Genomic DNA, 72,089 nt, shown 5'->3' with positions numbered 1-72,089 from the left:
AGTGAAAAAGTGAAAGTAAAGGTTTGAAATAGGACATTTAACCCTGGTTCCTGGTGCCTGTGACCGTCCACATACTACTCATTCACCGATATTAACTTATCTCGCGTAATGACTCGGTGAAGGGCCGAGAATCTATTTTATCACAAAATATAACAAGATTTTCAATCTCTTGCAAAGTTCGCATCAGCCATCTTTGTCGAGGTCGCCCACTGGGTTGGCGAGTTGACAACAAGAAAATTATACTCCACTAAGTTTTGTAGGCTCAATCTTTGAGGTGCGTTGAGTCAAACAGCAATAATGATTAGATACGCCGAACCTATAGGCATTTTGCCAAAAGGAACTATTCCCCATCACTTTGCATCTTTTCAAGCACTTTCCTTTATGAACCTGTACAACCGACACATGCTTATTTTATCAAGTTATCAAAAAGAAAGCAAGTAAATGATTTTGGGTGGCCTCCCAAACAAAGCCTTAGTTAACGTCGTGGCACGACGCAAGTTGCTTCGTTAGGCTCCCTTTTGGTAGTTTACCACCCATCACTATGTGGTTTTGTGATTCTTTGTGAGTGTAAAAGTAGTGACTCTTGACCCATAATATTTTCAAGCACTTGTACAACTCTGGAATGAGACAAAATCAGTTGTTTCATCCCTTCGATGTCTTGTTTCATTTCCTCTGGTGCTTCATACTGTTTAGTGAGTTGTAGGAGAGTGTTGAAAGCAATTCCTCAATGTGTTGTACCTCGTCATCTTTGAGATTTTCCGTTTGTGAAGAGGAATATACTTATCTTTTCACTTGCACTAAGCTTCAACCTTTGTCATCCTTTTTTCTATCTCATCCATCTGGGTTATTAGCGTGGTTAAATGAAGTCTTGTTCCACCTCTAGGTTTATCTTAGCTACATTGTCAAGAAGTTGTATTGTTGTTGTTGATGGTTTCTTAGCTAGGCCACCTGAAATAAGATTATCAACAGGCCTCTTGGTTCTGGTGGTAAGACATTGGTAGAAGCAATCGGTTAGTATCAAGTCCGCAAGGCAATGATTAGGACATTGAGTGATTAGCCCTTTAAATCTAATCCAAATTTTGTGAATCTTTTCACCTTCCATTTGTTCGATAGTCAGGATTCTATCTTCCCCTATCATTACCTCCAGTGCATGTCGTTCCATCATGTTACTAACACTAGCACTCATGCTTTATAGGGATAAAAAAGCTAAATGTTAAATTAGTTGAAAATCCACTACAAAGAACTAAAAATTATTGGTAAGTACATTTTCACGTGACACCACTCCCCAACAGTGTTTCCATTTTGATATTTTATTGCTTTTATTGCTCATGATCAATGACACTAGCCTACAGTCTGAGTGTCTACGAATCAAAACGAGTAAGTAACCCAACCAAGGGTTGGGGTCGTATCCCAAAGGAGTAGTACTGAAAGTATTAGCTACTTAGAATTTTGTTCTAAATAGTAATAGTTTAATACATTTTTTAGTATTAAAATAACTGAAATTTAGTTTTTGACACCAAAGTGTCAAATATCAAGATTCGTTTGTCATAGGTGGCAGATGCAATAAAATAAAAGAGAAACAAGTATATGAGAGGATTTTTTATGGTGTGATATCTATATGTGAAGATAACATTGGTAAGAACATGCTTTCGGTAACTAACTTTGAAATATAATGGTTACTAGGCTAAGTTTTAGGTGAAAGCAAATTCCCTATCTGGCAACTTACCCCATTATCAAATGGGTTCCTATCGGACAATAACTCGTCCAAACTATGTAGCCTACGCCTTATCCACACTCGCTCTTTCGATATGAGAGCTAGATTGGAACTAGGGCTTACCCTCTCGAGTTGAACCTCATGTCGACCCACTTCTTAAGAGATTAGTCTAGTGGTCTTAGTTTCACGAGCTCTCTCTTGAGCAATCCGAAAACACATGGTTGGTTTTGTATTTACAACTACAAATCCATCGGATTAAACCACAACCACTAGGTCAAATAAACATTAAAATGCAATCTAAGCTGCAAGCAAGCAAGACCTGACAAATAAATCAACCCATAATTGCTAAATCACACCCCAAGAATGGGGTTTTTAGCCACACATCAAGCAATAATCAAGTACACTTAAAATGATAAAGAAATCAAGTTGGTATATGATATTAAACCTTAAAAGTAGAAAAGGAAGGTAAATGGAGAAGACCCACTTCCAATTTGGAAGAAGAACTTCTTTCTTCAAGCTTTCCCAAAACATTCTCCAAACTAGAAAGAAAACTTAAGAACAATGTTTCAAAAATAAAAATATCAAGTTTTGAATGTTTCACTCTCTAAAGTTCTGCATCTGAATAACAAAAGAATTATGTATTTATAGACTTCAGAATTGTGCTGGCTAACCTTTTCGGCCCAATTAGTAGTGATTCGATAAGTTATTTGGCAAATCGCCCTTTGTTCAGTCCGTACCCTCTTACATGATGATTTCCTTGTGTATGTATTCTGGATTTATGGGCAGTAATCTTCTGCTTTGCGGAACTGATCGACGATTCACCGACTACTCCTTTTCATTGCCTTTTTATCCACATCCTTCAGAGTTGACTTGTTATAGCAGAAGGCAAAACTTTTTTATACGGTGGATCGCAAGTATGCTTGGCAATGCTCACCTTTTCATCATCATCTCTTTACTCTGTTTTTGCGCCTTAGTGTCCATGCTCCTACCAAATCCTCAAGTACCTGAAACTTTGGAGTCTTTATCAGATATCGAGATAAAATACACATCGAGGACAAAATTTTTGCATTAAAAAAGGCCCTAGATGAGTCCAATTCGAGGACTCATCATTGAACATTATCATAGAGCATGGTCCTTTTTCAAAAGTATGTTCACGACACCACTATGTATCATGTTCAACCTAGCTCTTCAGTTATGCCATTCAATATCAATTTATTTGCCTTCTTACCAATAGTGACATATTTCTTCTTAAGATCAAACTTGGTTGGGTTGTACTTTTTCATCCAGCCATTCCCTAAAAAAAGGTCACATCCACTTAGAGGAATAAAAAGCAGATCCTATTGGAAAGACCTCCCTTGCATTTTCCACTTAAACCCTTGGTAATGAGATGTCATATGAAATAGTTACCACCAACTAGTGTGACTCTTACTGTTGCACAATAAATATTGATATAACCTGCTTCGATGATTGTGTGTGGATCAATGAAGTTGTGATTGCTTCCTGAATTAATCAACAAAGTGAGGCTCATATTCTTCAAAGTACCACTCACCAGTATAGTATTGACCCCTTGATTGTTAACTGCTAATCCATTAAAACAATCTACTTCTTGCACAACCGTTACTATATCCCCTTCAATACTTAGGTTAATATAGGAGGGTCCCTCCACCTCTGTTGATACTCTTTCAACAGTGTCTACCTCTCTTGTTAAGGAAATCAATTGCTTTGAATTCCCTATGTTATACTGATCTCCACATTGAAAACACAACCTATTTCTCTTCCAGTACTCATAAACTTTAGGGTTGTGTTTTAAAAATCATTACCTCTACTGGTCGAGTTCCCTAGGAAATTAGAAAGAGAATTATGGCTCATAATTGTAAAAGGCTTAGTGGTAACCTTGTTTCTCCTTTGAACAACTTCAATTGCCTTCTCTTTCATTCTAGCTTTCTCAATGGCCAACATAAGAGTAGCTGGTGTAAAAATCTTTATAGTAAACATGTTTTCCAACTTTAATGATCCCTCGAAACTAGACAGAAAGTCTGCATCATTGAAGGGTAGATTCCTCACAAACATTTAAGCTTTGAGGTCCTCAAATTTTCTTAAATTCTTGTGAGGACCTCAAATTTTCCAAGAAATTTCTCTATTTTTCATGTTTAAATAAGCTTGTTAAACTATTCAACAATATCATCCAACAACTCAAATCCAAACATGCTAATCAACTATTCTTTGAAATTTACCTAATTTACCAGTCCTCTACTAAGTACTAGAGAGTGATACCAAGTCTCTAATAACCCATTCAAATACCAGGAAACTAGTTCTACTTTTTGATGCTCCTACATTCCATACAAGTTGAAATACCTTTTACACTTGCACAGCCAGACATGACCTTCATAACTAGGTAAACTTCGACTTGGGAGGATGAATGGGCACCATTTGTAGCCTGTTTCGACTTTTTTTCTTAGTCTAATTAGGAAGTATATCGTCTAATTATTGGTCTTTTCTATGGAATCAATTAGGTACTCTCTCGATATGTTAGTCGATCAAGCCAGCCTTTTTTCTATCATCCTCGATCTCATTCCGTCAGCCATTTTTAACCACATAGGTCACACGAATAGAAATTGTCAGGAACTAATTATGACCTGACTGTAATTCACAAATATAAAGATAAACACTTATTTTTGGTACAGTTTTGTAATTACATTCAAATAGGGAAAATGGATATAGACTACAAGGATTGAAACTTAAACTAATATATGATAACGAAGATAAGTTGGCATCCATTGTGGGTCTGAAATCAGATTAATACTGAGTGATCCCTTCATTCTACCTCATTATAAAACTATTGTTTTGACCTTATTAATGACTCATTATTTGAGTCATTAAGGCTGACTCATATATTATTCAATTAACTTTGATTCCCATTGTCGATATTTCTTTATTTTCCTAATTAATTCTACTGAGTAGGATCATTACAAGTGTATTGAAATTATTTTATATATTCTTATTTGTTATGGTAGAATATTATCTTTTGGTTGTTGATCTATTATGGAACATTCCTATCCATTGATGTGATCTTATGACCGACGAATTTCTTGGCAACAAATTAGACCATTTTTTTTGCACTATCCTGCCTGAAAATGTTTAGCATATATAAATTAAGAGTATAAGGTAAAAAATGGTTTATAATATGGTATTTATGCAGCGTTTAAAGCTTGAGATGATTTGGAAGTCAAACGTCAAGGGACAACCAAGACGTTCAACGATAGTCGCCAAAGGGGCCTTAGATGATTTTATGTGTTTTTAAGTGTTTTATGAGATTATGAGGTCCTTAAATGAGTAAAAATGATGTTTATAAGCAGTTTATGGAGTCAAAAGATAGTCCTTGATACATGCATGTATGTTTCTTGACGATGTATGGCATGTTTGGACATGTTACGTGTAATTATTTTGGGTGAAACTGATATGGAAGGTCATTGACTTGTTAATGTTCATGTTTACATTGGAAACTTTCGGGTACTACTTTCCATGGTCCCCACAAATGGTCCCACAAGAAGGACCCAAAGGCTGTCGAGGCACTGCCTTGGCAGTGTCAATTGACAAGCTCAACTGACGCCCCGTTTGTGGACTGACACCCCATCGATGGTCACTTATACTGGAGAATTCTTATACACAAGAAATCCTCATACCCAAACTACGGAATGCACAGGATGGTCGTCGATGGACTAACGCCCCGTCGATGCAGGCCTGTAGTCACTACATGCATGCTACCTAATTATGGGGTGAATGGGAAATTCACCCCACATGATAAAATGACCCTAGGAGATTTATTTACCTATTTTTAAGTATATATATATTATCTAAAACATGAATATCCTTACCATCCTCAAACCAAAATCAAACCTCCCTCTCCCAATATATCCTCTCTAGAAACCTCCATTAAATGAGAATATCAAGGTCAGCGTGTAGATGGTATTTCCATGGATTCTTAACCAATTTTTAGAGTATTTCATCAATATAAAGGTATGGTGATCCTTGATCTCTAAGTAACCTTTCACTTTGAGAGTTAATCTCAATGTTTTCAAAGAGAAAATATGATCAAATCTCTCCTTCTTCAAATATAGCCATGGGTTCTTCCTAAAAATGTTTTCAAAGGCTTAATTATAAATAATTGATGGTAATTTATTGGCTTTAAAGTGATTTTCAATCCAATTGCATGATGAACTCATGTCCTTTCCCAAACTCGATTTAGCTCTAGCATGGGCATCGCGATGGGGGCTTGTTATTGATTAAATTGTGATTCTATTATGTTGAATTGCTTATGTCCACTGTTATTTACGTGTATTGATGATGAATTGATGCAAAGGATCCATGTGGATCAATGTATGAAGATTTGAATATGACTAGTTTCGATTTCTAGGTGTTCACTATAACATTGCCTTTATAATGATTGGATGTTGAATTCGATTAGGTGAATGATTATAGATACTATCTTAGGTTGATGTTACGAATAAATTGTAGGTATAAACCCTTGGTTATCGAATCAAAGGAATCTTGATAAGGATTAATCTACATGTTTTAGCCTAAAGGTTGATAATGCTATGAACATAATGTGATCTCAATTTAGGGTAGATGAAGCATGATTTAGTCTTGATTATTATGTTGTTAGATACTGACCTAGGTTGGTATTATTGGTATATTATGAATGTTAATCATAGTAATCAAAGTAAAGAATATTAGTAAGTGATCTATGACTCTCTACTTTCTAGTATATATATGTGATGCCTTGTATTATGTTATAGGATGATCTTGTAGCGACTTGTACAATGTTTATTTCATGATTAAATATATATTTAGATACTTTCGTATAATTTACTGATGATAAAAAGGGTGTATAATGATGATCAAAGTCTAATGAAGTGGTAAGAATGGTTTTTCCTCTCTACTTTTTTTATAGTATTGATAGTTGATGAAACCTCGTATGGCATTGTGTGGTATGATCCACTAATGGTGGCGGTGTTTACCTTATTGTGATTATATATATGTTGATTATGTCCTTGAAGGAAAATTGATAAATATATGAGTGTGTGGTTATGATGATCACACTATGTGAAGCCTGTGTCTACTTTCCTATTGTAGTTGTGATCTAGGTTTTGTGGATATTGTATAAGAATGTATATAGATATGTTAAGATTATGTGCAGGTGCTTTCATTAATGAAGTGTTAAGAATTGATGTCCCCTACCCATGTACCCCTATGTAAATGTGTGAATAGCTGATTTTAGGAGTCTTAAAGTGTAATATCAAGTTAGCTTGCCTCCTGTGCTAAATTGTGTTGTGTGTTTTATGCTTGAAAGTGTAATGTGGTATTAAGAGGGTGGCTGACTCAATGTGTTGTTGATAGCCATTATGTGATCATGTTGACAATGTACACACACACTCACACATTATGCATGATTATCATGTAGTAAAGGTTCATTATGTCTAATGAAAGGTTGATCTCATATTCATTAAATGTCTACAACTATGCATGTAAGGTAAATGTATGTGAAGTATGTTATGTATTCCATTAACTAGGATGACTTGATATGTGTACAGGTATGGGCAAGGGTATGGGACCTTGTCTATGCATTGCACATGTGTGCCTTGATAGGATAGTTCCTAGGTTTGGCCATATACATGAAAATGAATGTATGGACAAGCTATGAGTATGTCTTATATGCTATGATGATAAGTATATGATATGATAAAGTATGAATATGTATAGTGTCTTACAGTGTTGATATGAAAGGATTGTTCATATAGTTACACCTATAAACTTATTCATTGATATATGAACATGTGTGACATTTATGTGTTAAGTGAAACGTATGCTCACATACAAGTACACACACACATGTATGAAGATCTAGTCAATAGAGGGGCCTTGAAAGGTGTGCCCAAGAGTACTCTAAAGCTACATATGTGTTTGAATATGCTATAAGCATATGAGGAACAAATATCCTAAGCCTATGTTTTATCAAGTAATGTTAATAAAGGTTTTTAATAAAAAAAACATAGCTTAGCACCGAGTGAACTTGACAATGAGAGGTGTTGGCTTCCCTTGGAGGAAGATTTACAGTTTGTACCTTATAGAGTGTTGACTTCCCTTAGAAGAATATTTGCATATGGTTCCACATGAGTTGGTGGATTCCCTTTGATGAAGGTTCACCCATGTTTTCTCATGACATGAGGCTCCAATGCCAATGAACATGTACAGGGTTATGTATATCTCTTAGTTCCATAAACTATTCTTGCCACATAAGATCTAGCAAGTGAATTCACTTAGTATACTAGGATATATGTTAAGGTTATACTTTGGCTAAATGGAACACCTTCCATTGGTGCAAGGCTCTATAACACCAAATTCCATGTTTAGCACCCATGGTCTTAGTATCGGTTAAGGCTATAGTTTTCCTAATGTAAAATGGAAAATGGAAGTAAATGACTAAGTACCCTAACTTGGATAACCTACAAGAAGATACTTAGTATAGGTGGAAGTGATGAACCCGCCTAACATTCCACAAATAGCTCTCTAAGGAAATTCTAGTTTGGTGGTCTAATGTATGTGCATATGTTATGGTTCCTTATGCATGACTTTGTAATTGTCTATTTGTTGTGATGAAGTGAAGGGTATGAGTCCTAATTGACCTATGTGATGTGGTCTTGTTCTTATATGCAATATATTGGTCTTAATGACCCTGTGATGAAGGGTTTTCTTGACATGAATGAAGTTGTCTTCACCTAATTGGTAGTGTATAAAATAGAGGGTTAAAGATTGTGGTCTCATGATAGGTTTACTAAGTATGTGTGAGGTTATAGGGCTTCACATGTACATTGCACTAGTAGATTTAGATTTGGGTTATGAGTAAGGTATTATAATGATTTATGTGAAGTGAAGTGAATAGATGTGCAAATTGATGTAACGTACTGTAAAGCCAATAAATTCTTGACTTAAATGTGTCTATGATGTATTATGCTTCTATGATGGTATGTGTTGGCTTATGTAGGATGTGTGTATGCTTTCTTTGTGTCCCTAAGGTGATGCATTGCACCAAGTATCACTAAAGGTTTATTTGGGGAGTTTAATGAGTAAAAGAAAAGATGTTCTCTGTAAAGGAAAATAGTTCATTGTATGGTAAAAAGAGCTCACTATAAAGTGACCTCAAATGTACCTTAAATTTTATATGTGATTTTATATAATGTTTGGCCTTTGAATATGTATATAGGAAGTATGTGAATGATATAAATTCTATTGTGCCAAGGTTTATAAAGATTTCACAAAAAGACATCATGTATGGATTTTAAGTAAAATGTCCCTTTTAAATGCATGTTTTTTGCATGGTTGTCATACTTAGTGCATTCTTGTACTAACACCATTCTTCTCTAATTTTTACACAAGTGTAGGTTATGGATGCCTAAAGGGTGTCTCTATAAATGAGGAGCTTGATATGTGGTTCTCAAGCTCAAGGAAAGGAATCCTTAAGTCCAAGGATGTCCTAATGTTTAGTTTATTGTAAAGTTCTTAAATCTTGTATAGTTTTGTATTATGTTATAAGGGTTGTGTCCCTATTATACTCTTATGATATTGTGTCTAGGATGGCAACGAGACTTAAATTCTAAGTATGTAATGTGATATTTTATATATATGAAGTGAAGTTTCTAGCAAATGATTTGCTATGAAAAGTTTTAAATTTTATGTTAAATTTAATATGACAATGCGATGAATGATAACTATGGGCTTGTATAAGACCTGCGAGAGGTCAAGTACGCCATGTTACTTTTAGGGGGTGTTCTCCAGATGTGACACTATGAGTCCAACCTACAGACTGTAGGAAGTCTTGGGGGACTTAGGAAGGAATTCATAGACCCATTTTTAGAAAATATGTTTCTAATTATTGGCCTACGACTAGACAGTATTAATCATAAAAAAATTTGATGGGTCACAAGAATGACTCGTAAGATTGATTTAAAGATTTGATTTACTACCTCATGTAACACCCCGTATGCTAGAAATACCAAATCCTTGTATTAGGAGTTACAAGTGGCACTGAAGAGCACTGCCCATGGATCGTAGGGGGACCCACAATCTGTTATGCTAGTCCGTTGTTCTCAACCTGCAACCCGTACCCAAAACACCCAAAAAAATAGTTCTAAGTACTGACCCACACCAAAATCTACGAACCGTAGGTCAGACCACGATATGTGGTCCTACGATCTATAGGTCAGACCACAATCTATGGTCTTACTCCGTAGGTAGGACCCCAAAAGTTAGATCTCTAAAGATGATTGATGGTTGACCATTAAAGAACGCCAATCGATCAATGATCATCTAATCAGGTTCATCTGTTGGCCCCGACGGCTTTTAAGTCATGGGTCATTTGGTCTTTTCATTATGCATTGGACCCCTAAACTATGTCGCTTAACCCCTAAAATATATAGTTTTGGTCAATTTTAGCCTAGTAACTAAATTAGAATCTACCATAAGCAAATTATTCACCAAAAATATAGAAAAATTAGAACGTAGAAGGAGAAACCATTGACCTACTGTTAACCCTAGTAAAAAGCATTTTTCATTAGTTTCAGCCCCAAAATTGAAATATTTCTCTATGGAATTCTTCACAAATCATGTGGGATTTTATTAGTGGGTTACTTTCACCCATTAGGTCGCTAGATTTTAGTCAGAATCTTGATTCCCTTAATATTATCCAAATCTAGGGTTTCTTAAAATGTTAGAAATTGTTGGGTTTTAGATGTTTCAATGATCGAAATAATATTATCATGTTATTTATCAGTTCCTGGTATATTATTCATAACTATAGATATATATACTTTTTAAGTTCATGAATTATACATACTAGGTAAGATTATTTAAATGGACACATGTTTTAGTTTACGAATGTCATATTATCATTCCTAATTCTTACATTCTTGGAGTTTGGATGTCAGTATTTGAGTTATCCAGTACTTTGGTATTTCAGTCAATATATTGCTTGTTTACATTCTAATAAAAAGTACCTTAACACCAAGTATACTAGGGTGAGTCGCCTCAATTCCCAAAAATACCTTCCCCGTAGGTTGTAGGTCCCCTCTGTGGGAATTATTTTAGTGATCACGCAAGTCATGCCTCTATACCTTTGGTTGGGTATATTGAGTCCTCAATGGGGTGTAAAAATCATAATTCACATTTGGCTCATGTGGTTCTATGTCTGTTATTATTAGCTCCCTTACAGTCAGATTATACTACATTAACCATAATATCAGCTTTAGTTCAAATTTTAGTTTCAGCATGCTATAAACTTGGTCATTGCATTTAGTTATTTCATGCTTAGTATCATGCTTACCTCATATGATTGCTTAGATATACTGCTTTGGTTTAGTTATGTTATTGTAAGTTTTATTCTATCTTATGCTTAGTAACTTTTCATGATTCCTAAATCACCTACCCTCAAATAATGGTGCATACTCTGTGCTAAACCTTCTCGTGATGTAGTTTCAGCTTCTCAACTTCCAGATCACGCATAGATCAATTCCTGATCTATAGTTCAGCAACATCAATGGTGATTCTCTATTCATTGAGGGCGAGTGACATAATTATCTTTCTTTACTTTAAGTTTTAGTTTCAATTTTTTCTAGATTAAGTTGGGGCATGTCCCAACATTTCTAGTCAGTTTAAAGTCTTATTTCAGACATAACAAGATTCAGCTTTGTGTTAGAGTTTTACTTTTCAATTGTGCTCAAAATATCACTTCTATATATTTATATTTAGTATATGTGTTTTCCCAATCATTTTAGATTATCTTAGTTATTAGCTTTCGCACATTATTTATTGATTCAGCTTGCTTTGTATGTTTATGATATGTTAGTAGGTAAGCTTTGGGTCACTCGTGATCATAGGTCTCGTGTCCACGTCTAGAGGATAGCCTCAAGGCATGACAAACTTGGTATCATAAAACTAGGTTTAAGAGTCCTAGGATGTCTAAAAAGATGCACTATATAAAGTATTTTTCATGGGTGTGAAGTGCACCACATCTAATGATAGGGAGGCTACAATGTGTTTTAGGAAAAACTTCACTCTCTTTTTTGCTCTTATAGTGCATGAGTTCTAATCCAGTTTCCTCATTCTAATCCATCGTTATGTGCTTAAGATCATGTCTGCTTGAAATTTTATGCATGGAATGTTAATGCATGGAATGCTAACGCAGTTTCTCTAGTCCAGAATCACAAGGTTTTATACGGAAAGTTTTAGAATGTGATTCATCTTTTGGCTCAGGGTATGACCAACCAGAACAATCAGCAGGTTCGAGTTCCTACTAATAGAAATGGTAGATTAGTGGCAACTAGAGTTCAAATTTTTTTAGGATGAATTTTCCTTTTTAGGGTCGAAAGTTTGTAAGGACCCATAAAATTTCATTGATGAGGTTAAGAAATCTTTGGAGAGATGCAAGTGGTCGGTAATAATAGGGTGTAATTATCATCCTACCTGCTTAAGGATGTGGCCCAATTATGGTTCACTCAGTGAAAAGTAACATGCGATACTTTGTCTTAAATAACTCCTTATATAGCATTCAATTTCAACGTTAGTCCAAAAACTCTCTCAGAAATATTCTCAATCTCTGCTCTAGTCGATTACCCAGTTAGCTAGACGGGTTTACAGAAATTGACCGGTCAGAGTCTCTCAAAAAGTAACCTCAGCATGCCTTATAGAGTTAGAAAAGGTAGACTTTGATATAATTCTAGGCATGTATTGGTTACATTCACGTTATGAATCAGTCGACTATAGAACTAGGATTGTTTGGTTTTCAAGTATCTAGAAAAAATGATCTTAGAATGAGAAGATAGTAGCTTAGCCCTTATGGGTCGATTCATTTCTTACCATAAGGCCAAAAAGATAATCTCTAAGGGTTTTCTCTATCATCTAGTTCGGGTTAAGAATTCAAGCTTCAAAACCCCATTTCTTAAGTCAGCACCTGTGGTTAATGAGTTCCAAAAGTGTTTCTAGAAGATCTAAAGATTTCATCCCAAAAGGGAAATTGACTATGAAATTGATCTCCTTCAAATTACACATCCTATTTATTTTCCTCCTTACAGAATGGATCCAGCTGAGCTTAAGGAATTGAAAGACCTTTAAGATAAGGGCTTCATCAGACCTGTTATTTTCCTATAGCGTGCAGCAATGTTATTCGTAAAGAAGAAATATGGCTCTCTTAGAATGTGCATTGACTATAGGCAGTTGAACAAAGTCACAATCAAGAATAAGTATTTTATTCCCAGGATTGATGACTTGTTTGACCAACTTCAGTGTGCTACTTATTTTTCAAAGATAGACCCCATATCCGATTGTCATTAGCTATAAGTCAAAGATATTGGCATCCCAAAAGCAACTTTCAGATTTTGGTATGGTCATTATGAATTCTTAGTTATATCATTTGTACTAATCAATGCTCCTATAGATTTCATTGATTTGATTAACAGAGTGTTCAAGAAGTATTTGGACTTGTTTGTTATCGCCTTTATTTATGATCCCTCATTTACTCTAGGAACGAGGAAAAACATGTGAATCATTTAAGGAATGTCTTGCAAACTCTCAAAGATCATCAGTTATTTGCTAAGTTTAGCAAATGTTAGCTTTGGTTGCAATCTATTGCTTTTCTCGAGCATATTGTGTCTAATGAAGGAATCCAAGTGGATTCTTAGAAACTAGATGTATTGAAACAATGGCCCAAACCTACCTACCCTACATATATCAAAAGTTTATTGGGTTTGGCGGGTTATTATAGGAGGTTCGTGGAAGGATTTTCATCCATAGACTCTCCATTGACTAAGTTGACTCAGAAAAAGGTCAAGTTTAAGTGCTCAGATGATCGTGAGAAAAGAATTGTAAAAGTGAAAACCAAGTTGACTACAACTTCAATTTTGATTTTACTGTGATCTATTGTGATTCATCCAGAGTCGGTCTAGGTTGTGCATAAGTTTATAACTTATGATTCTAGAAAACTTAAGGTGCATAAGAAGAAATATCCAACTCATGGCCTCGAACTTGCAGTAGTGGTGTTTGCACTTAAGATTTGGAGACATTACTTGTATGGTGTTCACAGACCATAAAAGCGTTCAGTACGTGTTCACCCAGAAAGAGTTGAACTTCTCCAGATGAGATGGCTTGAGTTCTTCAAGAACTATGACATGAGTGTGCATTACCATACCGGTAAGGATAATGTAGTAGCAGATGTTCTTAGTAGACTATCTATGGGTAGTGTAGCACATGCTGAGGAAGAAAGAATGGAGCTAGCAAAGGATGATCACTGACTTGATCATTTAGGAGTTTGTCTTATGAGCATATCACATGGTGGGGTAACCATTTAAAATGGGTCAGAATCTTCATTGGTAGTGGAGGATAAGGAAAAGAAAGACAGTGATCTGGTATTACTTCAACTAAAGGGTACAATCCTTTAGTAGAGGGTTGAGGTTTTCTCCTAAGAGAGAGATGGTATAATTCGCTACCAGGGTATATTATGTATTCCTATGGTGGGTGATTTAAGAAAATAGATTCTTTAAGAAGCCCATAACTCCAGATATTTTAATCATCTAGGCTCCATTAAAATGTACCAAGATCTACAGGAAGTCTTTTGGTGGAACGGTATGAAGAAGGATATAGTGGATTTTGTGATTGAGTGCCTTAATTGTTAGCATGTAAAGGTAGACCATCACAAACTAGGAGATATATCTCTAGAGATAAACATTCCTACTTGAAAGTAAGAAGTGATCAATATATGGACTTCTTATAAGTTTACCTCGTATTCGGAGAATTAATGACTCTATTTGGGTGATAATTGATAGAATTACTAAGTCTGCACACTTTTTTGCTCTTAAGACTATAGACTCAGTGGAGGACTATGCTAGTCATGTTGCATGGATTTCCTTTGTCTATCACCTCAATAGAGGTCCATGGTTTACCTCTCATTTCTGGAAGTTATTTTAGAAAGGCCTCGGTACTCGGGTTAATCTTAGCATAATATTTCATCCAAACACAGATGGTTGGGTAGAGCATACCATTCAAACATAGAGGATATTTTGATCGATATCAAGAGTATTTGAATAATGACCTTTCTTTATAGAGTTTGCCTACAATAATAGTTACAATTCCAACATCAAAATAGCCCCTTATAAGTCATTCTATAGGCATAAATGTAGATCTCCAGTTGGTTTGTTTGAAATAGCTGAAGCAGCCTTGATAGGGCCAGATTAAGTTAATGACTCTATGGATAAAGTGCAACTCATTAGACATAGACTTAAGACAGCCCAGAGTCACTAGAAGTCCTATGTAGATGTAAGGAGGAAGGAATTAGTATTCCAAGTTGATGATTGGGTGTTTCTGTAAGTTTCACATATTAAGGGGGTAACGATATTTGGTAACAAAGGGAATCTCAGTCCTATATATGTAGTCCCTTACAATATCTTGAAAAGGGTTGATAAAGTGGCTTATGATTTAGAGTTGCCAGCAGAATTATGTAGGTGATCCAACATCTATTGTACCTTTAGAAATTGTGGTTGTGAAGGATAATCTCACTTATTATGAGGTACCAGTTGAAATACTTGACTATCAGGTTCGAAGGTTAAGAAACAAAGAATTCGCTTCAGTTAAGGTTTTGTGGAGGAGTCAGTCTGTAAAGTGAGCTATTAGGAAAGCAGAAGCATCCATGAAGGCCAATTATTCTCATCTTTTTCTTTACAATTAAATTCCAGATTAAGGTGATAGTTCGTCTTTAGTATTTCATCCATTCATGCACAGTTCAGCCTTACTATCATGTTCCTTCAATTTGTACTTACATTTTCAGCATATTTGCATGTTCTTGGAACTTACTTTAGTCAGAGATTAGTTTTCAGTGTTTAGTGGTAGAATTTTTAATCTTTTTTCCGCCCTATTCAGCTACCTTGGTCTTCATTCGAGACAACTGTCCCCAAGGTTGAGATAATGTAACACCCCATATAATAAACTACGAAAATGCAAGTTTCAGGAGTTTCGACGGGCACCACCCACGGTCCATTCTGCTGGTCCGTGGTTCTAAACCAGTAACCCATCCCTAGAATCCCAAGAAATATTTCTTAGTCCTGACCCACGCCAGGACCTACGGACGTAGGTCAGACCATGGTCCGTGGACCAGGTATGTAGGTAAAACCACAAAGTTTAGCTCTCTAAATACGATCAGCGGTTGACCAGTACACACCTTTAGTCGATTGGCGGTCTGTCGGTTGTCCTCAATAGCTTTTAAGTTCGGGGTCGTTTGGTCTTTTTCTTATATGTTGGACCCCTAAACTACGTCATTTAACCCCTAAATTATGTAGTTTTATCACTTTTAGCCTAGTAAATAAATAAGAATCTAGCCTAAAAAAATCATTCACCAAAAAGTTAGAAAAATTAAAATGCAGAAGGAAAAAGAATATATCAAGCCTTAGCCCAAGAACGATGCAGGTTTTCATCAATTTTAGCCACCGAAATCAAAAGATTTTTCCATGGAATTCTTCACCAGGCATGTGATATTTCAACAGTGGGTTTATTTCACCCATTATATCACTAGATTTCAGTCAAAATCTTGATTAACTTATTATTATATAGACCTAGAAATTCTTGGATGAGAAAAATTGTTGGGTTTTAGCTGTTACAATGATCCAAATCAGATTATCATGTTATTTCTTAGTTCTTGGTATAATGTTCATAACCTTAGTTGTATATACTCGTTTAGTTCATAAATTGTACATGTTAGGTCAAATCATTCAAATGTAAACATTTTTCAGTCTAAAAATGTCATAATATAAATTGTAATTGTTACATTCTCGGAGTTTGCATGCCAGTAATCGAGTTATCCAGTACTTGAGCATTTCAGTCCTAATATTGCTTGCTCACATTTTAATTGAGAGTAGCTTAATACAAGTATACTAGGGTCAGTTACCCTCAAGTCCCAGAATTACGTGCCCCGTAGGTTGTAAGTCCCCTTTGTAGGCATTATTTTAGTAATCACGTCAATCATGCCTCTATACCTTTGGTCGGGTATATTGGGTCCTCTTGATGGGGGCATATACATTGAAATTCATATTTATCTCATGTAGTTTTGTGGTGATTATTATTGGATTCCTCAAAGTCAAGTTCTATTACATTGACCATATTATCAACTTTAGTTCAGATTTTTGTATCAGTATGTTATAAACTTGGTATTGCATTCAGTTATTTCATGCTCAGTATCCGCAGTTTAGTGTCATGCTTACCTCATATCATTTCTCAGATATTATTCTTTGGTTCAGTTATGTTATTCTTCAACTTTATTATATCTTGCATGCTCAATACCTTTCAAGTACTGACTCATACTCTGTGCTACATCTTCTTGTAAAGTAGATTCAGCTTCTTAGAATCCCGATTAAGCATAGATTGTTTCTCGATCTTCTGTTTCAACAACATTAGTGGTGAGTCCTCATTCTTTGAGGAAAATTGGCATGGATGTCTTTCTTTGCTTCGAGTTTTAGTTTTACCATTTGCTATATTTAGTTGGGGCATAAACCAGCACTTCTAGTTAGTTTAGAGGCTTATTACATACATAGTTAGATTCAACTTTAGTGTAAGAGTTTGACTTTTCACTTGTGTTTAAGCTCTCACTTCTATACATTCAGATTTAGTATATGTATATTCCCAATAATTTCAAATTAACTTAGTTATTAGCCTATGCACAATGTTTATTGATTCGTTTGCTTTAGTATGCTTATGATATGCTAGCAAAGTTAGATTGAGGTAGATCCCATGTCTGCGTCTTAAAGGTAAACTCAGCGTGTGACACCTCAGGTCTATGGATGGTTTTGATGAGTCATAGTTGGTTCTACAAACCATAGAAAGTTTCTAGACATAGTCAAATTTTGGAGTGAAAGTTGAATTCTATGGATAGGGTCTATGGATCATAAGAACTTTGACAGACTGTAGTGGTAAATGATTGAGTATTTGAATTATTGAGTTTGGTTCTACAGTTGATGAGGATGGGTCGTAGAAATTCTTAGTGACCCTAGATCTATCCAATAATTTATTTTAAAGGGTATTTCTATATTTTTCTAAGCACTTAATATTTCTACTACATTATTTTGACCCTAATTCTATGCCCTATTATAACAACTAGGTACAATCCCCTAGCCGTAACCGGCGTCGGCATCCTCGAAGAGGAATAAGACTAGACTCTAAACATTCGTCATCACATATCATAGGCTGAAAATTCAGAATAATTATAACTTTTCATACAAATATCTAAATAGTGAGGTTTACATAGACCTTTCACATACTACATATGGAGTTTACATTGACTCCTCAGACCTCCCACATACTACAATTGAGTATACATTGACTCCTCTTATAGAAAGCTTACATAGGCTTCTCTTTAGGACAACATAATCAATACATAAGAAATTGTCTAATACTTTGTCTCATATTGAACCATCTAAATGAGTACAAATCTTGGACATAGCCAATACAAAGTCAACATGCCAATATAGGCTTACATCAATATCCAGATGATAAAGGAATGAACATTTTCTTTATGACATACAACTTTAAAGATAGAATGTGGAACAAGGTAACATCCCTGAACATAAGAACCTACCAGTGCTTGGGGAATAGGATCCAAGTCTTCTTCAAATAGCCTTCTAAGAACTCAATGACCAGAACCTACATAATTGTAGAAACATATAAATAGGGTTAGTACACCATTTGTACTAAGAATGGAAACATATGCTCATAATCATTGAAATCATGATAAATGGGACATTTGTTCAAAATCATGCCAACTTACTTTGAAAGCCTTATGGACAATCAAGAACACATATAGGACAATAACCATATATTCCTTAAGACACGACCATATACAAAACAAGACCAACAACATTAAGTAAAGTCAAGACAACATGTGTATTAGCATAATAAAACTTATAACCAAAACATCTCCAACATCATCTTATAACAACAAAGCATGTGCAAGAGTTCATAACATTACAACATATGTAAGACTTTTACTCATAACACCTTACCAAGCTTACATGTGCAATGAGCAAGTAAATCCCCATAACTCCACTCAACCAAGCAAACCAACCAAAGGATCACAAGTAATGTCTACCTTCATATAACATAGCATCATGGGTAGTCATCATCATATTTACCAATATAGACCAATAACATGTTCATAAGGAAACAAACATCATTTAGGATAATCAATATGTAAAGTAAACATATGCATATCATTTACTTTATAAGAACATAAGAACATCCTTCTAGGACTTCCCTCAAGGATGAATAGAGCAATGTATAGCTAAAGTCTCATACCCCTACCTAGACTAAGTCAAACCCTTGAATCACCCAAGTTAGAGTTAACTTTATTCCTTCATTTTACTTTCAGGAACAATTGCCTTAACCGACACAGACCACATGATCTAATGTGAAATGCGGTGTCATGAAACCCTACATCGAAAGAAGGGGGACTACTTGCCAAGTTAGTACCAAAACATGAACATAGCATTTTAGGCGGATCCACTAGCTAGTATTCCTATGGGGGTAACATAGTTTAAGAACAAGGAGATATGGTATAGATCCTATTTATGCCATTAGCATTGTAATCTCAATCTCATGATCATGTAGAGAACCTACCTTCCCTACTTCGAAAAGATACTCCTCACTACTAGTTCACTTGGTGCTAAGCTAGAGTCCCTTTTTGAAATGTCTTTGAGCCTTTATTAATCATCAGAACTTAGTATAGGTCGTAGGAGACTAACCCCCTTGTATATCATAATCATTATCTCATTAGTAATTGCTTGAGAACTTCCTTTCAATACAACCCTCATATGTGAGATTAACACATTATGATAATCATGTCACAGTAAGGAACATAAGTGATTTACAATCAATCTTACATATTCATACCTTAATCATATTCTCACAATCCATATAATCATGACATTTCAATTACATTCATCATACCATAACCTATATAATCTAATCACAATCAACACTTCAGTTGAATACCATCATCAAGTATAAGTCATCACAATTGAATTAAGGATTCAAGATCATAGGTCTTACTAATTCTCCTTCACAAGCCTTGTTCCATGGTCTTACCATAAACCAACCATATTCATCCATTAATAGGCTTAATAACATCATATAATAGTAATTAACACAAGAACGAAGTCAATTTCATCATCACTAACCAATTCTTCATCAATTCATAACCTAGGGTTAGGGAAATAGGGTCAATTTATGATCTCTTCCATAGTACTAGGTATAACATCAAGAACTACCCTAATTGAGAAATAATAAATCATAATTCATCCATAATAATCAAAATAAATCAATAACAATACAATTTGAAACATAAATTTTGGATTAAGACTAAAACCCATGTTTTTCTCAACTTTTGAAAATTAATTTGAAAGAACCCTTTAAGGAAAGGAATCACAAAGATAAAAGTTCCCATACCTTGTTAATCCTTTAAGATTGATGGATACAAAGTGAAGTTCTTGCGATCCTAATCCATTTGACCTTGGTCTTTTATGGAGTCTTCTTTGGGGAGAGAAAAAGTAGACAGAAGGAAGAGAGTTTGCGTTTTGGGAATTGAAGAGTGTTAGGTTAGCTTAATGAGTGTTAGGCATTTTATAGTCTCTTAACTAACTAAACTAACCATCCCTTAACCCTTAATTAAACCCCTAACTAGTTTTCTAATTGATTTACTTCATTAAAAATTGGACAGTCCATAACAGACCTGATCTCCGAGACCCCGACCTATGGTCCGTAAGTCCGTCGATGCCCACCTGCACCTACCGTAATGCATGTCCATCGTTGGAGACAAAGAGCCTATTTTTGAGGCCTCTTTAAAATGACTAAGTCTCCACCTACATAGGCCATTGATGCCTCGTTGATTCGACGATGGCTCGTTGACTAGTCTCGTAGGTAGCCACTATCATTTGACACCTTTTTGCCATTTTTGGAAGGGTCCTCCAAGGACCCCTAAGGTGGTCCTTGGGGAATCTTACCTAGAGGTTTCGACCCTAAACACACTCTAATACATGTTTAACACCTTTCTACCAAATTTCATTAAATTATGACTTTTAAAACCCCATGAAACATGCCAGGGCACACTAGCACCTATTTCACTAGTCTCCGGACGTCATGGATGTTCCTTGACGCTTTTACTATAAAACTTCCTAAATGGTTTATATACATTATTCTAGGCCTTAAAATGGAGTTACACACCTTAGTTAAACATTTGAGTCTTCAGTCATGAACTTTCGGTGTGTTACCTACCTTTCACCTTTGGAAATTTCCGCAACTCTTTATTCCCTCAAATTCCTAAGTTCTCTCCAAGATTTTCTCCAAATCCTCCAATTATGATCAAGGAAGAACAAGATAGGGTTCTTAAAGTTCAAGTTTTATTTCTACATTATTGCTTAAGGATCAAGGTATGTATGAAGTTCATTAATGGGTTTCATTCTCCCATTGAGTCCCCAAAGATACTTCAATTTAAATGGTTAGGTTTTTCCTATTGATATGGATTCAATTATTTGATTTTGATCATATTATGACTAATCATTTTCAATTATATGTTTTCCAACGAAAATCACGTGAACTCATTCATTAATCATGATTTTACTATGAACCCTAATTTACATGAATTTATGAAGAAGCTTTAATCAATGAATATGTTTTATGAACTTATGCCTGATTTATGTACAGTATGATTTATTGTCTACGTTGCTTTTAGATAAGCATCAATGAATTGTAAAAGGTTTTCTCACATATTTAAGGTATAATGGTTTGGTGAAAGTTTTTCTCAGTTAGACTTGATTCATGATTTAATGATCTACTCTATGATGATTTCAGGTTGGATTAGTAATTGATTTATACTTTTTCATGGATGATAATATATTTATGAATATGTCTATTCTATTGGGATTTAACTTGGCATTGAGAGAACATTGAGGTGGAGGCTTAAATAGGATAGTCTTTAGTAGAAACCTCTAGTTTCAAACTGCGTGCCACCATAGGTTTGTCATAAATTTTCTAGTGGATCTACATATAGCCTATCATATGATAGAATTCTACCTTGACAAGTAGACTCTCTCTTCTCTATATGGGAGTTACATCGGTTTCCATGTTATAACTCGCACGATCTACTGTAATATCCCACAAAATGAACTAATTTACTTACTAATGTTTCATGAAGATTTTCTTTTGATTTAAGATGCATTGACCATCTTCATGATTTACGATCCTTCTTAAACGATTTTACTATGCTTAGTTTAGTCATGCATATCATGTTTTCCATTATGTCCCGATATGATTATGTTTGATGATTTATTTCACTCCTCTCATACTTTGGACATTCCATGTACTTATGCATATTTGTTTCTACATTGTTTCACCAATATTGTTTCAGTAATGTAGGTGTGTTGTTTCCTCTCCCTCTGCTTGTGGTTGGTTGGTGATCTTTGGAGTTCATAGAGTTGGTGAGTCCTCATGTTTCGAGGACAAAGACATTTTTTACTTGCTTTCCTTGTGTTTTAGTTTGCAGATATTGTACGTGGTGAACGGGCTACATGCCGACCAATCTTTTGATGTAATAGATGGCTTGTCAAGACTTTGATGTACTTCCGCTTATATGTCAAACTCTTTACTTCTTATGAGGTTTCTTGATGTTCTCTATGATGTTGCATGTATATATATGTCAAGTGGCTTGTGTGGGGACTCTGAGTCTTATATACCACGTCACGTCTACGGTGTACTTTGGACTGTGACAGTAAACAAATATGAATATTGTGAAAACTCTCAAATTAGTATATTGATTTATTTTATAAGGTATGTAGACTGATTGTTGAACCTATCAAGTTTAGGGAAAAGGTAAGGATGACAATTTAGATCTATCTCTCACCCTCATAGTTACCCTAACTTTACATATTACAAATTAAAAACTTACTCTACGAGTTTATTAGTGCTACAGTTACTTGTTCTACTACTCTGCTCCATTTATACTTGTCACTGTCACCTAGTTTTTCAGGCCAAGGAAGTGTGGGGCACCTGTGGATTGCAACCACTGATTTCCTTGAATAAATGGAGTTGTTGTATATTGAAGTGCTTCATTCCTGTCCGTGATGACTTTGAATCCCTTCCATTTGACCCTATTGTTAGTATTGGCTCCTGGACCACGATTTGCGTACTCAGCATATACGCATGTGTCAAGGGCAAAATTTCCATCCCAGGGCATCCAACCTGCAGGTTGTATGAAATCTGCCAAAGTTGATTCCATGACAACAGTTCTTGCATACATCTTCCATGGCCTTCCTAAGAAGGTAGGAATCTTGAAACGCAGAGGTTCTAGTAATTGCTCGGGAACAATGCGACAATTTTGGATTACTAACCCTGTGGTTGCCCGAATGTTCGTTCTTCCTTGAGCTGTCACTGTATTTTGTTGTTTTTCCATTGGCTTCCTTGCAATAATTAAGCAGTTTTGGAGGATAGCTGACGAGTCACCAAAGATGAAATCAACTGTGCCTGACACGACACAATTGCGGTAAAACTGTCTATGTGTTTGAACATACAAGGTGTCTTGATATCCATCCATTCTACAATTGTAAAAGGCAGACATATCAGATTGAACACGGAGGGCTACCGCCTGGTGCCCCTCCGGTCCTGCTGTGTTTTGGAAACCCATGGACTTGCCTATAAATCCATTTCCAATGGCACCTGAAAATATTTGATGTTATTAAAGTTCTCTAGATGCTTGTAAGTAGACAGGGAGAGAAAAAGGGGATTTGAAAGACTTACTGAAGGAAGCACTCTGATAAGTAGACACACCAGCAAGTGCGGATTTATGTCCTGTAATTATCGTCTTTCGCGGTCCATCTCCATACATAAATATGTTAACTTGATCTTTTGTGACAGTTATGTATTCATCATAAATTCCGGCCTTCACATATATAGTATACCTTCCTTTTAGGTTCTTAGGGTACGCAGCCAGAGCTGCTGCAATTGTGTTAAATTGTCCAGATCCATCCTTAGCTACCACAGCGTTTGGTGCTGGGTTGCCGTTATTGCTAAAAGCCAACAATTTTCTATCACTAGCAGAAAGCCATGCAGGATATCCTCCGCTCTTTGTATTGCTGGCTTGCTGCTCGTCATTGTCTTCATTTTCTAACAATCGCCGAGATGCTGCTGTTTCTGCTGATTTATTATCAGTCTTCTTCCCAATGGGAATATTAAATTTAGAAAGAATTTCAGTCATTGCATCGACCATTGCAAGAACATTGTCCGTGAGTTGTGTTGCATTTAGGAGAGAGGTAGAAATGGTTTTCTGAATTTCTGGTTGAGTGAAACCATCTATGCAGGTTTGTTGGTAAGAGAAAACAGCACTGAGCCAGTTTTTGAGTTCTGTTTCCCTTTCAGCGATTGTGTGGAGGCTGCTATCACCCACAGAAGAGAACGATGCTTGAAGCTCATCAATCGCGTATTCCAATAATTCCTTGCAATCATCAGTGGCCATCTTTTGCAAGGGGTCATGAGCTTCTGCTTTGCCAATATACGTGGACCTGTCTATTCCGATTCTAACTTCCTGAATGGCCACCTCAATGGCTTTTAGGAGGAATTCCTTTGGGGTGGCGCTTTGGTTGTTGGCCATAGAGCTAAGGCTATTAACACATGATTTCTTAAAATCAGTTTGTGAACAAACAGAAGCAATGGATTTGGATGTGGTAGAAAGCACTTTGTCATCCTTTTCATCATTGTCCGAAGAGTCTTGTGTACGATTATTGCTTGCAATAATTGCAATAACTACTCCAACAACCAGGATAATCGATATACCAAATGCAAAAATCTTCCCGCCTTTCATTATTTATATTTCTAAGATTAAATGTGTAGAGAGGATATTGAAAAGAGAGACAAAAATGGAAATTAGTTTGGACTATGGAGGTCTCTTTGAGTCACCTTCTTTTTTATGTTACGAAAAATGCATGAATTTCCTTGAAAATAGGAAAGGCAAACAAACATTTTGTGGGTAAGAGGGGGAGGTGTACATAAATTCATATATTATTTGAGCCTTCCAATCACTTGCCCTTCATTTTTAAACACATACATTGCCAACTTCTTTTTATACCATAAGCAACATGTTAATTGATTATATATAATGACTTTTACTACTAGTTAATATATTTTGTGTCCAAGGATACACGACAAAAGTATTACTCCATTAGTCCCATATTAGGTAGACACTTTCTATTTCATAGGGTATTAAGAAATTATTCATAGGTGTAAATCATTTATACCATCAAGCTTAACTTTAAAAATCAAACTCCTCAACTTTGAAAAATAATCACCCCTTCCCCTATCCTAATTGACCTTTTTAAAGGCCTACTTTTTTTTAAAATCATATATTTTTATATTTTGATCTTATTACAAATTTTCTATTAAAAATATTAGTTTCGTCCAAAAAAGAGAAAAGGAGAAAACATTGGTTGAGTATATAATATAGTATCGTTCTATAATGAAACAAATTAACAAAATTAAAAACTAATGTTATTAATTTTAACAAAATCTATAATGTGATGCAAGTAACAAAAAAAAATTAATAGAAATAAAGATAAATTTCATAGATTAATGAAAAGTTAATTTTTAGTTATATGTTCCAATCTACAATGTTGTAAAATGATTTATTTTTATAAAAAAAAAACGAAGGGAGAGAACTAATCAAATAAAAAAGAACAACAAATTTATATTATAGTGAATGTCTATTATGTGGACGTGTTACCATCACGAGTATCTAATCAATTGAGTTTTGGGCAATCAATATGAGGAGGGAGCATATATATAAGGTCCATTTGATCATGTGATATAGAAATCATATGATGTAATAATATGAAATCATGAGATGAAGTCGAAATTTTGTTTTGAGATGCGATATGAAATTTTTCTACTGTATATTTTCTCATAAACATAAGAATCTCACAAATTATAAAACTATCAAAACAGTCCCAATTGTTTATTTTAATTTTATTAAATAAATAAAAGAAATTAAATCGCATAATAAATGATGATAAAGTTATTTGTTCTCCACTTAAGTAAATGTTTCATCTAACTTTAATTGATCAAACTTTAGTTCAATAAAAAAAAATTGAACATAAATTGTAGTATTGTAGCCTTTAATATAGGGTGTGCTTGGTATGAAGAAAATGTTTTTCATAAAATATTTTCTAAGAAAATGTTTTCTGAAAAACAACTAGATTCTGGACTTATTTTCTCATGATTGATAGGTGAGTTAAAATATTTTCGAAAATGATTTTTAGTGTTTGATTTATGAATGAAAAATGTTTTTTTAGAAATATCTTTTGTTTTTACTAGAGTAGAAAATAATTTTTGAAATTGAAAATATTTTTTAAAATAAAATTAATTTTTTGGGGGCTGCGGTTAGATGGGGGGGGGGGGGGGGGTAGGGGTGAAACAATAAAAATTTGAAGTTGAAAATATTTTTTAAAAATAAAATATTTTTTGGGGGGTGTGGGATGTTGTGGGGGGGGGGGGGTTGAAAAAAATAAAAAATTGAAGTTAAACATTTCTAAAAAAAAACAAAATTAAATTTTTTTGGGGTTGGGGGTGTGGTGGCGAAAAAATAATAATTTGAAGATTAAACTATTTTTTTTAAATAAACTTAAAATTTATTTTAGGGAGTGGGGTTGGTAGGGTAGTGGGTGGGTGGGGTCGAGGGTTGGGGGGCGAAAAAATAAAATATTGAAGTTGAAAATATTTTTTTAAAATAAACTCAAATATATTTGAGAGGGGGAGTGTACGGGGATCGGGGCGAAAAAATAAAATTTCGAAATCTAAAATATTTTTAAAATATAAACTTAATATTTTATTTTTATTTTTATTTGGGGGGGGGGGGGGGGATTTCAGTGGATGAGGTAAAAAAAAAGAATTTCAAATTGAAAATATATTTTTAAAAATAAACTTAATTTTTTTGGAGGGGGTGGGGGGGTGAAAAAATACAATTTTGAAATTAAAAACATTTTTAAAAACTGATGTTTTTCCAAAAAAAATAATAATGTAATTTGAAGTTGAATGAGAGTTTCGAAAAATATTTTTCTTAATTTTGAAGGGAAGTCATTTTCCTAAATTTTGAAGAAATTGAGTTGATTTGAAAAATATTTTCCAAAACTTTTGTCCCGACCAAACATGAGAAAATTTGAAAACATTTTCCCAAAATTGTTTTCCTTTATACCAAACACACTCATAATCCTCCCACATAGTATTACTCTCTCCATTCTTATTTATATTTACCAAATCAATTCCTACTTTATCATTTATATCCACAAAATTTAAAGTATTGATAAATTTAATATTGGTGAGAATAATAAATCTTTAAAAGTAATGATGTGATTATTAATTTTAGGAAAAAAGGATGAATATACCCCCGAACTTTCGTAAATGGTATGTGTATACCCCTCTAGATTAGGGAATTAAGAGCTTCTTGCATATGCATAGGAAAGGACCCCATGCGGTGTGAGAAAGACTTGACTTCGGAATGCGTACCCTTACCGTCCAAATTTTGGAACATATATATCATTTACACTAAAGGAGATATACGTGTCTCAATCTTAACCGTCCATTGAATATTTGTTGAATTTCCTATCCAAAATTAAAAGACCTACCCATATTAATTTTAAAACCCACTCAAATACATAATATCCACCCAAAAAAACCCCATATCAATAATTCTCTTAATTTCTTCTCTTTCTCGTTTACCTTTTCACCAAACAAATTTCATACAAATCTAACAAGATGAAGGTGGATGGTAAGGACAAGAAGAAGAAAGGTGGTAATAAATTTCAAGTTGAGAAGAAAAAATTGAAAGACAAGGATAACTCCATTAGCCAAGGCTTAAGCTGCACAAGCAATGGAGATTGCAAAATAAGAGTTTTGCTGAAATGTATTCAAGTGTATTTGGTAACTAAAATTGTAGTTTTTTATGTCTTTCTTCTGCAATTTGCGAAAAAGAATTGATATTTAATCATGTTTCATGTTGTTAACTATATTCTTTGTTGTGTTCTTAAAAAAAAAAAGTCTTCCAACAATGCTTGCCGTGAGATTTGATCAAATTCAATACAAAGGTATAATGATAGTAATGAGTAAATAATTGATTTAGTCAAAGAAAAGGTTAAATGGGTCAAGAAACATGTGAGAAAGTTGAAGAGAAAATGGAGGATGATTTGGGGATGAAGATGGTTAGATGGGTCTTTCTCTCATGAAATTGATGAGAAATTGGAGGATTTAGTATTGACTGTTGAGGATGATTTGGGGATGAAGATGGTTGGATGGGTCATCCTCTCATGAAATTCATGAGAAATTGGAGGATTTAGTGTTGACTGTTGAGGATGATTTGGGGGTGAAGATTGGGGAAAAGATGCTATTAAAAAATGTTTAAATTGCTTAATCTGATATTAAGTGATTTAATTTGGAAGATTGGGGTTAAGATTTTTGGGTTGTGGGTATATGTATTTGGGTGGGTTTTTACTTTAATTTCAGGTGGATTTTTCAATTTTAGGTAGAAGTTTAACAAATATCGGGTTTGCCGTTAAGATTGAGACACGTGTATCTCTGTTAGTGTAAGGATATATATGTTTTGAAATTGGGACGGTAAGGTACAAGTGTTCTAAAAGTATAACGAGGGGTATACACATACCATTTATTAAAAGTTCGGAGATATATTTGTCCTTTATCCCTTAATTTTATTTGCATATAAAATAAATGGTTAGTTAATATAAATGTGGGGTTGTTTTAACTACATATAAACTTGTAGGTCAACTTTTGTATTTAAAAAATGTCAAATCATGGTATGAAATTTTCAAATCATGATTTTTTAATAATATGGGATTCCATCTCATGATATGAAATCAACGTGAAATTACATGTTCAAATGTTGATTTCATCTCCCGATTTTATATCGTGATATGATATTGTATTACCAAACGCTTACTAAATATAAATATTAATTGTGCAAAAGTCACGAACCAACATTGTTGAAGGTATGTACCCCATTAATTTGTGATTTTGTTGTTTTGTTATAAAGGGCTAAAGTGAAAAAAATGATTATTCCATGCACGAAAGAAAATAAGACGAGAGTATATTAGTATGTCTATAAATTATAATAGAAAAATTATGTATTTAAGTAAACTTATACTATTTAATTACTCATCATAAATATAGTTTTCTATAATTACTACTCGCGATTGAACTATACATTAATTACGTGGGTTGACTTCGAGTTTGTATAATTATTCATGTTTGTATATGTATAATTCGCCTGAATATACAAATGTCTATGTATAATATACAATTATCTAACCGATATACATATATCATTCACCTCTCTCCCCCCTCTCTTCCCTCTCTCTCTCGTCCCTCTCGCCCCTCTCCCAATCTCGCTCGCCTCTCTCCTCTATCTTCTAATCTCTTTCGTCATATATACAAATGCATATGTATAATGTATAAATATCTAACCAATATACATATGCAATTCACTTCTCTCTCACTCTCTCGCTCACATCTCTCCCAATATCGCTCACCTCTCTCCCAATATCGCTCACCTCTCTCCTCCCTCTCCCTATCTCACTTGTCTCTCTCCTCCCTCTCGCTATCTCGCTTGTATCTCTCCTCCCTCTCTCAATCTCGCTTGTCATATATACAAATACATATGTATAATATACCATTATCTAACCGATATACATATACAATTCACATTTCTCTCATTCTTTTCCCTCTCTCTCGCCTCTGTCCTCTCTCTCTAGTTTCGGTCGTCTCTCTTCTCCCTATAACATGTAGCTATGAATTGTCATTATCAAACTATAGCTATGGAGAGTAATTAAGCTATTTTAAAGTGGTTATATGTGAATGTATTCAATTATAATTTGCTTCGTCACTTACAATTCTTTAGCAAGTAAGAGGCTTGTGGTTTATACTTTATTGTTTAATAACAACTTAAAACATTGAGACGGCCAACACAGGGACCGTAGTGGGATTAGAGGTGTAATATGCTACCAATTTGGTATTTTTCAATTAATTGGTGTGCCCATGTTATTTTGATTTTGTATCCCTACTAATGACTATATTTTTCATGTTTTATTAAATTTTATTTCAATTGTACATATAATTATAAGATTTAAAAGGTTAAGGGTACGTTTTGATGTACCATAAATATAAGATATTGAATTTAAATTTCGTCGCATCATAGAGGTAATTTCCAATTGCATCGTGAGAGTAAGACAATTGATTCATGTTCAATCGTACCAAGAGGATAATACATTAGGTTCATATCTTGGTGCATTATCTCAAATTCCATCAAGACTTCATATGAGTAAGGCATTAGATTTATGTCCCAACGCACTATATTGATGATATAATGATGATTACAGAAAAATAATGTGCTTTGATGTAAAGTTATGAATGTTATTTCACTGAATTTGCTTCATTCCTTGATGTGAATATGGTAGAATGCACTTTATGTCTTAGAGAGACTAGTGACTAAATAATGCATATGAATGAGGAATGAGGTATTAAGATATCATAAAATAATATGCTCTTCCATTCTTGAATAATGAGAACTTTTGATAAGGGAAAAAACTTAAATATACAAATTAATTACTTAAATTACTACTAAATAGCAATAGTCTCTTTTTTGCCTGCATAACAATAGTTTTTTTAAAAAAAGTTAGATTTTAATATTAAAAGCAAACGTTTAATTAATGCTCCACGATTTCTGCTTTTTTTTTTTCTCAAATCTTTTATCATACATGATTTACTCAAATTAGTTATATATATTCTCTTCTGTCAATAAAAGGTTTCTTAATAAAAATAGAACTCTCTTTCTACTTATTCTGATCGACTGTTCAATTATGAACACCAACAATTATTCAGTCGTAATTCAACATAAAAGACGTTGACTCTCATCTGATATTGATAATTCAATATTTAATTTGTGTTTTTACGTGATTTTTCGAATTGAGAAATCATGATGATTATGTTGTAGTATACCATGTTTGATATGGATTTTTTGTATAACAATCGAATAAATAAAAAAAAATTATACAAAATTGAATTTTGTCAATAATGAGTCGTTTAATGGGTCAAAAATAGGTTAGTGTTGTTGTTATTCATCAATTTCGTGTTTTGATTTTTTTTTTTAATTATTTGGTTTGTTTTGTATGGTTTTGGGGTTTAGAATATACATTATAATTATTGATTATGTGTTTTGGTAAGTGATTTGGTCAAATTGATCGTTTTTAATTAGTTTAGTGCAATTCTAGGTCTTTTTTTTGTGTCATTTAGACTTGGGTTTTTTTGTACATGATGATTGATTTTGTAACACTCCAGATTTTTTTTCGAACTAAGACTTGAGTCGTTAATCGTAGTGAGTGATATTTCACACAAAAATCAAAAATTTCTTAAGTATTATGGTCATTTCACTAAATTTAGCACCAAGAGTTCCAAAAAGAATTAAATTGAAAATAGGAAAAATCTGAAAATTTGCAAGTTGAGTTAAGTATGAGTTTTGGGTAAACTTTAAACGACCATAACTCTCAGCACATGATGATTTAGGTGTGTTACAAGATACCATATGAAATATCTTTGAATTATCTTTTCAAAGCCGCCAATTTTGCTAAATTTTGAGTTCGGATGAGTGAGATATGACCTTTTGAAGTTAGGTTGTCTAGTTAAGGAAAGTTAGCCGAAAATAGTGAGGGGTATTTTGATCATTTCCTTACCCAATCAGATTTAACTTGTTTTTATTTATATTTTAGGGTCATAATCCTTTTAGGTTTAGTTTCATAATCCAACTCTTAAGGTTTTAGTTGAGAGTTCAAGAAGAGAAAAGAAGAGAAAAAAAGGAGAAGATCAAGTATTCATTGAATATCTTGCGTCTTTTTGCAGAATTTCTCCATAGGTCTAATACCTAAGAGGTATGTAAGCTTCCATAGTTTTGGATTTTTTCACCCACACTCCAAACATGGTATTTTCAGCGTAATTTTTTCTCAAAAAGTTGAAGGATTTAAGTTCTTGTTAGGTGTTCTTGAGGTTCATTGTGGATCTTGTCTTGTTGGCGTTTTGATGATTTCTTGAGGTAAAAGTGGTTGTTGGGAGTGTTTTTTAGTGTATTAGTGTTTAATTAGGTTGGTCAATTGAATCTAAGAAAAACTTGAGAAAAGAAAGCGATTAAAAGCGATTTAGGGTCAGAAACAAAAGCAAAATTTGTCGAAAACGTGCCTAGGGAGATGCTGGCGCGGCGTGCCCCTGATGCGCCTAGAGGGCTGGGTAGGTGCGCCTGCAGTGCGCCCAAATGTACTCTCTGGTGTTAGGGGTTGGCTCCCCGTGCCAAGAACATGTCAGGGCCGCCTGCCCCCACTCCTTTTGCGTCGGTAGTCCCGTTTGAGCTCATTTAAAGTGTATCTCTACTCAAGTTTCAGGCGTTTTTCAAGAGTCTTATTTAAACATTTTTAACTTTGTTTTTAAGACTCAAGTTTCAGGCTAAGTAAAGAGTAAGTTGAATTTTTCTCTTCAAAGGTTATAAAGGAACTAAGTATTCCTTGAGAGTTAAAGTTTCAAGTAAGCAAGGAGTATCAAGTGGAATTCAGTTCTCAAGAGTTATAAGGGAACTAATTTATCCCTAAGAGTTTAAACAAAATGTTTTCAAAGAAAGAGTAAAATATGATATCCAAGAGATCTTTTTAAAGCTATGTTTTGAGCATAATCTCAAATCACAAAATCGGTATATTTTTTTAAACATAAGAGCCAGTGTTTTTTTAGAGTAGTATTGAGCAGCATTGATATGGGGGAGAGTTCATATAACTCACACCCCCCATAAACCATGTAGCCATCATGGGTAGAAAAGGGTCATACTTTTTAGATGATTCATTTTCACAGTTTACTAGTGGATCAATTAGGCGGTTTAGGTCCTATACCCTGGAAAGGTTAGGATGGTTAGGCAACGTGGGTCGAGTAACGATGTATCATCACTGTAGCTTTTAAGTGATAGTTGCCGAGTAGAGAAACTACCACATCAGTTATAGTATTTTTATATACATTAGTTAATTGTATTTTCATATACAATTCAGAATCATGGTGTATCCTTATTATAAACACAGAGTTGACATCATGTTTTTAAACAAGTTTACTTTATATTGCACTTGTTTTAAACTGTTTTATATTGAACTGAGTTCAGTTGAGTATCTGAAGTTTACTATCTTGAGTTAATCTATACTTCATTGAGTCGAGTACCATATCTTTGAGATGAATATCTAAACTTTGAGTTGAGTATCTTATTCTTGATTTGAGTTGAGTTGAAAAGAGGTAAGTATGTTTCCTTTTTATTCAAGTATCAAGCTTATGTTACACTTTAAAATTCCCCCTTACATACTCGTACATTCCACGTATTGAGTCATTTGGCCTGCATCTTTTGACGATGCAGACACAGGTATTCAGGATCATCAATAGGAGTTTCGTTGATATATCCTAGAGTTCGAGTTAGCCATCGTGAACTTCCTTGTTTCCGGAAGATTTCATTTACTTTTCACTTTAGTCGGGATGTCGTGGGTCTTGTCCCGATTTTCATCATTATCAGTTAGAGGTTTCATAGATAGTCAGTATAGTTGAAGAGTCTCATTAATCACTTATGTTATTAAATGTTTTAATGACTGAAGTTGTCTATTTTATGGCTAGTTGAATATATTATTTTATTCAAAGTTGTTCATTTCAGTTTTAAGTTTTTGTATGCTTAAGTTAGTCTCCGCTTGTAGTCAGCAAGGACGAGGTTCACCTGGGGACCAACAATGGTCTTCGAGTGCCGGTCACGTCCAGGATGTAGGTTGGGGTCGCGACAGATTTTTTTTTTCTAATTCTTTGGTTTGTTTAGTATGGTTTTGAGGTTTAGAATAGAAATCATATTTAGTGATAAATTTTGTATTAGTTTAGTGTAATTTTGATTTTATTGTGTCATTCAGAGTTGGTTTTTTACAAGATGATGGTATACACATTAATTTTATTTTGGTTTAATCCTGATAATTTTTTGGTGTCGTTCAGAGTTGATCTTTAGATGATGATGATGTGTATTTTGATTCTATTTTAGTACATGATGATGGTGTAAACACCAATTTTTAACCATATTATACACCATTTCGTATTTAACTGTTTTTTGGAGATAAAAAAATATGTGATTGTGTATTTCAAATATGATTGTTATAACTGTTGTTTAGTAGGCTCTTTAATTACTTTTGAAATGTATTGCAAGAAGGCATTTGAATTTCAAGATTGAAGGAGTGATATGTGACGAAAGTACCAATTGAAAAAAAAAATTAAAGAGATCTAAAGTAAATTGTAGAAAATTACTAAATAGATGATGGTGACCAATAGATGATTGTCATGCCATTAATGAATTTATTAAGTGGATTTAAATTGAGGATCACTAAAAATAAGAATAATATGGAGCCAAAGATGACGTGAAAGCTTTTTGAGGACTAATAGATGGACGAAAGGTTATTTTATATCATTTTTATTAGTTCAAAGGTATTTTAGATTTTTTATTTTTATTTTTTTGTAGAAACTACATTTTTAATTTTTTTTTTAAATCTCAAACTCCAACTGAAAGTGTTAGTTTTAACATCTAAAATTTGAATTTAGTTTCAATTGCAAAATTTGCATGAATAATACTCGAACCCAAGGATATATAATTTTGTGTGTAAGAAATTGTTTTCAAAAATTGTTTAAATAGGCGATGATGAAGAGGAAATAGTGCAACACATTTTGTTATCTTGAAAGACAACAAGAATTGAAGCCAACTAAAGTATATCTTGTTATTCAATGTAGTGCTTAAGCATACCATTGCCATAAAAAACAATTCAAATCCTACTCCATGTAGTAATAATCTTTTGTCATTCATATATTTTACTTCTATCTACAAGATAAAAGTTATTAGGGTGGACTCATTATCCACATAATAGTATCATGTGCGCGCCGCAGTCAGTAGCATACACCATTTTTTGGAGGGATTCTCCTTTTTAGAGGACGCCAACAATACTAATTTTAATAACATATGTTTATATTCTGATATTATAATAGGGAAAAGCGACAAATATATTCCCGAACTATTGTAAATGATATGCAGATATCATTCATCGGCGATGAATAAGACCCATGGCCTAGGTTTGTGATCTCCATTACTCTTTGGAGGGTTCCTACCTAAGGTCGATCCAAGTGGCCGAGCCTTTGTCATAATCTGTTATAGAGGGGGCTTGCGTTCGCGCTGCCCCTACCAATCCTCAAATAAAATTTATTACCATTGGTAGAATCTATAATAACCAATAGTGTGATGCTGTGAGCAATCACTTGGCTGATTGATTGATAAAACGGAGCTTTCATTCAAATGTCACTCTGACTTTTTAACATCTTTCTTCCCGAGAAGCTGACTACTGAATCTTGACAAAACCGTTATTGTAGCTGATGAATGCTTCACCTTCAAACTTTTACAACATACAGAATGATTTCCCCCCTGCCAGAAGCACTCTGGGGCACACCTTCAATTTCTTCATTTTTGAAAATCCTTTCTTTTAACTATCAGGGCCGTCATGAGTGATGTCGAAATCAGTTTCAATTGGATATAAATATGGTTCCAACGGGTGGACACGTCAAGCCCTAATGATCCAAACTAGACGGAAGCTCTAAGATCTTCTAAACATAGGTACATGCACTAGCATACAAAAGTTCGAGCAACATAGATTATAAGGCCAACTTAAAGTAAAAAACAGAAAACTGCTTTGTTTTTTGCTTCTGCCAGTTAGGTCCTTTATTATAAATTTTTTTAAAAACACAACCTGCATTCGAGTTCAGCTATTCAAGATGCTCAGTTTGATTTTATCCATCATCTTGTGAAAATATGTCCTTATAATCACAAAGATACCAAAGCGAAATCATATCTTAAATTAATTGATCGAGAAAGTATACAACAGGACAGCTTAAGTAGTTTTTATTTGAAAAAGCTGTTAGATTTTCAATCATAAAGTTACTGAAAAAGAAGCAGAGAACAGTACTATAAAGGAGTGAGTGAAGTGAATAGCACATCCATAAACAACGATAAAATAAAAACTTTGCCCCAGTGTAAAACTGAAGCACAGATTAGCAGTAAGTCTCACGCAGCACGCAGTGAGCATAAAGCAAACTATTATTTCGCCTTTTACTAAAGAATACCGTGTTGCTGCAATTAGTGGCATACGCCAATTTTTGGAGGGATTCTCTTCTTTAGAGCACCCCAACAATACTAGTTTTAACCTTTTCTATGTGTTTTATTCATAGTAACATATGTTTATATTCTGATATTAATAAAAATCGACTTGATAGTGATTAAATCATTCGATATTATTGAACATATATGAATTGTGATGATTTCTGATTAAGGGAAGAGGAACATTGGCAAGAGGGAAATGATATAGAGGAGGAAATTCTAGTTGTGAAACAAAAAAATGCGAACAGGGTTCTCAATTATTATTTGAACACAGAGAATATAGACTAAAGCTACTGCCCTTGGCTGAACCCGCAAGCTACACATTGTTGCCCTTGGCTGAACCCGCAAGCTACACATTGACTTTGCCCGAGCATAGAACTAGTTGAAGTGTACATAAATTTATCAAGACACCACAGTAATAACAAGGAAAAAAAATGAAAAGGATGAATATCAGATTGCCCAGTGCACATCATAGTATCGTTTCATGCAATAATACTGTTTTCTTGAATTGAAATATCTACAGAGGAGTTCTCTCCCACCATCAAATATCAAGGTAATGGCTCTTGCGAATCTCCCAACCGCGATAAATGCAGATAAGCATCAGTACCTGTTAAAGACATCAACAATTGAAGCCAACTAAAGTATATCTTCTTATTCAATATAGTGCTTAAGTTTAACTTTACCATAACAAAAACTATTCATATTCTACTCCATCTAGTCATAATCTTCTGTCATTTATATATCTTCTCTATCGACAAGATAAAAGCTAATAGGGTGGACAGTCGACTCATTATCTACATAATTTCAGTTCGTGCATTCACCCCCCAAAATCAGATGCTAGAGATGCACACATAACAGCTTCTTACAACCTTCACAAGTCCTAAATATTTAGTCCAATTTTAACAACACAGATGCAAGGGCTTAAAGAATGTGTTTACATCAACACAGTGAGATCTTAATTCACAAACCAGCTGAAGATATTTCCAGGATTTAAATAAAGTCATAATCACTATTTCACGGGGTTCCTGCCACACCTAAACTCTGTCAAAGTCTTTAAAATGCCTCTGACCTTGTGAGTTGCTCACTCGCCTTGACATAAAGGACACATCACATCCACCTCAGATAAATTAACGCCTATAATCATTTGTTTATATAAAAAATTATATTTTATATAAAAAAATCCAAATCCGTCCCTTTTTTTCAAAAGTAAAAAAGAAGAAAACAAATTCCCAAACCTTTCTCCCCTCTTGACTCGTTCCCTTCTTTCCCTCTTCTACCAACCACCATCACACAAAAAACATTAAAAGAAAGTTTTATCTATTTGCAACAGTAACTATTCTAAATGGAAAAATCAAAAAGAATAATGCACATAATAATGAGGTTTGGTGTTTAGCTAGGTAGATTTCTCTTTTCCTATTTTCTTTTGTGGCTTTCCTTGGGTTATGCCGTTTCGACCCTCTGCAAAGTTTCTTCATTATCTCTTTTTAGTCTTTATTTGATGCGATTTTTGTAGCTAGGTATGGATCTTCTTCTCGTGTTTAAGTTAAGAACTGACTTTCTTATCAAATTTGATAATATATATTGTTTACTTTATGCTTTAGATCTGAATATTCAAGTTGTCAAGTTTGATTCTTTAGATTGCCCTCACCATTTTGGGTGTTCTTTCCGAAGTGTAAGTTTTGAATTCCCTTTTTTTTATGTCCTTTTTTGGTTCTCATTTTATTCATTTCTTATTTCTAAGTTTCGAATTGATGCGACGCGACACGTATGATATACTCATTTCATCCAACTCCACCGTCAAGTTACCACATATGCTTAATCAATGCTCGAAAGGGTTTAAATTAGTGTGTTTCAACAACATAGGTGTTTGGATGAAACTCTGTGGAACAGAGGTGGCAGGATGTCAAATTCGTACAAGTAGAGGTGTGTATTAGATTATTCAGCCTTTGAATTATAGTACAAGATTACTTATATCTACGTGAGGCAAGAAACATCTGAAATTTGTATAGGTGTGTCCAGCCAAGTGACCAATTCTTTTGTTAGTAACATGATATTACTCGGGTCCTTGATAAGCAAATACGATGACACAACATTGAAATTCATGCAAACAAGGGCGAGAGGTACTGTAACTTACCATAGCCTTCCATGGAGATAATTTGCAAATCCCCTCCAAAGTAGCGAGCATATAAACGACTTATTGGAAGTCCATATCCATAACCAGCTAACGTAGACACAGTAGCCAAATCAATTGTATCAAGGTCTGAATGCTCATCCAATGGATTCCTGGCAGTACTGTAGAGATAAGTAAAAATTTTGGGAAGACCACTTCTTGGTATACCACCCCCTTCATCTGAAATCTACAGAGCACATAAACAACACTTGATAAGGATGGGTAGGAAAAGAGTGAGCGTCCTTAGAACAAAGAAGCAAATAGTCCGAGACAATATAATACAGTTGTTAGATAGGACAATTGAGAAGGGATCATGCCTTGATGGTAACATCCTCTAGTCCATCAGCAACTATTATTCTAACAGGTGGGGCAACTTTGTCCGAGTCCACAAATCTCTCTTCCACAGCACGCAAGGAGTTCTTAACCAACTCAAAAACCATCAAATGCAGATGTGTTGGCACATAGCTGTCATGAATCCCCAAAATATAGAAGAATAAATGTAAAGCAAGGGAAACAAGACTTTCCACAACAACTAGAGTTATGTTTTGAACATTTACATCAATAAAAATTTTTGGGACTAACGGAATAAGAGAAAGACATGGGCAACATAGAATACCATGGAACTAAAATGGTAAACCTGATACATCTAGTTTACTGGATAACGACAATGAATTAGGAGTAAATGACGTACGGAAATGTAAAGTTTGGGTCCCCATAAATGTTGACCTTAGGTGCACTTCCATATTCGCGCAAGCAAATAGAACGGGCATCCTCTGTAGCGTTGCGTGCAACCTCCAAGGGGGACATTTTTGTATGTATATAGCCCACACAATCAGGAGGTGGATTAGGATCGTGTAGAGCGACATGCTGCCCTGTGTTCGACAGGAATTCATGTAGTAAGAAATGGCACAATATGCACAAGTAAAATTGAAAAAAAAAATAGTAGTAAAGAGAAGATTAGAGAGAAACCGATAAGCATTCGGATGCCAATCCTAGACATGTAAAAGCGATCAAGAAACTGGTGTATCTCATCCAAATCCTTATAATCAATCTTAGGGTGTAGATCTTTTTTTAGTTGTTGAACTCCCAAAGCCATCATAGGTACAACATTGTTATGTCGTACTTTAACCAAATTAATCATTTTTGTGAATTCCAACTCGTCATTCTCATCTTTTATATCTGGAAAGGATCTAAGGTCACGGAAAGAATCCAAATACCAATCCCGAACCTAATTAAGAAAGAAAGGTTTTATAACAAATGAAACAAAAGAGAGTAATTTAAATAGTATATGAGTGAGTGAGTGAGTACCTTTAGAACAGCAGGCTTGAGAGATAAACCATAAGGAAGAGTTTGTAGGTCAATAACCCTGCGAGCAATGCGCATAGGGAGTTCCTTGTGAAGGAATTGAGATGAAATAAGCAAATTACGGGGAGTGGGTTTGGAACCGAACTCCATCATGTACTTGAGACTCACACCAGTTTGTTTCATCGAACCCCATCGATGAACTTCCTCAATCAGTTCCTTAGAAAACGACTCGTACAGTTTCTTTGCCGCCATATATGACTTAAGATCTTATTAATAATAATAATCTATTGAAAATGGAAGAAGGCGGTATCTACGAGGCAAGTTTCACCTTTTTTATCCATTCATCCATCTTCTGACACACTCACTCACCACCACAGCAACAGAGAGAGAAAGATGGTTCCGATCCATCATCAAAAAATCAAAATTCAGATAAGGAGAAAACAAAAACTGTCTCTTACTCTCTTGCTCGGGCGGCTGTTGCCTAATATTTAGCCTAAAAAGGGATGGGTATGGCTGACTCACACTCACCACTCACACCATTCATACCCCTTCTCTCCTTCCATTTTCACATAAATTACCCTAAATTATAACACACGTGGATGACATACGCTCCACAAACAATTCAAAATATACTCCCTCGTTTTAAACGAATCCACCTATTTTGCCTAAGTAAAAAAAAGAAGAATTAAAACAATTTAATCTTATACTGATAAGTTAAAATTATGACAATTTTTTTTTCGTTCTATAATAGTTGTTTATTTACCGCGGGTGGATCATTTTGGCCGTACCAACAATACAATGAGACTTATATATTTTTCATGGTGCACTATTAATTATATAATAACTACATAATTTATTCGCGCTTCGCGCACTCATAAATAATAATCGCATTGAACTTATAAATAATCTTTTACTTAGATCCATACATTTAAAATAATAATTAAAAAATAGAATTTTAAAAGTTTATTAGCAATATTCCAACTTGAATTTGATTATTTGTCATAATTACACAATTCATAAAGAATCTTCAATGAATGAATTATTCAGGAAATAATAAACCTTTGGTTCTTTAATCAACATTTAAAGAAGAAAATAAGAATATATATACAAAGGCATATAGTAAGAAACAAACACATTTAAGTTACATAGATTCTATAATTGTAATATATGTTTCTGGAAAAATTCAAAAATTTGTTAACAAATTCAAAAAAGAAATTACGCTTGAATATTAAAGCAATTATAACGTTTGAACTATCATAATCGATTTCTTCAATTGATAAGTGAGAAACTTCATGTCTATGTTAAAATAGATAATATGTAAGCTTATATATAGTACTATTAAGTCATTAAATTTATATAGAATATCAAAACATGATTTATTGGAACCGAGTACAATAATTATTTTCTGCACAATGAGTGTACCTACTATATGTCTATATGTTTGATATAACAGGAGACAATAATTTTGCGGAAACATAAACAACAGAGCTTAAAACATGTACAAAAATAACAATTAACATCATAAGCATAAACTAATGATTCTACAAAAAAATATCAGGATATGTATAATTAGAATGAAATAGAAAGGAAAAAATTGAGTTCACTAAGTGCAAAGCGTTCTCTTAAGAAAATTATTCCCTTGAATATGAGGTTTAAAGAATTAGATCATCTTAGGATAGAACAATTTTATTCACCAATATATTGGTATAAACAATTGTATCAGTAAGTCACTCAACAGGTGCAAAACACATAAATATTTAATTGTCCAAAAATGATGAAGAAGATTGAAATTTTCATTGTTTTAAAATGAGAGGAAATACCTTTATTTATAGACAATAAATGATAGTGTGAATAAACAGTTCCTTATCGGACGGTCACAACTCTTGCAAGATGTCACAACCCTTCGAAAAGCTCACAACCTTTCATTAACGTTACAACCTTTCATAAAAGTCGCAATTTTTCATAAAAGTCACTACTTTTAATAAAATGTGAAAGCTAGTTTTGAAAATAAATAAATTAAAAGGAAATTCTGATCTGTGATGGCACCCTATAGGCGAACCTAAGGTTCTCACTTTTATATATATATATATATATATATATATATATATATATATATATATATATATATATATATATATATATATATATATATATATATATATAAGTTTCCCAAGATAGATATACATATACACAAATGATTTTTTTCAAAGTTAACAAATGCACATGCATCCCTGCCTAGAGAAGTGGGTCTACCTCCGACACTTGCTATCAAATACTAATGTTGGTTAAAAGCAAATCATCCACAATAATGAGAAAATGTTACTTCTAGAAGTATCTCACAAATGTTTAAAGATGTTAAGCTTGTATTGACCATGTTTTATGAATTGTGTCTTTCAACCCCCTTCATCTTTTGAATTAGCTTGGCCATTGCATGTTATGTCATGAACAATCTCTTTTGCATGATTTTCATATTTTTATGCATTACTATCACAATTAGAACATTCTTCCAAATGTGAATCCAACGCTTTAATTTTGCAACTTCGTGGCTAGGGCCACTTAGATATTGAAGATTGACGAGTCCTCGTGTTTCGAGGATCGAGCCTTTATTCACATGTTCTATACTTTTAAATATTGTATGTGGTGTACGGGTTATGTCCTGATAACTCTTGATGTACTAGATAGCTTTGAGACTATGTTAGACTTTCACTACATTTTTATGAAACTCTTAATTATATCTTGAAATTTCTTTTAAACTCTCTTAATTTTCTATTATCTTGTATGATGTGAGCTAAGTGACTTGTATAGGGCCTCTTAAGATTCTATACACCATGTTACGCATAGAGTATCCTTCGAGTCGTGACACTGAATATCAAGTTTAGTAGGAAAACATATTGGTTTATTTTTATTGTATGTCGGATGAATCCCATGGATTCCTTTGGAGACTTTAATAAGAGGTTAAAAAATGGTGTTGTTGACTGCAGTCAACACTTTGTTAAGTCGAGTCAACAAGTAAAAGGTGGTCAACAGAAAGTCAACAACCTTTTTTTTTTTTGCTAAAATAATCTCATTTCTTCCCATTTCTCTTCTTTTCACCATTCTTTTCATATTGGGATTTGGAAGCTTTTTCTTGAGAAAATTGTGTGGGTAAGTCCATTAATCTATTTTATATCATTTTCTTCAAATTTCATCTTCCAGAAAACTTAAAATCAAGATTTCAAATGTGAGTTTCTGAGATTTTTTTTCAAATTGAAAAATGAGTAATTTCTTGATTTGGAGCTCAATTCTTGCTTGTGTTCAATGGGGTTTTGAACCGCAACAAATTAGAACTTCTTCTTTGAGAAAACCTCACCTCGTATAACCTACACTCAATTTCTTTCCCTTTTCTTTTTTTTTAAATTGTATAATCACGAGAATACAATGCTTTTATGAAAGATGGTAGAAGATAATAGTACAAGTTCAAGTGAAGTGCGTACTTCACAACTAATGCCTAAAGGGGTTTATATATGAGTAAAGGATTTAGCTTTTACGGAACCCAAGAATGTTTAAATCAAGGATACATAATTAAGTCCTTGATTTACTATGTTGATTTTCGGAGTCATGTCCATATCAGTTATGTGCATGAGCAAATCGATTGATTCGTTTGTCTAATGATCTCGTTGAATCTTGACTAATAACAACAATCTTTAGAATATATTCTTTCGTTGATTTCCAGGCTGCGTGATAGAGGAATAGGCGATGTTGACATCCAATTCCGTACCTCCACATTATAAATTAATCATCGAGCTTCTTCAATCTCAAACGATTTAAATAATTAGTTTTACAAAGTCTTAAATAAAATAAAAATATATTGCAAGTTTTAAAATTGTCTATCCCTTTTTATAAGTATATATTATTATTATTATTATTATTATATATGAAATAAGTATATCCTATAAATATTGAAAAATTATCTCAAAAGATTTTATAGTTTTTAGTGTGTTTTAAAGTGATGTCTATAATTTTGAATTAATTAGATTTTCTGAAATTTCAAATATTCTCGAGTTATTTTTATGTAAGTCTTGCCAATTTTATAATTTGTTAAAAATAATAAATATGTTTTTTAGTGTATTTTTATTTGAAAATCAACTCAAAAGGTTTTAATTTTGCCAATTAGTTCAATTAATTAATAATTAATATTTGAAAATTCATTATTTTATTTGATTAAGATTAAGAAGCTCATTAATTATTTTAGGGCAATTTTCACATATAGCAAACAAAAAATTCATATTTATATGCTATAGCAAAGTTTGCATAATTGCGCTCCATAGCAAACATAAAACTGTATAATTCGCTATACATATACAATTGTACAATTCGCTGGCCTATTTCGCTGCAATTGTATAATTCGCTTTCATATTTCACTGTAATTGTGTAATACACAATTGTATAATTCGCTGCCTATTTCGCTGCAATATTTGTATAAAATTTGCTTTGCATACAATTGAATCGAATTAAAATGTATGTATATTGCATAATTATAAGTGTACAGCAGGAAAAAATATATTTTTCTCTCGCTTTATACAAAAACAGAAACACAATATATACACTTTTGTTGTATAAAGCGAGAGAAAATTGTATTTCACTGCAATTGTATAATTCGTAATTGTATAATTCGTTGGCCTTTTCCGCTGCAATATTTGTATAAAATTTGCATTTATCTACAATTGAATTGAAGTAAAATGTTTGTAAATTGTATAATTAAGTGTATAGCACGAAGATATATGTTTTTGCATGTGTAAATACAATTTTCTCTCGCTTTATACAAAACAGAAACAGAAGTTATACACTTCTGTGTATAAAGCGAGAGAAGCGAGCAGAGAGAGTGGCGAGCGAGAATAGGAGAGTGGCGAGTGAGATTTTTGGGAGAGAGGCGACTGGCAAACTTTGGCTAACGTTTGTTATGGAGCACAATTAAATCAAACCGTAGCTACTCCATTTATTTTAGGTTATTAATTTGCTATTATATACAATTATCCATTATTTTATATTAATTTGTCTTACTGGACCTTAGTCGAATTCTTCAATTAATGCAAATCGATTATGTCCTTAACTTCCTTCGGCCGGATTTGTAATCTGTATGGTTATTTTTCAAAGTTGAATTTTAAGCAATATTTGCCCTATTTGTTGGATCAACTGAAGACGAAAGTTGGACCTGTTTTCAGCCCAACTTCCATATAAACCAGCAATCCATATTACATTCATTCAAGGGTAAATCACATAAATATGCTATATTATAAAAACATTTACCATTTATGTCAACATAATTTTTCTAACTAAAATATAACAATTTTTTAGAATTAAAAAAATTGTACTGTTTTATCTTCCTTCGTCTCTTTCTCTGCCTTTTTTCTCTTTTTTTTTCTTCTTCTTCATCGTCTCTTTCTGTGTATTTTTTGTCTTCCTCTTTTTTTTATTTTTCTTCTTTTTAAAAAAATAAAAGTTCATTTAAATTACTGTTTTTAAATTAGTTATTGCCCATATTGCACTAATTTTATTCAAAAACACCACGAGAAGAGGAATAGAAAAATAAATAAATTATAATATCATGTTGACAAATAGAAATTTCAAATCTTTTAAATTATAGAAACATAGAAACATATCTAATAAAATCATATGCATTAGATAGTTATATTTATTAAAATCATGAAAGATAAATTTATAATACATATTATAAACTTTCACTCCTTTTTTAGTGATATCAACCAAAATAATTTAAGTAACACCTTTGTAATACATTTATAACATCGGCGCAAACATCACCCATGCTCTTTAGATACAACTCAAAATAATTTATAAGACACATAATACATATTTTATTCATGAATAATACAAGTTTTATTCAATCTATAGATTATTGTCTTGTCTTTCGTTAATTACGTTTTCATTTATTGTTAATTTTCTCTTCTAATTCAACTTTAATATTATGTGATACACTTTTAACACAAATTTAATTCATGTTGTAGTTTATTATTTGTTGCTATTAGATTACTTGTTTAATTCATTATTGATATAAGTTTAATTCACTCTATAAATTATTGTCTGGTGTTTCATAAGTTACATTTTTTTATTCATGCTTAATTTTCTTTTCTAATTCAACTTTTATATTTGTGTAATGCACTTTTAGTATAAGTTAATTCACTTTGCGCTTTATTTGTTTGATTAGTTATGATTGAATTACTTGTTTAATTTATTATTTGATACAACTTTTATTCAGTTTACAAATCACATAATGCTCTTTTGTTTGCTACATTTTCCATTCATGTTTAATTCGCTTCTAATTCAACTTTAATATGTGTTTAATACATTTTTAATTCAAGTTCAATTCGTTTGGAAGTTCACTATGTCTCTTTATTTGCCACGATTAGAGTACTTGCGTTTAATTCATTACTGATACATGTTTAGTTCACTTTATAGATCATTGTCTGGTCTTTCATTAGTTACGTTTTTTATTCATGCTTAATTCTCTCTTCTAGCTCAACTTTAATGTTTGTATAACAACACACTTTTAGATACAAGTTTAATTCATTTTATAATTTATTGGTTGATTTGTTACAATTGAATTACTGGTTTAATTCGTTATTAATACAAGTTTTATTCAATTTATAGAAGAAGAAAAAAAGCTCTTTCATTTGCTATATTTTGCATTCATATTTAATTCTCTCCTAATTCGACTTTAATATATGTATAATACATTTTAAATTTATGTTTAATTCATTTTAATTTGTAGTTCATTATGTCTCTTTATTTGTGACGATTAAATTACTTGTCTAATAAATTATTGATGCAAATTTTATTCAATAGTATGATTGACTATTCTACGAAAGAAAGTTGAAAAAGAAAAAAAAGGAAAAAGAGCAAAAGTACGAGAGGGAGAAAGAACTAAAAAAAGAAATTAAAGGGAGAAAAATTGAGACAGAGAAAGAGCAAGAAATTAAAAAATTGGAAAATTTCATATATGGCAAACTTATTAGATTAAATAATATTATATGAGTATAGTTTACCTAATTACATAATATGGGTATAGTTAAGTTATTAAAGGTGTCTTTAATTTTGTATATAATTTTTTTTTAATTATTTATACAATTCTATTTTAAAAAGTTGTTTGTAACTGAAGCATTAAATATGGTAACAATAAATCAAGATAATGCCACAATTTTAGGGAAACGTCCCTATTTTCAAGACATACGTTCAAATTCAAAAAAAGAAAAATCTGTTTATAATAAGTCATGTACAAATTAATTTCTGTATATACATACCTACATATATATACAAAAAAAAAAAGTCATTCACAAATTATTTTCTGTTTATATATATGAACTTACCTTTTTTGTATATAGTATATGCCAGCACGTATTCAATGTCTTTTATTGTATATGCACATCCAATTAGATTGCAATAAATATACATATACAATCTTATTGAATAAATATATACATGTACAAAAATGCATTTTACGAATTTGTATAACAAGAGATATATGTTATTCAGGTTTTTAATTGTATATAGTATATACTAACACTTATTCAATGTTTTTATTAATTGTATATGCATATTCAATACATTATATTCGATAATTTATATATAACTACTACAATATACAAAATTATAATCACATATGATATTTTCCCATCTATATACAATCCCTACTACCAGCTATTAAAACAGACATGTACATATCAATTTTTGTATATGTATGTAAACTTAATATATACTAACTTCAAAAATTTGTATATAACTAATAGAATATACAAATTCTAATCATATATTCAAATTTTCCATCTGTATAACTAAGTCCAATTACTATTTTGTATATATATACAAAAACCAAAAATAACATAAACATGCAATATACTATATACAATTACTCACATGGAATATACTATATACAATACTTAATTTAATGGTTTCTATATATTGACAACTAATTAACAAAAAAAATTCCATGGTTTGTTTTTGTATAAGTTGTTTTGATTTTCCCAAAGACCATACATTAACCCCAAATTCTTGAGTTAGTCCCATTGAAAAGGATGGTAAAATGTCAACAACATTGACATGCAAAGGACTACCTCTGGTAATCCTCAAAGATGTAGACAATTCGTTCATTGTTTGACGAATTTTAGATCTATCAACAACAAAAAAACGATTATTTCATCAAAATATATGAAGAAAAAAAAACAAAACACATATATAATTTTTAGATAAGTTAGAAAAAAGGTAAACAACTAAAATTAAGGATAACTTACGAAATTGACTTCAACTTAGGGAGGAGACTTCAACTTCAGGAGGGATTACTGAAATTTTGGACAAAAATTCGAAATTCAAATCTGATATTGGAGTATTAAATGTAGGAGAAGACATTGGAATGAGGAAAGGAGAGAGAAAATTAATTGTGAATAGGAGAGAGAAAATTAGATTGTGTATAATTATATACAAAATTAGAAAATAAGGTTTTTATACAATTGGTTACATAATAGGTTGTGGCCCCCCATTAATTATAGTAAAATAAAATAAACTATAATTATATAATGTAAATAAATTAAACTATACCCCTAATATATAATTATTTATGAATGTTTGCCATTTCATATAATTTTCCCTTAAAAAAATAAGCGAGAGAGGAAAAGAAGAAAGAGGCTAGAGAGATAATTTTTTTTGAATAAAATAGATAGTATTGTTACATATTGCTATAAATGATAATAATCAAAGAGTATATATAAAATAAGTTATTATTTTTTAAAAGGAATTCCCTCAAGTAATTAATGTTTCATTCAAATACCCAATCCAAACCCATTCCAGCAAGGGCAACTTTCACATATAGCAAACAAAAAATTCATATTTGTATAATATAGCAAACTTTGCATAATTGCGCTTCATAGCATACATAAAAACTGTATAATTCGCTATACATATACAAGTGTATAATTCGCTGGCCTAAATTGTATAATTCGCTGGCCTATTTCGCTGCAATTGTATAATTTGCTTTGCATATAGTTGAATCGAATTAAAATGTATGTATATTGCATAATTATAAGTTTATAGCAAAAAGATATATGTTTTTCTCGCTTTATACAAAAATAGAAACACAATATATACACTTCTGTTGTATAAAGCTAGAGAAAATTGTATTTCACTGCAATTGTATAATTCGCAATTGTATAATTCGTTGGCCTTTTTCTCTGCAATTTTTGAAGTAAAATGTTTGTAAATTGTATAATTAAGTGTATAACACGAAGATATACATTTTTGCATGTGTTTATACAATTTTCTCTCGCTTTATACAAAACAGAAACAGAATTATACACTTCTGTGTATAAAGCAAGAGAGGCGAGCGAGAATGGAGAGTGGCGAGCGAGATTCCTGGGAGAGAGACGCTGGCAAATTTTAGATAATGTTTGCTATGGAGCACAATTAAATCAAACCCTAGCTATTCTATTTAATTTAGGTTATTAGTTTGCTATTCTATACAATTTTCCCTTCCAGCAAACACCAAATAATTCCCAACCCAAACCCAACCGACCCACTCTACTTCTTCTTCCTCACTATGCGAGAACAAGCACAAAGCTGCAAACAACTTTTCGTTTTTTATTCATCTTAGCGGATATCACGGGCAACAACAAAAAATCGTGAGAAACCAGTACACTCATTCAACTACTCTGCAAACCCATAACCCTATCGACCTAATCGATCCAACCGTTGTCCCTTTTCCCCATTTTCAAAATCTCTTCCAATATTTGAAATTTTTGCTTAATGGTTTCCCTCCATTATCGTCCCATCTTTCCATATAAATAACCCTCTGTTTCAGTGATTAGGAGGAAAATAAAAGATTGGATTTTTAGGTCATATATGAAAAAATAATTTACAAGATAGTTTTTGGAGATTGAATTTTATAGTATGATATTATTCTGCAACTAGAGTTTTTGGGTTTGTTGTTTTGGAACTCGGATTTCCTCGTGCGGTGGTCGAATAGCTCATTCAAGATTTCTGTCTCAGTTCTCTGCTCCCCAAAAGGTCTGGAAAAACAAAAAATGGGTTGTATACATCCGATATACACTGATATACAACAGATATATACAAAAAGAGGAATTGGGTTAAACCCCAAAAGCAGCAACGAATTTGGTCCACGAAAGGCCCTAATTCAACTTCTCTCATTTACTCTTAAATTATTTAATTGCAATTATTTATGATTTGTTGTTTATTAACTCTAACTCTAGAATGGTTAATTAACTTAATTGATTCCCCAAAAGAGGAACTGCTTTTTTTTTTTGTGGTTTACTTTAATAAGTTTTATTTAATCAACTATTTACTCTTCGCATACTAAAATGATATTTTGTCAAAAACTCTCACTTGTCTTTAATTATTTTAAAATGGTTTCTTTCTTTATTGACTAAATTGGTTAAAATTATATTACCTTTAAAATGATTAAAATAATGCGTACTTAATATATTTTTGTTAAGGTCATAATTTGTCTTCATTTATTTCAGCTTCTCAAGTTAAATTGTTTTTTCTTAAATATAAGAATTAAATTAAAATATGTCATTTGTTTAATTGTTTTCTCAAAGTTAATCAAATATTGTATATTATTTTTTTATGTTAAATCACTTTCCTAAAAATAGTTAAAAAATATTCAACCAAGTCGTAGGATAATCGTATGTTAACAGGCGCTATAAATGTCTTAAAAACCTTCTTGAAGCGTAAATAAGAGCACTTTACCCATTTATCTAAATTTATAAAGACTTAATCTGTTATAGTCTTTTTAAATTAAGTTTTCTTAATTTCTTTAAAAAATTAAGTGATACTCTTTTCTAAGTATTTTTCTTAAGTTGTTTTATACTTAAAACATTTCAAAAAGTGATTTTTCTAAAGATGGTAAAATTATGGCATAACAAGCGGAAGCAAACTTATCTCTCTCTCTCTCTATATATATATATACACACACACACACATACAGTAGATATCAGGTGCTCGCACCAGCGCAGACCCAACGTATGTTAATTTTTTCTTTCAATTTATGTGTTGCAAATGAAACTTGAACCGGTGAACTAAATTCTTATATGTGTTTTTTTTAAAAAAAATATTTTAAATTATTAATTTATATACCTTTTGTGTCATTTTCGAATAATATATGTTACTACATCTATTTTATTTTATGTGATACAATATTTTAGGAAAGTCAACGAAATTTCTTATGTGATTCTCACATATTTTTAGATGTCATTTTAATGTGATTCATAGTACTTTTTAGTTCGTATGTTATTTTCAAACAATATATGCAATTTTTTTTTCATTTCTATAAAAATAAGGGAGTCAACCAAATTTCATTATGTTTTTTAACTATGTTTTCTAAAATATCTTAAATTGTTACATTGCGTTATAAAGCAATGTAATTTTCAAATATGTAACAAATTAGAAATTAAAACAAATAATTAAAATTTTCAAATCATTATATTTCTATATTAAAATGTTTAAATCCTTAAAACTCCACAAATATGCGCAAATTATAGAAGGAAGCCAACGATTTTTTAAAAACAAATGTATGAAAGCTCATTTAAAAATAACACATATATATTTCATTTTAAATATATGGATCCCTCCTTTTCAATTTATGTGAACTTAATTTTTTATTTTATTTCAAAAAGAAACTAACTTCTGAATTTTAATTTTTTATAGCATATTTAAGATCACAAAATTAAAAATATTTTAATACACAAAATTTAGATATACGTGTACATATAAATTTTAATTTTAATTTTGATTGATTTCACCTAATATTAAACTTGATATATAATTATTAAGAGTAAAGCGTAATCATTATTTATTTACTTTCATATAATAAACAGATATCACAATAAATCATAAAAAATGAAGAAAATAACAAAAATGAGGTAATACTAATAATAGTAACTAAAAATGTTTCTAGAACTATTTAATTTTCTTTTTATCATTCGTGGTAGATTTTTGCTTGCATAAAATTATATTTTTACCTTTGATCATCATTCACTTCATATATAGAAAGATGTTTCTAGGATTATTTATTCTTGATAAATTTTTGTTATAATGAAATTATATTTTTATTCTTAGTCGTCTTTAATACAAATATATTATTCTATTCATTTTTATTTGTAAAGTTACTTTTTAACATCTTTTTCTTTAATTTCAATCTAACATATATTATTCATTTTATCACACTTATTTATTTTCAATTATTAATTAGAGTCAAAATAAAGATGGAAATAATGAATTCATGATAATTTTTTTAAATAAAAAGTAGGCTTTTTTATAAGCATAATGAATAGAAAAAATATTAAGAATTAAATTAAAGTAATAGTAAATAGAGTATAATAAAATTGATAACACAATAACTCACAAAAGAAAAGAAAGTCAAGTATAACAAAATAAGTTAATGGTAATACGTAATCACAATAACTTAGAATGTTTCTAGAATTATTTGATCTTTTTATTATCATTCTTAGTAGATTTTTGTTAGTGTGAAATTACATTTTTGCCCTTGATCATTATTCACTTCATATATAGAAAGATGTTTCTAGAATTATTTATTATCTTTTAATAGATTTTTGTTACCGTAAAATTACATAATTGCCCTTGGTCGTCCTCCCACTTCACTCATATATATATATATATACACACACACACATATATATATATTAAGCATGAACTCCTCTTGAATGTTAAATTGTTAAAATATCCCTCCTAACTTAGGTTGTGACTTTTTTGATGAGTTGTGACTTTTGCGATAAGTTGACTTTTTTAAAGGGTTGTGATTTTTCGATGAGTTGTGACACGTCCAAAGGGTTGTGACTTCTCAGAAAGGTCATGACTTTAAAAATAGGACACAAAAAAATAATTGTTCATACTATCTTTGTTGACAATTTCTATTATATAAAAGAGTGAAGTGGTAGGACGACCAAGGGTAAAAATGTAATTTCATTCAACAAAAATGTATTAACAAAGATAGCAAATAATTCTAGAAACATCTTTCTATTTATGAATTGAATAATAATCAAGGGTAAAAAATGTAATTTCACGCTAACAAAAATCTACCAAGAATGATATCAAGATAATCAAATAGTTCTAGAAACATCTTTAGTTATTGTTATTACTATTATTTTATTTTGTTGTTACTTCACTTTTTTTTGTGAGTCATTGTAATATCTATTCATTACGCTATTTTACTATTACTTTAATTTAACTGTTAATATTTTTTCAATTTATTATGCTTATCAAAAATGTCTACTTTAATATAAAAATACATATAAATTAATAATTTTCACATTTATCTTGACTCTAATTAATATCATTAAAATAAATAAGTGTAATAAAATTAATAATATATATTAGATTGAAATAAAGAAAAATATGTTAAAAATAATTTTACAAATAAAATGAATAGGATGATATATTTGTATTTAAGACGATCACAAATAAAAATTTAATTTCATTCCAACAAAAAATTATTCATAAAACATATTTCTATATATGAAGCGAATGATAATGCACCTAAAAAGAAATAATTAAATGTAATAAATTAATAATATATATTAGATTGAAATTAAAGAATAAATAAAATTAGATGTGATATTAAAAAATTATATTTTAAAAAATGTCAAAATTAACTTTACAAATAAAATGAATAGGATGATATATTTGCATTTAAAGTAAACTAAAAATGTTTACTAGATTATAAATGAGCAGTTTTTCATTAAAATATATAATCAAATTTTTTACTTTTTTATTTGATTTCATACATATTAACCTGAATAGTGAATTGCGTAAGTTTGATTTAAATTTAAAGTTGACGGGTCAAACTTTGATATTTTTCTATTATATAAAAAATATGAAGTTGAGGAGAATCAAGGATAATATGGTCATTTTATATATATTTCATTTTAAAATTCTATAAATTCTATTTTTTAAATTTTTCAAAATATTTTTTCAAGTGGCTAAAATTCCTGAATAAGTTACATAATTATTTTAGAAACTATATATATATATATATATATATATATATATGATAATATTAACTTTTGTTAATATTTTTAAATTCTCAATATTTGAGATAAAACAATCATCCATCAGGTATATAAATTAGTTTTAGAAAAAGTTCTTTTCTTACAATACTAAATTGTTCTCCTAATTTTAATGAATATAAAAGCAAAATTTAAAGTCATAATATTTTTTATCATTTTATCATCTTGTAAAGAATGAGATGATCCATTCTAATTTTTATCAAGCAGGTCATTATTTTTGTTTGTAAAACACCTATAAAACAAATTTATAAGTGTACCCAAAATTAATCTAAAGATGGATCAGTACGAAATTTTTAATATATTCAAACTCATAATTTTAATGTATTATGTTGAATGATTTTCAAATGAAATAGAAAAAGAATATCATTAAATTAATTATATAATTCAATATATATTTGACATGATGATAAAATAATCACGGGAACATCTGATATTTTATCATTATTACTTATCATGTTTATTTGAAAATATCAAAAATAATTTTTATATTTGAATTTTTGAGAAAAAATCAAATTTTTGATGTATCCTTAGATTGTAGAAACAGTTTTTGGCCTTTATTAACTTTGTGCTCTCCTCGACCGCTCTCTAAAGGAGTATAACTTGAAGTCTAGACTATAGGGTATAGTACTCATAAGTAATTTGTCTCACTGTTCCTTGATTTTTAGTTGTCTTGCTTTCTTTCTCACACACACATGTTCTCCACATTAATTTATTAAATGTGGCTATGGATTTTTATTGGTTTAGCGCTTTCTATTTCGAAATGTTTAATCTCTTTTTTTTTTCTTTTGGAATAGGACACAACTCTTTGAAAAGTATAAAGCAACGAAATATTCTGGCCATGGACAACATTTTCAATATCCTATGTGATTTATGTGTTCATGGTGCAAAGTTCGAAGTACCAACACTGGTAGAAAAGTGATACATTGTGTTAATCATGTAGCATATGATGGTGGATAGTGTAATGAGCCAATGATGCATACGCTTGAGTTTGATTTTGTAAGTTTACTAAAGGAAGTAATAGGTAAGTGTGATATATATGATTGTATATTGGGGTGTAAAAAGAATATCAAAGATCGAGTGAACCAATCGAAAAGAATTGTATCGAACCAATTTATTAAATAAGTATTATTGATTTATCAAATAAATATTTAATGAAAATGTGGATTTTTATTTAAGTGTATACCGTACCAAACAAGTAGGATGAATTTTTCATTTTGTAAAAGAAAATCAAAAACTTTTTGAATCGAGCAATCTTACATGTATGTCAATTTATTTATATATAAATATAAACAGTTATATTTTATATATATCTTTTTTCTAACATTTTCCAAACATAAATACAACTTAGGTCCTTGATCTATAGTGACGATTCAGATTAAACACGAAAAAATGACATCATAATTTATGTTGTTGGGCTCGTGCGTAGCACGGACAATACTCATCTAGTAAATAGAGGGACTTCCTCTCATTTATCAACCACAATTTTTTTAATCTTCTACTCTTCTTCTTCTTGCATTTAAAAACTTTTTTATGTGATTTACTGTCGTTGACTGAGTTTGAAGTACACCGAAATATGATGTACAAATATTCTAATGAAGTAAATTATTTTATCGTAAGAGGGTATATTTTATAACCTCGAGTGCTTGAGGAAATGTAACGACCTGTTTAGTCGTTTTGAGCAGTAGACTTTGATTCTGGAAAAACTGGCAGAAACAACGGACCCCACGACGGACCGTCATGGTCACGACGGACCGTCGAGGGGGTCTCGTTTAAAAACACTTAGAAATTCTGAAAATTGCGTACTGAAATCGACTCTCTGAACTTCGTAATGGAATGACACGATGGACCGTCACAAGCGTGACAGACCGTCACAGACTCTTCAGAGAATTGAGTCTTTGAACTCTGTGACGGAGCAGCAGGACGGACCGTCGCAGGCACGACGGGCCGTCACAGGCTGCGTAATCCCAAGCTGGGTCGGATTTCTTTAAATGTTTTAAGGGACGCTTTTGACTATTCCTGCTTTAATTATAAAGTTAGTGGGTTAATGTTAATAAGTCTAATTAATTGGGGTTAAAAGAGGTAACCTTAAGTTAATTAGTGGGTTATTACTGCCATCTTTTATTCTTAATTATATGCTAATTAGGGTAAAAGAAAGAGGGTTTGAATAAAGAAAATAGAAAGAACAAGAAGAGAGAGAGGATCGATCGAGAAGGGGAAAAACACAAAGCTTCGAGGAATTTGCTTGCTTGATCACTAATCTTCGGTGGGGGTAGGTTATGGTTTTCATACTATTCGTAGTAAACTCTTAATAGCGAATGATATGTATGGATAGTATTGCAAACCCTTCTATATGCTTAATTGTATGCTTGCATGAATGTGATTATGTAATTGTGATAAAATAAGCATGATGAAGCTATTGAATCCTAAATCTTGAGAAACCCTAATCTACTTTGTTAATGATGATGCCTTAGTGTAAAAGAAGGCTTGATGAGCGAAAGTAGTGAGATTAGGGGATCGGGTGCCACGTTCCGGTACCAGGATAGTATATGAGGATCGGAGTGTCACGTTTTGACACCAGGATAGTATATGGATCAGGTGCCACGTTTCGGTACCAGGATAAAATATGGATCGGAGTGTCACGTTTCGACACCAGGATAGTATATGGATCGGGTGCCACGTTCTGGTACCAGGATAGTATATGAGGATCGGAGTGTCACGTTCTGACACCAGGATAGTATATGGATCTGGTGCCACGTTCCGGTACCAGGATAGAATATGGATCGGGTGTCACGTTCCGACACCAGGATAGAATGAGGATCGGAGTGTCACGTTCCGACACCAGGATAGTATATGAGGAGCGGAGTGTCACATACCGACACGAGAGGAATAAAGATAATGAATCTTGAAAGATGTTAATATACTCAATCTAATAAACCTAATTCCCAAATGAGTATGATGAGGAGGCGTGAGTCCTCATTGATGTGCTTGGTGTTGTAACCAAGGGTTATGGTAATTGTAAATGCTGCATGCTAAGGATATTAGTTGATTTTATGATGTTATCTGATATATACTGTTTTCTATTTTGAGTTGGCCGATGACACCTACTTAGTACTTGTGTTTGTACTGACCCCTACTTGTATTTGTTTTCTTTGTAAATTGTGGAGTGCAGCAAACGTACCATCGTCTTCAACTCAACCGCAACTTTAGCCAGTCTTCATTACTCCGGATATCAGGGTGAGTTAATGCTTCTAGCTTGGACTGGATCCTCCTCTTCATGTCTTGATGCCTTGAAGTTCCGGCATGGACTAGCTGTTTATGTAATTTAGCTTCTTAGATACTCTTAGATTTAGTAATTTAAAGTAGATGTTCTTGTGATGATGACTTCCATATTTTGGGGATAATAATAGTGGTTGAGTTTTTAGAAGTTATTGAATTGGTTTTTATTAATGAGTTTAAGTCTTCCGCATTACTTTCTGTTGATATTATATTGAAATGTTAAGGTTTAGATCGGTTGGTTCACTCACATGGGAGGGTAAGTGTGGGTGCCAGTCGCGACCCGATTTGGGTCGTGACAAACTTGGTATCAGAGCATTAGGTTCGTTGGTCTCATCACACAAGAACAAGTCTAGTAGAGTCTTAAGGAACGGTAGGGGGACACCTTTATTTTTCTTTGAGAGGCTATAAGGCTTTAGGAAAATTCTATTCTTTCTTTCTTTCTTTCGTGCTATTACTTGGATCCAATTGGTATCTAGGTGATACAAATTGGAATCTGACCATCTTCACTCTATTTCGCAGATGGTTAGAACTAGAGAAACAACCGCACCAACATCAACATCGGCAAGACAAGATGCATCTGAGCCAGCCAATGAGAATGTAGCTCGAAGAGGAGCAGTGGCAAGAGGCCGCGGTAGAGGTCGCGGGAGGACGTCCTCCAGAGGAAGAGGACGAACGCCTGGCCCATCTGGTACTAGGGCGGTGACTCCTCCACCGACTGAGGAAGTAGTAAGAGAAGGGGAGGATGGGGAGAATGAACAAGTGCAGAATGAGGAATTGCCACCCCAACCTACCCCAGAGATGATTATTCAGGTTCTTGCTTATCTTAGCGGGTTATCTGATCAAGGTCAGACACCTCCAGTGTTTTCTGCACCTGCACCTCAGGCTCCGGAGGTACAACATGCGGCTACTATGGCTCCCCGCATAGATGCCTCACTGGAAATAGGCACATTTCCTCGTCTGACTACAGTGCCTATAATGACAAATGATCAGCATGAACTTTTCAGTAAGTTCTTGAAATTGAAACCTCCAGGCTTCAAGGGTGCTGAATCTGAGGATGCTTACGATTTTCTGGTTGACTGTCATGAGCTACTACACAAGATGGGTATAGTAGAACGGTTTGGTGTTGAGTTTGTGACTTATCAATTTCAAGGGAACGCCAAAATGTGGTGGCGGTCACATGTTGAGTGTCAACCAACAGAGGCACCACCTATGACTTGGGCATCATTCTCTAGCTTGTTTATGGAGAAGTATGTCCCTCGGACTTTGAGGGATAGGAAAATAGATGAGTTCTTGAGCCTAGAGCAAGGTAGGATGTCGGTTACTGCATATGAGGCTAAGTTTCGTGCATTATCCAGGTATGCCACCCAACTTTGTTTCAATCCACAAGAGCGGATTCGCCGTTTTGTGAAGGGGTTGAGGTCAGAATTGCGGATTTCAACCTTACAGGTAGCGGCTACGGTAAAATCCTTTCAAGAAGTGGTAGACTTCGTGATAGAGGTGGAGGGAGTGAAGCCAGATGACTTCACCATGGCATCGACATCAAAAAGGTTTCGAAAGGGAGGTGAGTATAATGGTTCTTACTCCAGAGGACAGGGTTCAGGAGGTTACTCAGTCCGACCAATTCAATCTTCACTACAGACTGTAGTTGGGGGTCCACCTCAGACCGGTCAACACTTCTCTGAGAGACCTATGCTTTAATCCAGAGAGTGTTATGGATGTGGGGAGACTGGACACATTAAGAGGTATTGTCCAAAACAGAGTTACAAACCTCCAATAGTTAGAGGTAGAGGTGGTCATGGAAGAGGCCGTCATTCTGGAGGACGCGGTGGTCGAGGTAATGGTGGTCACCAAAACGGTCGGGGTGATGGGCAAACTGGAGCCACTACATCACAACATGGTAGGGGCAACAGACAGACAGGTGAGAGGGCCCATTGTTATGCTTTCCCTGGGAGATCTGAAGTGGAGTCATCTGATGCTGTCATCACAGGTAATCTTTTGTTTTGTGATTGCATGGCTTCTGTATTGTTTGATCCTGGATCCACGTTTTATTATGTATCTTCTTCATTTGCTACTTGTCTTAATTTACCTTGTGAATTACTTGACATGCCTATTCGTGTTTCTACTCCGGTGGGTGAGTCTGTGATAGTTGAAAAGTATATAGGTCTTGTTTGGTAAATTTTGTGGGGAGCATCACTTATGTTGACTTGGTTATCTTAGAAAAGGTTGATTTTGATGTAATTCTGGGTATGACTTGGCTTTCTCCAAATTTTGCGATCTTGGATTGTAATGCTAAAACTGTGACGTTAGCCAAAACTGGGACGGATCGTTAGTGTGGGAGGGCGACTACACTTCCAATCCGGTTCGTATCGTCTCCTTTCTTCGTGCTAAGAAAATGGTTAGTAAAGGGTGTTTAGCTTTCTTGGCACATCTCAGGGATGACACTACTCAAGTACCTTCGATTGAGTCGGTTTCGATAGTCCGTGAGTTTTTGGATGTGTTCCCTGCAGAAATTCCTGGTATGCCACCAAATAGGGATATTGACTTCTGCATTGATCTTGAACCGGGCACTCGCCTCATTTATATACCCCCTTATAGAATGGCTCCCACGGAGTTAAGAGAGTTAAAGGCCCAACTTCAAGAGTTGTTGAGCAAAGGCTTCATTAGACCAAGTTCATCTCTTTGGAGTGCTCCGGTGTTATTTGTGAAGAAGAAGGATGGGAGTTTCCGGATGTGCATAGACTACCGGCAGTTGAACAAGGTAACTATTAAGAACAAATATCCCATTCCTCGCATTGATGACTTGTTCGATCAGTTACAAGGTGCTTGTGTCTTCTCTAAGATTGACTTGAGATCCTATTATCATCAATTGAAAATACGGGCAACGGATGTGCCAAAGACTGCTTTTCGGACCAGGTATGGGCATTACGAATTTGTAGTGATGTCTTTTGGTCTTACGAATGCCCCTGCTGCTTTCATGAGCTTGATGAATGGGATTTTTAAGCCATATTTGGATATCTTTGTGATCGTATTTATTGATGATATACTGATATACTCAAAGAGCAAGAAAGAACATGAGGAGCATTTGAGAATGGTATTGGAAATGTCGAGGGAGAAAAAGCTTTATGCCAAATTCTCCAAGTGTGAGTTTTGGCTAGATTCAGTGTCCTTCTTGGGTCACGTAGTGTCTAAGGATGGAGTGATGGTGGATCCTTCTAAGATTGAGACAGTGAAGAATTGGGTAATACCTACTAATGTGTCAGAAATAAGGAGCTTTGTTGGTTTAGCTAACTATTACCGTCGATTTTTCAAGGGGTTCTCTTCCATTGCTTCCCAATTGACGAACTTGACTAAGCAGAATGTTCCATTTGTATGGTCGGACGAGTGTGAAGAAAGCTTTCAGAAGCTCAAGACCTTGTTGACTACTGCACCAATTCTCACCTTGCCCGTAGAAGGTAAGAACTTCATTGTTTATTGTGATGCATCCTTTTCTGGGTTGGGTGCGCTGCTAATGCAAGAGAAGAATGTAATTGCTTATGCTTCGAGGCAATTAAAGGTGCATGAACGTAATTATCGGACCCATGATTTGGAATTGGCTGCGGTAGTGTTTGCATTAAAGCAATGGTAGTGTTTGCATTAAAGCAATGGAGACACTATCTGTATGGGGTTAAGATGGAAGTATACACGGATCATCGTAGACTACAGTATGTCTTTACTCAAAAAGATTTGAATTTGAGACAGAGGAGATGGATGGAATTACTGAAGGACTACGATATCACTATCTTGTATCATCCGGGAAAGGCTAATATTGTGGCAGACGCCTTAAGTAGAAAGGCAGGGAGCATGGGAAGTCTAGCTCACTTGCAAGTTTCTAGACGTCCATTGGCTAGAGAGGTTCAGACTCTGGCTAACGACTTGATGAGGTTAGAAGTAAATGAGAAGGGAGGATTGTTGGCTTGTGTGGAGGCAAGATCTTCTTTTCTTGACAAGATTGAGGGGAAACAGTTTGATGATGAGAAACTAAGCAGAATCCAGGATAAAGTATTGCGAGGGGAGGCTAAGGAAGCACAAATCGATGAGGAAGGTGTTTTGAGAATCAAGGGAAGGGTATGTGTACCCCGCGTTGATGACTTGATCAACACTATTCTGACAGAGGCTCATAGTTCAAGGTATTCTATACATCCTGGTGCAACCAAGATGTACTATGACCTAAAGCAACACTTTTGGTGGAGTATAATGAAGCGTGATATTGTTGATTTTATTGCCAAATGTCCAAACTGTCAACAAGTAATGTATGAACACCAGAGGCCCGGAGGAACACTTCAGAGAATGCCCATTCCTGAATGGAAATTGGAGAGAATTGCAATGGATTTCGTGGTTGGTCTTCCAAAGACAATGGGTAAGTATGACTCTATTTGGGTGATTGTTGATAGGTTAACTAAGTCTACTCATTTCATTCTGGTCAAGGTGACTTATAATGCAGAGAAGTTAGCCAAAATCTATATCTCAGAAATTGTTCGGTTGCATGGGGTTCCACTCTCCATCATATCAGATAGAGGTACGCAGTTTACTTCTAAGTTTTGGAAAACATTACATGCGGAATTGGGTACTAGGTTGGACCTTAGTACTGCGTTCCATCCTCAGACCGATGGTCAGTATGAGCGAACGATTCAAGTGTTGGAGGATATGTGATACGCTCAAACTTACTTCTCAAATGAGAAGTAAAGCGGTCATGTCAAGTAAATAACCCAACTAGTGAGGTTGGGATCGTTCCCACGAGGAAAATAGTCTAGACTTAACTTCAACTTGTTATTACTATTGTTCGGTTGATGACTTCCTTAGAAAGTAAAAGCATAAAAAGGGGGGTTTGTATTTCCTAATGAGCAAAAATAACTAACGAATTTGAAAGAGACACTTAACATCTTTTAATATTGAGTTTTAATCAAGTAATCAAAGTAACTAGGGTTTACGTGTTCCCCACAGGTTCATAACTTGATAATTCTAACTATGACAATTCTTTCCTAGTATCTTGCATGTAAAGTGATAAGTTATGTATTTCTAAATCCTTGGTCCGGCATCTAGAAAATCTCACTCCGCACCTTGGTCTGGCTACGTGTGTTGCTTTCCTAACCCTTATCCTCATCTCATATTAAGCATCGTATTCGATATTTGACTAAGTTATTACCTCGTACCAATCAATACTAGCCTATTAGATAGTATACACTAAATCTATGTTAATAATTCTTTTCCTATTATCTACCTCCTTGGTCCGGCAAGTAGCATTAAGGCGAGTTCTAACGTTGATCATCCGTTAAAAAGACTTCTAAGCGAAAGAATTATTAATACATGCAAGACACGATTCTAGAATTGTTATTTTAGCTAGGGTTTATCTCATTATTTGCCTATGGTTCCCACAACCCTAGTTATGGAGTTTAGTTCCTCATAGCCATAAACACAATATTCAAATATGGTAAACAAGAATTCATGTACTTACTTCAATGAGAAAGAATAAAGTCCGAAAATTTGCTTGATTAATCACCAAAAATCACTTGGAAGAATCTCTAACAATCAAGCACTCAAAACACAAAGTCTCACAATATAATGTTTAATATCACAGAGTCTAACCTCAAAAACGAGGTTTTTTGAACTATTTTAAAAAAATAAAAACCTAATTAAACAAGGATTCTAATTACTGGAAATCTGCCAAAACGTGGCTGGGTCGACGGACCACGCGACGGACCGTCGTGGTCATGACGGACCGTCGTGGACTCCGTCGTCCCATACTTGGTGCAATTCTTCTGCTGCTTTCTTCATTCCCCTCGACGGCAAGTGTGACGGACCGTCATAAGCACAACGGTCCGTCGAGGGTCTCGTTTCAAAATACTTCAACTCTTGGAATCTGGGTACTGGATCAGTTCTCTGATCTTCACGACGAACCTGCAGGACGGACCGTCATAGCCATGACGGACCGTCATAATTTTCGTAACCCCACACTTGTCAGACTTCCCCATCTTCCTTCAGCAGCTTCTCTACGCTGCCACCTACGGACCGTCACAAGCACGACGGACCGTCATAAGCTCCGTAGGTGGTCTCTTCTGCAATTTTCGCTCAAAATCTCCGCGTTCAGCTTTGGACAGATTTCTTGCAAAACAAAGAGAAAATTATATTAAACTTAGCACAAACAAGGCTTTCGGACACACTAAACTTAAGGAAAAAGTATTAATTATACCGTGAAACCATGGTATATCAACACCCTCAACTTAAATTCGTTGTTTGTCCTCAAGCGACGCACTATGACTCACTACACAATCTTTGTACAATAGTATTCATGTTTTTATCCCTTGCAATCATTTGGCTATCAATCCCGATTACTCTCATCAAATCTATGCATGCTATCACTATTAGGCTTGAATTTTGTGGGATTCGAACATGACACAGACTCACCACGCACTAACACCTATCCTCTTCAATTCTTCACCGAGAGGCTAACAATTCCGGTATAGCAACTAGTGACCTCACTTTAGAACAAAATCCTCATTTTCACACAATGATTTCAGTTTGAGTATAAGGATTACATTTCAACACTCGCTCTCAGAACAAAGTCACACTCATTCATACCTATTGCCATAAGCTTGCCCTTATTTTCACTGCCTTAAGTTCGCTATACAACCCTTAGGATCACGATAGGACTTTTTTTAGCTTGTAACGTAGGCTCAGAGTCAGGTAGGGTATATTTAGGTATACTTTAGTGACTTTTTGCCCTCCTTGACATATCGGCTAAACCTTCCACTTTCTATCACTTTATCTCGCCTAGTTTCTCCTATTCTTTCACCTTGTTGTTTCCCTTCTTTCTTCATTTGTGTAAGTAACTCTTTTCTTTTCTTGTTTGTAATTCTTGAATATTTCTCTTTTTCTTTCCTTTTCTTTCAACGAGTTCTTGAGTCACTTTACTTTTGTTCTTTCTCTCTCTTTGTTCTTTCAACCCCACTTTCCAGAGCATTCCACAAAACAACCACCCTCAACTCATGGCTTTGCCATGATTCAAGGTACACAATACCCGAAGTCAGGTCAGGGCCATAACAAAGGTTGTTTATACATTAGCCACCCTCAACTTATGCTTTTGGCATAAGCTGAGGTGCACATGTCCAAGGAGGGACCAGGGCCAACATATTGTTCCCAGAAAAGATCAGTTGGGATGAGAAAGAAAGGTCTAATTTTAAGCTCAAATTATTTGGATCAAAGAAGGATAACTTTCATTTGGTTTCTTTTATTTAGGCTAGAAATGGGCTATATTGAATAAGGGCCTATGATCCTTTCATAATTGTCTGTTACAACTTACTTTTAGCAGGACTAACCAGGCAAGTTCTAGCTCAGTACTAATAGTGGACTATTCAACTTTCCTCACACTCACTTGACATTTCATCACTATACCAGATTATCAGACACCTAGTTTGACTTGAAGATTTAGGGTAATGCAATGGCGTAACTCTATTTCATGTTTAGAGCCACACAATTATCAGTTACTACGCCTAGTCATGTAACATTTTCCAGTTTTATCGGGATATCATTTTAGCCATCATGCTTGAAGGTTAAACTATGTACAAAAGATATAACGTGCCGGTTCAACAGAAAAAGTAACGGTCTTTTGGGGGAAAAAGAACACAGGCAAGAAAACCCGAAAAGAGGATAGTGAGTTGGGCTACTCAGACTTCACCCTAACACTCACTTTCCATTTACCCCACCCCCAACAAAAAAGCATGCAATTGTCCCCAATGCATAAAAAAAATATCTAAAGATTAGAGGGGTAGGTGAAGCAAACCTGTGGCACATAGCACCGTCGATCAACAAGCTGGTGGGTCTGGTTTCCCAGAACCCACATCCTCTGCAATCTAGACACCCTCAGTGATGTCCTCAGCAACAACCGCACCCTCAGTAGTGCCTCCTGTTGTCTCTACAGTGCGGGAGCTAGACGCCCCAGCCGCTATCTGCGATGCTCTGATCTGGTGTGCCTCCACCTCAGCAAGTGAGGCTCTTCTCGCGGCCTCCATGTCTCGGCGCTCTTTCTTCCTTGCTCGCGCCTCATCCTCTGATCGACCCCTACGCCTCTTGGCACTCTCTTGAGGGGAAGATGGGGGAATGTCTGGAGTAGGAAACAAGGCTGCTAATACAGTATCCTCAGCCGGCTCGACAGACTCCGGCACTCTTGCCCCTAGGATCGTATCGATGTCTGCATGAAGACTGTCGACTCCAGCCTGGAGAGTCGACACATCTACCGGAGGGGCTGGTCGAGCTAATACTCTCAATTCAAAGGCATCGAGGCGCTGGTTAACCTCAGCAATCTTCCGCTGCATCTGCCTCTCCATACGCGCCTCAGACTCAGCAATAGACTTCTGCATCCACGGCTGGATATGATGCAGAAGAGTGGCCATTTGTGCCTCCAGTTTTTGGACTCGGGTAAGCGGGGCCGGTGTCGGTAGAGGGGCTGTGCTACTACTCGGGATAGACTCGACCGGGGTAGTGTACGTGGATGCCTGTGTAGCTGAGCGAGCCTGGGAAACCGTATCCACAAGATCATCAGATAGTGGTGGCAGCTCTGGACGGGGCCCTCGACGTGGGGCCAACTCATTGGCCTTGTCTCTGATGAGGCTGACGTCAACGGTACCCGGCGGGGTCCTCAACTGATCTATGTGCCATATGGGCACACCTGCAGACCTGCAAAGGGCAAAGATCATGCACGGAAAGGGGTAGGTAGTGGTGACCTTGAATGCCCTCTCGTGCATGACTGCCTGGAGAAGCCATGCATAGTCCACCTCGAAGCCGGCTATCATCGCCGCCATCAGCACTGCTCGATCCCAGGTGACTATGTTATCAGCAGCTGTGGGGGAAAGGCAGTGACGCACGAGCAGCCATAAGAACTTGGCGACGAACGTGAGGTTGGCCTTCTTGATGGCCCCCTTCGGCTCGGTGACCCAATCGGCACCCTTTCCGTCGACTGATAAGTGTAGGGCCATCCACCGCTTGGTGGTCTCCCTCAGTGCTGGCTCTCGCAGGAACTGTCCATCCTTCACTACCTGCCAGCGGTAGTCAAACTTGGCAGTGATGGGGGTCCGAGTAGCATCTGCACTCTCACCGTATAGGAACCGGCGGATGGCAGGCAGGGAAATGTCAACCTGCACACCCCGGACTAGAACCTGCTCCAATGGGGCCTGTTTTTGGCGGGAGCAGCCCGCCTGTCGATCTGTGATCGGAGAGTCGCTACGTAGGACGCGTAGAACTCTCGGACCATCTCCTCGCTGTATCGTCCCAACGGACGGGCTGTCCACTCTAGGCGATGTGTGGTGAATATGTTGTGGATCTCCGGCATTGAGGGGAGACTTCCTGTAAGTACCCGCCGCTCCAGGGTGAGTGTTTGAGTCATTACTCCTTTATCGGTCAAGAACTTCACGTCAGAGTAAACTTGAAACTGGCCTTCAACGCACCACCAGTTTGGCTGGTCAGAGGCTGGGGTGGGGACCGGGGCTGGTGCGCCGGATGTAGAGTCTGAACTGTCAGCCTCATCAGACGAGGCCGACGCTGCAGCAGTGGCGGGTGCGGGAACCTCAGCAGATCCTGAAGCTTCCTCGGACCAGGATACTCCCAAGGAGCCAGACGCTCCTTTCTCGTTTGTGGCCGACCTAGAGGGTGTGCCGGTCAGTGTGCGCTCCTCATCAGACTGGGAGGCAGTGACTACGCTGGACGCCACCGTCTTGGGTGTGGCTCTGGGGGCACGTGTAGCACGGCAAGGGGCGGAGGTGCCTGGGGGCATGTATTCAGGGTCCGCTCATCATCAGAGCTGATGACCATGCGGGCAGATGGGGCGACAGACTTAGATCGCCCGCGTGCATAAGTGCGGTCTTGCTTGGGTGCCATAGTTGATAGTACCTTTAAAGGGGCAATATTAGTATGAGTTGTGGCAATCAAAACAGGCAAGATCATATGACATTAAACTTTGAAAAAAGTGTGTTAGTAATATAGAAACTGTATCACACGACGGGACCTATGACGGCTCGTCGTGACTATGACGGACCGTCATGAGGTCCGTCGTGTTATACTTGGTATATGTATATATAAGGAACCCTGAAGGTGGGGTCTCTGACCATCATGACGGTCAAGCAGGACGGACCATCGTGGGTATGACGGTCCGTCGTAGGACACTTAGAAAATGATGGGAGACCCTCAGAAGAGGGTTCTCTGACTATCATGACGGTCGTGCAGGACGGACCATCGTGGGTGTGACGGTCTGTCGTAAGTGTCCGTCGTTGGACACTTGGAAAATTTTTGGAGACCCTTATCAGAGGGGTCTCTAACCATCATGACTGTCGTGCAGGACGGACCGTCATAGGTATGACGGTCCGTCGTAAGAATCCATCGTAGGACACTTAGAAAATGATGGGAGACCCTTAGAAGAGTGGTCTCTGACCATCATGACAGTCGTGCAGGACGGACCGTCGTGGGTGTGACGGTCCGTCGTAAGTGTCCGTCGTTGGACACTTGGAAAATTTTTGGAGACCCTTTTTAGAGGGGTCTCTCACCATCATGACGGTCGTGCAGGACGGACCGTCGTGAAGGCAACGGTCCGTCACAGGCGTTGTTGGGGAGGGTTCTAGGGCTTATGCGACGGACCCTACGACGATCCGTCGTGTATATGACGGACCATCATCGGGGTCTCGTTCTGAATATCAGAGACAGAACTGTAGGTACCCTAAGCAACCCCAATGAATCCACATGGTCTTGTAGTGTTGTGGACATATATGTGTCTATCCCAACTACCTAGGAAACTATTAATGTGAAATCACCTATGTCTAGGGTTATTAACATGGCAAATTTAAACATTTAGAGCCTAGGTCTAGACATAATCATATAAAGGAAACAAGATACGACTAAGAACGAATCTAATACTAACTAATAAACAAAAATACAAGAGAAATGAGTATAAATTTAGAGACACATACCTTGGAAATGGAGAAAACACAAGTGGGGAATGATTCAGGTGGCAAGGTAGATAACAAAAGCAGCAGCACCGACAAGTAAATGATAGTAATAAGGTTTGGGGAGATTGTGGGAGTAATGATCAGTGGGGGAAGTGTGGAAGTGGAAAAGAGAGGGAAGATGAGAGGAAGTTGGAAGTAATGGGGTGGAATATGGAGGGGTGGGGAGTATAAATGGTCAAATTTTTAAAAGGGGTCCAGCCGGGTCGGGTCGGGTTAATTTCATTAATCGCGCGACGGTTCCTCGACGATGGTCCGTCGCACATGTGACGCCCCGTCGTGGTTTCCGTCGTGTGTGCCCTAATTTGAAAAATGACAAAAATACGTACCTGGTATGATGGTGCATACGACGGTCCGTTTCAGTCGCGATGGTCCGTCGTTGTATCCGTCAGTGGCTACTGCGGAGTAGTTTTCTGCAGAATTTCCTGGTGATGTGCCTGCAAATTTAAAACCCATTTATAGAAAAATGCTACCATTATTAAAAAGACGATAAGTATTGGGTTGCCTCCCAACAAGCGCCAGATTTAACGTCGCGGCACGACTGGGGCCACTTGATTACTCAGACTTCATCAAGATGGTATGCCTCGATCACTTCATTCGCCGATTCAGCATGCCCTAGATAGAATTTTATGCGCTGTCCATTCACCTTGAACTGCACACCCTCCTTAGTTTCCAACTCAACTGCTCTATGAGGGAATAGTTGGGTAACCGTGTAAGGACCAGTCCATTTGGACTTGAGTTTGCCTGGAAACAAGCGCTATCTAGAATTGAATAGAAGCACTAAATCCTCGACCATAAACTCTCATTTTTCAATTTTGTTGTCATGATACTTCTTCATCTTTTTTTTATATAGGGCTGAGCTTTCATAGGCTTTCAAGCGAAATTCATCAAGTTCATTCAACCCATTTAACCGTTGCTCTGCAGCTTCGCTCCAATCCAATTTTAACTTCTTCATAGCCCACATGGATTTATGCTCTAACTCAATCGGAAGATGAAAAGCTTTCCCATATATAAGTTGGTATGGAGACATACCTATGGGAGTCTTATAAGCTGTCCGGTAGGCCCAAAGAGCATCATCAAGCCTCCTTGACCAATCTGTTCTACTAGCGTTCACTGTTTTGGACAATATCTGTTTGATCTCCCGATTCGATACCTCAACTTGCCCACTAGTTTGAGGGTGGTAAGGCGTGGCCACATTATGGCGAACACCATATTTCTCCAATAACCCCTTGAACAATCTGTTGCAGAAGTGGGAACCCCCATCACTAATAATGGCCCTTGGAGTACCAAAACGGGAGAATATATTCTTTTTCAAGAATGCAGTGACACACTTCCCTTCATTGTTTGCGAGAGCTATGGCTTCGACCCATTTAGATACATAATCAACTGCTACAAGAATGTACTTCATCCAATGAGAACTGACGAAAGGGCCCATAAAGTCAATACCCCACACATCAAATAACTCAATCACAAGAATGGGGTTTAGAGGGAGCTCTTGCTTTCTTGAAATACCACCATCTCGTTGACATTTGTCACATGATTTAGTAAACTCATGAGCATCTTGATGAAGAGTTGGCCAATAGTAACCACATTGCAATATCTTGTGAGCGGTTCGGATACCACTGTGATGTCCGCCAACAGGTGAAGAATGGCATTCCTCCAATACACTCAACATTTCACATTCTGGCACACAACTCCGAATAAGCCCGTCGGCACAACTCCTATATAAGTATGGTTCATCCCAAAAGAACTTCTTCACATCGTACATGAACTTTTTCCTTTGATGAAAGGACAAGTCTGATGGAACAATATCACTAGCCAGATAGTTCGCAAAATCTGCGAACCATGGAATCAAGTCTTGTGAAGCAGCCAATACATGTTCATCGGGGAAAGTATCATCAATGTCAGTCTTATCCCCTAACTCTCTCATAGCTTCATCCTCTAGACGGGACAAATGATCAGCAACTTGATTTTCAGTCCCTTTTCTATCCAGTACTTCAAAGTCAAATTATTGCAGCAGTAATACCCAACGAATCAGCCTTGGTTTCGCATCCTTTTTCGCCATCAAATATCTTAGTGCTGAATGGTCAGTATGCACTATGACTCTAGTACCTAGCAAATAGGAGCGAAATTTCTCAAAAGCAAAGACTACTGTGAGGAGTTCTTGCTCAGTCACTGTGTAGTTCTTCTGGGCTTCATTTAGGGCTTTACTAGCATAGTAAATTGGGTGAAGGATTTTGTTTCTTCTCTGTCCCAATACTACACCAAGAGCCACCCCACTAGCATCGCACATTACCTTAAATGGACTGTTCCAATCCGGAGAAATAATGATAGGTGCAGACACTAACTTCTCTTTTAGCTCACTGAATGCTTTAAGATAGGACTCATCAAAACAAAATTTACATTCTTTCTCCAGTAATTTACACAATGGGTGTGCAATCTTTGAAAAGTCTTTGATGAATCTCCGATAAAAACCTGCATGCCCAAGAAAGCTTCTCACACCTTTCACAGAGATCAGCGGGGGAAGTCTCTCTATTACCTCAACTTTAGCTCGATCAACCTCTATACCCTTTTCTGAAATGCGATGACCCAACACAATACCCTCTTTCACCATGAAATGACACTTTTCCCAGTTTAGTACCAGATTGCAGTCTTCACATCTCTTAAGAACCTCAGATAAATTGGTCAAGCATCGCTCAAATGAATCACCAACCACAGAAAAATCATCCATAAAAACCTCTATAGTATCCTCTACCATGTCAGAAAATATTGACATCATACATCTCTGAAAGGTTGCGGGTGCATTGCACAACCCAAACGGTATTCTTCTGAACGCAAAAGTCCCATATGGACAAGTGAAAGTGGTTTTCTCTTGATCTTCTGGTGCGATAGAAATCTGATTATATCCCAAATACCCATCAAGAAAACAATACCACCCTTTTCCGGCAAGTCTATCCAACATCTGATCCATGAAGGGCATAGGAAAATGGTCTTTTTGAGTCCATGAGTTCAGTTTACGGTAATCCATGCACACCCTCCATCCAGTAATCGGTCTCATAGGAACAAGTTCATTCTTTTCTTTGGGGACCACAGTCATTCCCCCTTTTTTAGGTACACACTGAACCGGGCATGCCCAACTACTATCGGCGATTGGATAGATTACTCCAGCATCCAACCACTTGATAATTTCCTTCTTCACAACCTCTTGCATAGGAGGATTCAAGCGTCTCTGGTGCTCAATACTCGGCTTATGATCAGGCATGAGTTGGATTTTATGAGAGCAAATACCAGGAGGGATCCCAATAATGTCCACAATGGTCCACCCAATAGCTCTTTTGAACCTTTTTAGTACCTTCACCAAACTCTGAACCTGTTGTTCATCTAGGTCTGATGCAATGATTACCGGCAAAGTGTCACCATTTCCTAAGAATTCATACCTAAGATGAGGTGGGAGAGCTTTTAATTCAACTTTTGGAGCTTCCTCTATAGATGGTCTAGCGGGTGGGGACTCACGATTCTTCATATCAAGCTCAAATTTCTTCGGTTTAAACCGAACATCACCTCGGTCAAGAGCCGCTACTAATGACTCATACTCTTCAATGCAATCGCTATCAAAGTTCATTATCACTGCTGCTAATGCTTCAACACCTAGACGTTCTTCTATTTGTGTCTCAAAGGTCTCACCCATGTTGTAGGATATAGCAGATGCCGATTGGAGCTCACCACTCTGCCTCATGGACCTACAAATATTAAAGGTCACTTCCTCACTGTTCAACCAAAATTTCATCTGCCCCTTTTCCATGTCTACTAAGGCTCTTCCCGTAGCTAGGAATGGCCTCCCAAGGATAATAGGCACTTCAAAATCAACCTCACAATCAAGAATAACAAAATCGGCTGGAAAGATGAATGACTCCACTTTTACTAGCACATCGTGGAGTATTCCTATAGGTCATTTTACTGTTCGATCATCCATCAGTAGCCTCATCGCAGTAGGCTTTGGGTCACCCAAACCCAACTTTTTGTAAATCGAGAGGGGCATGAGATTTATGCTTGCCCCCAGATCACATAATGCTTTCGCAAAATGTAATAGCCCGATTGTACAAGGAATAGTAAATGCGCCCGGATATTCTTTCTTTTGGACCAGAGATTTTGTAGCAAT

At 34.9% G+C, this 72,089-nt stretch overlaps 2 protein-coding genes and 1 non-coding gene across 3 annotated transcripts; 1 reads left to right on the top strand and 2 right to left on the bottom strand.

Annotated features, from left to right (window-relative positions):
- Positions 1 to 22,576: 22,576 nt before the first annotated feature.
- Positions 22,577 to 24,730, bottom strand: LOC101253120 (pectinesterase/pectinesterase inhibitor-like). The gene is made up of 2 exons (XM_004228993.5): positions 23,585 to 24,730; positions 22,577 to 23,503 (listed from the first exon to the last, which is right to left on the bottom strand). The coding sequence occupies exons 1-2, from the start codon at positions 24,642 to 24,644 to the stop codon at positions 22,806 to 22,808; spliced, it is 1,758 nt and encodes a 585-aa protein (XP_004229041.2). The 5' UTR covers positions 24,645 to 24,730; the 3' UTR covers positions 22,577 to 22,805.
- Positions 24,731 to 35,983: 11,253 nt separating this feature from the next.
- On the top strand, positions 35,984 to 36,097 carry LOC112940784 (U5 spliceosomal RNA). The gene has a single exon (XR_003245049.1). It is a non-coding gene; the product is annotated as a U5 spliceosomal RNA (small nuclear RNA).
- A 179-nt stretch (positions 36,098 to 36,276) lies between these two features.
- LOC101253414 (uncharacterized) lies at positions 36,277 to 40,085 on the bottom strand. The gene is made up of 6 exons (NM_001308184.1): positions 39,550 to 40,085; positions 39,211 to 39,469; positions 38,933 to 39,113; positions 38,559 to 38,706; positions 38,206 to 38,428; positions 36,277 to 36,678 (listed from the first exon to the last, which is right to left on the bottom strand). The coding sequence occupies exons 1-6, from the start codon at positions 39,796 to 39,798 to the stop codon at positions 36,620 to 36,622; spliced, it is 1,119 nt and encodes a 372-aa protein (NP_001295113.1). The 5' UTR covers positions 39,799 to 40,085; the 3' UTR covers positions 36,277 to 36,619.
- Positions 40,086 to 72,089: the final 32,004 nt, after the last annotated feature.

The sequence above is a fragment of the Solanum lycopersicum genome, chromosome 1, assembly GCF_036512215.1.
Source record: "Solanum lycopersicum chromosome 1, SLM_r2.1".
NCBI lineage: Eukaryota > Viridiplantae > Streptophyta > Magnoliopsida > Solanales > Solanaceae > Solanum > Solanum lycopersicum.
The sequence above is the reverse complement of the archived record's forward strand: the minus strand, read 5'-3'. Positions and strand labels throughout refer to the sequence as shown.

What these genes read in the sequence shown, in the direction of transcription:
- LOC101253120 (XM_004228993.5), bottom strand. Translation starts at nt 24,644, where the DNA reads ATGAAAGGCGGGAAGATTTTTGCATTTGGTATATCGATTATCCTGGTT. An exon ending in TTATCAGAGTGCTTCCTTCA is followed by an intron (nt 23,504 to 23,584) that starts GTAAGTCTTTCA and finishes AAATATTTTCAG; the next exon opens with GTGCCATTGGAAATGGATTT.
- LOC101253414 (NM_001308184.1), bottom strand. Translation starts at nt 39,798, where the DNA reads ATGGCGGCAAAGAAACTGTACGAGTCGTTTTCTAAGGAACTGATTGAG. An exon ending in TCAAGCCTGCTGTTCTAAAG is followed by an intron (nt 39,470 to 39,549) that starts GTACTCACTCAC and finishes TTTCTTAATTAG; the next exon opens with GTTCGGGATTGGTATTTGGA. An exon ending in GACCCAAACTTTACATTTCC is followed by an intron (nt 38,707 to 38,932) that starts GTACGTCATTTA and finishes GATTCATGACAG; the next exon opens with CTATGTGCCAACACATCTGC.